General features: G+C 39.5%; 1 long non-coding RNA gene across 2 annotated transcripts; it reads right to left on the bottom strand.

Annotated features, from left to right (window-relative positions):
• Positions 1-8,618: 8,618 nt before the first annotated feature.
• LOC110210481 (uncharacterized) lies at positions 8,619-56,064 on the bottom strand. 2 transcript variants are annotated; one of them, XR_002325108.2, is made up of 4 exons: positions 55,998-56,062; positions 26,435-26,559; positions 21,971-22,137; positions 8,619-9,047 (listed from the first exon to the last, which is right to left on the bottom strand). It is a non-coding gene; the product is annotated as an uncharacterized LOC110210481 (long non-coding RNA). The 2 variants fall into 2 exon arrangements; XR_002325109.2 differs by lacking the exon at positions 26,435-26,559 and having other exon boundaries at positions 55,998-56,064.
• Positions 56,065-58,619: the final 2,555 nt, after the last annotated feature.

Here is a 58,619-nt window from a genome sequence, read left to right as displayed (position 1 = left end):
TCCCTCCAAGAGGCAAGTGTAGACTACTGAGCAATTATCCAGTGCCTCCAGCAATCAATGTAGGCAACCCACCTGGATAATTTAAGCCAGGAAAAATACAAAGACTTTCCCCCCTCAGTTGTGGGTAAGGGAACACAGAGTCATCTGGCTAATTGCTTTAGTTCTGTTTTCCTAAGCTGGCACTAGGCATTGGTAATTTAGGCAGTTACCTAAAGTGTCGTGTACAGGAGGACACAATGAGAAACATTTTCAGAGAGAGAAAAGGGGTGACCAAGAGAGGCCTCGTATAGAAGGTGGGACATGAGCTGAGCCTTGTAAGAAGTTTGGCATTCTAAAAGATGGACTTGGAGTCAGGAAGACCTCAGTTCCAATCCATCTCAGATGCAAGTCAGCTAATTTCACTTAGCTTCAGTTTTCTTGTCTGTAAAATCTATCACCCAGGATAGTCTCAAGATTCAGAGGAGATAAAAACTGTAAAGTTCTTTGTAAACTTTAAAGTACCATGTAAAAGTTAGCTTTGCTGTTGTTCAGTCATTGCATCTGACTCTTACATGACCCCATCTGAGGTTTTCTTGGCAATGATACTGGAGTGGTTAGCCATTTCCTTCTCCAGCTCATTTTACAGATGAGGAAACTGAGACAAACAGGGCTAAGTGACTTGCCCAGGGTCACACAGCCAGTAAGTGTCTGAGGCCAGATTTGAACTCAAGAAGATAAATATTTCTGATTCCAGGCACAGTGTGCCACCTAGTTATTTGCTATTATTATTTTATTGTTATTATTAGTTGAGAGAGTGTGAGTGTAGGCAAAAGGATGGAGACTGAAAATGGAATATCAAGTTTGAGGATCAGCAGGCTGAAAGAAAGATAGTGAATTCAGTTTTGTTCAGCAATTAGTTATGGAACACACCTTATGGGCTAGGTCCTGGGGACATGATGACAGAGGAAACAGTCCATATTCTCACCAATCTTATATTCTTCTTCTGTGACTGAAGGAAATGACAGAATGCGCTATGATGTAAAGACGTCTTAGGTGGAGATTAGGATAAAAGGACTTCACAATAGATGAATTACATCTTTTTTAGTGAAGTAGGAGGCAAGATTCTCTACTGAGAAGCAAGGGGGTGGGGTAATTTAGAAAGTTATAGAGAGGAAAAAGTTTTGCAGTATCTGCTGTGAGGAATGTTATATAGTCATTCAAGAATAAAAGAATTGCTGTACAGTAGTGAGAGCCCAGTCATTTGGGGGATAGAAGGAGGGGAAAGGAATAAGCATTTATATAGCACCTGCTATGTACTAGGTCCTGTGCTAAGTGCTTTACAAATATTATCTCATTTGATCCTCACAGCATCCCCACGAGGTAGGTGCTATTATTAACACTATTTTATAGGTAAGGAAACTGAGTCAAACAGAGTTTAAATGACTTGCCAATGGGTCACACAGCTAATCAGTGTCTGGGACCAGATTTGATTTCAGGTCTTGTTGGCTCTAGGCCCAGCTGGGTCTGAGTCCACTGTGCCACCTTCTTGCCTCAATATTGAAGAACATCTAAGCGGAGTAGATACAGCCAAAACAAGTGTGTGACTTTCTCTAACAGGATCTAATAGTAGGATCAGAGAAGGTGGATGGTGCAAGTTACCCAAGGTTGGAGTTGGACAAAGCCTTTGTCATGGCAAGGCAAGAAAGTAAAGGATTCAAAGGTAAAGAACAGATAAAGTTTAGCTGACTGGTCAAACATGATTGCCTTGTTCATGAGGAAGGTGAAGCCTTCCATGGATGAGTGGAGAGACTGGAGGGTCTAGTGAGGGTAAAAATTGGTCTATTGAGTCATAGGGTGAGATAAATACATAGTGAAGTTAAGATCAGAGAAAGAAATTTCAGAGTTTAAGATCATGGAAGTATCCACAGTGAAGAGTGACAGCTCTAAGATGAGACCTTCCTGGTGAGTGACTGAAATGAAGATACGTGTTAGGGGAGCTGAGAATGTTGATGAGCTAGCAAGAGTCCAGAATGGTGGAGTGGAAATCAAGATATGTGTCAAATTCCCCAGGTGTATGGATAGAGATTAGAGTAGAGGGGAAAATGGAGCCAGGTATGGAAATTCCTTGAGAAAGGAGGGAGTATGACTTAAAGACCAAAAAGGATTATCACAAGAAATTTCCTTCTATTACAAATAATACCAACTTCTCAGAAAAAAAATCACAGGCCTTGATATTACCCCCCAAAAAGCGATAACAAACAAAATATCATTACCTATCAACCTATTTGCCTACTCTCCCATTTCTTCAAAATCTTTAAGAGAATAATTACACATATTAAAGGCATCCTTGATGAAGGTATGAGGAAAGAGCAGACAGGCTTTCCCAAATTATTTTCTTCATTGGACCAGATCTTTAGAGTTGAACAGTCAACTGAAAGGTATATACACTGTGCTTGTTGTTTGTTGACTATTAAAAGAAAAAGCTTTTGATTTTGCTAGAGACTTAAAGGCTTTCTGCCAACAATGTGTCTTTCATGCATATGTTAAAGTCATACAAGATTCTTTGAAAGATGTAAAAAACAGATAACTTTGTTCAATGGCCCTCTAATTATTCATGTCAAGTGAGGCATGAAACAGGAAGGCTAATGCTCGTGAAAGGTGTCTGCCAGAGTTAGGGATGATGTTCAGCACCGCCTTATGAGGGAAAAAGAATACCCTAGAGGGGAGGAAGCCCTCTGTATTTACAGGTGACATTGTGCCAATTCTATTCCATTGTAGAACATGGTAGAGATTCCTAAATGTGATTCACACTCACTTAAGAGTTCTAACAAACTATTCACACAGGAAAAAACAAGTGGATACATACACAAAAATATACAGATATATAAGAAGAGGGATAGGGGTGTGAGAGAGAGAGAGAGAGAGATTATCTACCCACGGTTTCTGTTGAAGAGATAGATATAGGTATCATATATACATATAAAGATATAAGTATATATATTATACTGATATATAGTATATATATACATATATCATTTTATAATATATCTTTATGTGTATATACATATATAGATATAGATGTGCAGCTATATCTATATAGCTACAATATCATTTATATTTACGATTACATGTATATGTATGTGTGTCTATATACATACGTGTGTAGGTATGCTATGCAGCACAGTGAATACAGTGCCAGACCTACAGTCAGGAAAATCTGAGTTCAAATCCAGCCTCAGAAACTTACTAGCTAGGTGGCCCTGGGCAAGTCACTCAATCCTGTGCCTTGCCTTCCTCATCTGTAAAATGAGCTAGAGAAGAAAATGGCAAACCAACACAGTGTCTTTGCCAAGAAAACCCACAAAAAGGGTCATGAGGAGTTGGGTATGGACTGAAAACAGCCAAACAACACAAATACACACACATACCTATGCTATGTGCAGTCTAACTACAGATAAAAGTATATAGACTGTATATAGACCACAACACTGGAAAGGATCTTACAAAAAACCCCATTGTCTATTATATAGACAAAATGGGAATGAGACAAGAGAAATGGCCAATGTGAGATGAGGGTCCCCAGAGTAGATGCCATATGTGTGTGTATGTATATATGTGTGTAGATATATGTATGTGTATTGTATGTATACATATATGTATATTATATTATATATGTATATTAAAAATGTATATATCTACATTTTTTAAACTTATCTGTGCCTTTGTTTTCCCCAGCAAAACAAACTTCTTGTGGACAGAAATTCATTCACTTTTGACTTTATATCTCCAAAGCTTACAAGTCAATTAATAATGTTTGTTGAATGAACGAGTTGTAAGGAATCTTAAAAAATCATCTCATCGAAATGCAAATCAAAATAACTCTGAGATACCACATCACACCTATCAGACTGGCTAACATTACAAAACAGGAAAATGATAAATGCTGGAGAAGATGTGGGAACATTGGAACACAAATGCATTGTTGGTGGCATTGTGCACTGATCCAGCCATTCTGGAGAGCAATTTGGAACCATGCCCGAGGGCTATAAAACTATGGATACCTTTTGATCCACCAATACCACTTCTAGGTCTCTATCCCAAAGTGATCATAAAAAAGAAGAAAGGATCCACATGTGCAAAAATATTTATAGTAGCTCTTCTGTGGTGGCCAAGAATTGGAAACTGAGGGGATGCCCATCCATTGGGGAATAGCTGAACAAGTTATGGTATATGAATGTAATGGAATACTATCGTTCCATAAAAAATGATAAATAGGCAGACTTCAGAAAAACCTGAAAAGACTTACATGAACTGATGCTGAGTGCAATGAACAGAACCAGGAGAACAGTCTGCACAGTAGCAGCCGCATTGTGCAATGACTAACTTTGATAGGCTTACTCTTCTTAGCCATGCAAGCATCTGAAACAACTCCAAAAGACTCATGATGGAAAATGCTCTCCACATCCAGGAAAAGAGCTATGGAGTCTGAACGTAGATGGAAACATACTATTTACTCTCTTTGTTGTTGTTGTTGTTGTTGTTGTTTTCTCCTTTCTTGTGGTCCCTCCCATTGGTTTTATTCTTCTTTACAGCATGACTAATGTGAAGATGTTTAATATGAATGTATATGTACAGCCTATACAAAATTGCAGGCCGTCTTGGTGTGGGAGACAGGGGGAGAAAATTAGGAACTCAAAATCTTATGGGAGTGAGTGTTGAAAACTAAAACTAAATAAATATTTTTTTAAATCATCTTATCACCCCCTTATTTTACAAATTAGGAAACTGAGGCTCAGAGGAGCAATGCAACATAAGGATCCTTTTTTAAAGACGTAGGTTCTCTGCTCAAGAAGAAAGCATAAGTCAGGGATCTTTCAAAATTTGGCAGAAATATTTGTGAGTAAAACTTAACAAAGCTGGAGCAACTGGAGGCAGACATGAATTATGGAAAAGCCTAAAAGTTGGCTTCGTTGTTGTAGTTGTTTTCCAGAGAAAGAACCACAGTGTAGTGGAAAGAACATGAGAGTTGGAGACAAAGGACCTGACCTTGAATTTGCCTCTTCTACGTACTACCTAGGTGACCCTGGGCAACGTCTATGGGCCTCGGTCAACCCACCTGTATAATGAAAGAGTTGAACTAGATCAGTGTCAACTGAAACAGAAAAAAGAGGACCAGCTATCCCTGCAGGGGACCATATATTGACTTTAAAAAACATAATCACATTACTCATATTCTATTATATTCCTATTTGTTTTGGAAATTTTAGTCTGGTTGGGGCTATATTTGAAAGTGTTATATTTGATGCTTCTGAACTGGCTCCCTTCCATTTCTGAATTCTCTAAGTTTCGTTTATTTCAATTAAATGCAGTGACCTAGAACACAGTCTAATACGATCCTTTTAAGAAACTACCCCAGACACCAGAAACAGGAGTAATGGAGGGAAGTTACTGGGCGGTGGATTTTAATTCAATATAAGGAAGAAAAAAAAAACTTCCTCATCATGAGAGACCCTAAAGAGAAATGTGCTGCCTCTGGAAGTGATGTGTTCCCTTTCACAAGAGACCTTAGGATTATCAATTAAAAGTTGAAAGGGGCCTTAGGGCTCATCAAATCTGGGCAATGGAGCAAAAGTAATTTATAGGTGAGGAAACTGAGGACCATCTCCAGTCCTTCTGATCCATATCTTGCCACTGGACCCAGATGGCTCTGACAGAGAAAGTGAGGCTGGTGACTTTGCACAGCCCTTCCTCACTTAAATCCATTTCACTTGCAAGTCATGGCATCACCTCCCTGATGTCATGGTCCTCTTCGAGAATGAAGGACAAACACCAACAAAAACAATGAGGAAACTGAAGCTTAGAGAAGCTGTCCTGCCCATGGTCACATGGCTAGTAAGTATCCAAGGTGGGATTTTGATTCAGGTCTTCCTGATTCTATGTCTAGCTCTCTATCCACCATGGTATATTGGGCTTCAAACGGTGGCTGGACAACCAATTGTGGGCAATACTGCAGACTGGTGGTTTGACAACTGGGGTTCTCTCCAACCCTAAGCTTGTGATTCCATGATTTCATAACAATGACATGATAAGCACCTCAATCATCTGTATATACTTCCATGTTTCCAAAGCACATTGAAGAGATTTTTAAAATCAGCTTGTTCTTTTCAAACACTCCCCTATGACCAACTTATTTCCACAGATAATCTGAAATCTCAATAAGTTTACTAAATAAAGGAAAAGTTCAGTCCAGTCCAGTGATCAAAATTCGAAATTAAGAAGTATTTCTTAGCTACATTAGCTTAAGCAAACCATATCACCGCTCTGAGCTCTTTTCTAGATGAGAGTTGTGGATCCCTCCTACCTCAAGTGCTCCCTCCAGATCACTCAGGTAGCAAGGCATCTTCCATTTCCTTAATGAAGCTTCCCCTGAGATCCCAAGTGGGTATTGACTCCCCGTCACCCCCATCTCAAATAGTACTTTTTTCCAAATCTCAATTTACAGGATGTCCCAAAAGTCTTAGCGTAGTTGTAAGCTTTAACAACTTGCACGTATTGCGTAATAGCTTATCATGTATCATTTTGTATTTTCTCAATCTGTTGTTTTATCTGATTCTTAAATGAAACTGTTCAATTCCATGACAGCAGGAATTTTATCTTATCAATGTGACATAACTTATCCCTCAACCCGCTGCACATGGTAAGTTCTTAATAAATTCTTGGAATATTACACTGATACAAAGTAAGATGTTGAAAACATTATATACAACAAAGTAAATGGAAAAGACAAAATAAAATGAAACTGAACAAAATTGACCGATGTCTGACCCCAGTGCAGAGATAAGAAAATGTGCTTCCAGTCCTTTCCTTTTTTTTCCTTCCTATGTTTTTGGCTAGGCAATGGGGTTAAGTGACTTGCCCAGGGTCACACAGCTAGTAAGTGTTATGTGTCTGAGGCCGGATTTGACCTCAGGGCCTCCTGAATCCAGGGCTGGTGTTCTACCCACTACACCACCTAGCTGCTCCCTTCCAGTCCTTCCTTAAAGAGGTGGAGGACCATGAGTGTGGAATTCTGCGTATGTAGTAAAACTCAGTAGATGTGTTGGGAAGTTGTACTTTTTCTTTCCCCTCTTTTTTCTATCTCATTTTATTCTTTAATATAAGAGACAATTCACTAGATAGGGGATGGAGATATAAAATAAAGTGATATAAAAGATAAATTCTAACAATAGCAATTTTAGAAAATGCTTGAGGAATTGAACTCAATTAGTATTTTATCTTCAAAAGAACTCCCACCTTGCCCACGCGTGACAAATTTGTGCTTTGGCCTCTGCCTCCCTGTGAAATTCCATTTCAAAGTCTCTAATATAAAAAAGTAAAAACAGAAACTCAATGAGTTATCAATTATGAATTAAGACATTTTGCTGGGAACCTCACAAGAGTGGTGGTCCGTTTCCTAGTGGTCCAGGTTCTGGAGAGGTCACTTTGACATTTGGGACAGTGCACTGTTTCCTCCTCTGAAAACTTTGGCCTCCTGATCCTGGGGATATCAATGTACCAAACAAATTCAGGGTCAGGGATTGTTTTTTCCTCTCCAAACCACATTTAGACAAATACCCTTCAGTTCTGCATAACCACTACAATCTTCATGAAACCACTATTGGCCAACAACATGATAGTTATTGTTCAGCTGAAATGGCTACTCTTGTCTCCAAGCAAGCAGACTGTCTCCACACTACCAGCTTTGGCACTCAGTTCCATTCATACACCCACTCTTTCCAACAGAGGTCCCGTGAGTTGGAGGTCTCTTGGCAATATTCCCTGAGAAAAACTGCCTCTCAAATCCCATAATTCTGGACAGTCTAGAGCATGGAGGGGCCTTAGATATTATCAGTTAATGCCTTTAATTTTACAAATGAAAAGGGTACTAACTTACCAACATCATAGCCCAACAGGATTAGAACCAAGATTTGAGCCCAGGTCCTTGGAATCTACATCACCCATTCTTTTCACTTTGTGCTTCCCAGCTAGACTTAAGTCCAATGGTCTTTCCATTACACAATTCAACATTTCAATCTTTGAGAGACTTCTCAGGCCATTAGGGACCATGTGCCTTCTCCAGCAGGGGAACAAGGACTCAGAAATCCACACACTCCTGGATTTTCCATTCTCCAGGTCACTCAGCAACCTGGTATGAATGAATTGGGTAGCCGGGTGACTTAGTGGATAGAGCACTAGGCCTGGAGTCAGGAAGAATCATCTTCCTGAGTTCAAATTAAGCCTCAGACACTGACTAGCTATGTGACCCTGAGCAAGTCACTTAACCCTGTTTGCCTCAGTTTCCTCATCTGTAAAATGAGCTGGAGAAGGACATAACAAACCACTTCAGTATCTTTGCCAAGAAAATTCCAAGTGGGGTCACGAAGAGTCAGACACAACTAAAATGACAGAACAACAACAAAAAATGAAAAATCATTTACTAAATGCCTATCAGGTTCAAAGCACTGGACCACATGAAAAAGCTAGGCAGCTCTTGCTTTCAAGGACCTCACATTCTAATTGAGAGAGACAACAAACACAGGAAGATTCTGTCGCAAGGCAGATAGAAAGGGCCCATGGTCATCAGGGTACAAGAGCAAAGCAACAGTAGTAAATTTTCTTTATTGTTAGTTCACCATTGGTAAAACAATATCCATTTCTTTGACATTGAACCATTTGACAGTGCCAAGGACTTGGGGGCAAGAACTTTACTATTCAGGTCTTCAATAGCTATGTCAGTTAAGAAAAAAGGGGAACTACAGCATCTATGGACTAATGCCACTTGGCTGGAGATGATGGTGGTGGTGGAGATGGGAATCCCCATCTGAAGAAAAGTTGATTCCTACAATTATGGCTGCTGAAAGTTGATTGGAAGTAGGGCCAATGGTTTCAACATTGCCTTTCCTAGGGGTTCTTGGGCTCAGATCCTAGGCCATCTCCCTCCATGTTTGAATGAGTTGGTAGTTGAAGTGGTGGTGGTGTTTTGATACACCTGGCATGTGCCTCTTGTCTCTTCCTCAGGGGTGTCCATGCTAGAGATATAGATAGAAAGAGTGAAACAATTCCTACTCATATGGAGCTTATATTCTAAAGATTGTTTGAAATATTTTTGAAATGTTGGGTATCCCAGCATTCCTGAAAAAATTGCCCACCAAGCTGATGTAATTCGAGATAGCTCCATATACCTTTGTGTGAATTCTGGCAAACCTATGTGCATATATGTGTGCGTGTGCATAACTTACTCTATGTGGGTAGGCTCAGCTCTTCCAGAATAAAGCCAATGACACACAAATCTAGGCAGAGCTGCCTCAGGCTACATGCAATATTAAATCATCTCACTCCAGTGATTTTTGACTTTCAAACAGTCACTCAATTAAAATGTTTGTCGGTTAATTAAAAAAAAATACTAACATTTAATATGCATCCAAGCAGCTCTATCACCTTTGGGACAATATGCCTTTCTTTACAAAGGGAAAGGAATAGAGGTGGAGGTGGAGGAGTAAGAGTGAGATGTCTCTAGAAAAGTCTACTTCCTTTCCAGGCCAGGTGAAAGACTGTAAACATAAAGGTCAAACTTCATTTTATTTTATACCTTTCTATTAAAAATGTTCTCTTGGAGAAAAAAAAAACCTTGTTTCTGTCCAACTTTTCCAAAATTAATTCATGTGGAAGACAAAAAAGAGAGAGATTAGGATACAGTTTCAAATATTAAATTCAAATGCAGGATTAATGACATTTCTTTCTAAACCCAAGAGGTTGTCTGGAATTTAGGCCATTTTTTGAGTAGTAGACACCAGACATAATCAGATGTGGTTGCATTTTGAACCAGCTCAGCACAAATTTAGCACCTTGAAAAAGAATATCCATGTCTCTCATAATGCAAACATTTCTTCTTTTTTTTCCAGAAAATTTCTCCCCAAGACCAGTACAAGGGCATCAGATTAAAAACAATGACTAAGAACAGGACGATTTGATCTTTGAGTGGGTAGAGCCAATAGAAGTGAAATAAACTATAAAATTCTTCCCCGTTCCCTTGTCCATCAAAGTAATAAAAATGTCATCTTTAAAAACAGAATGGTTGGCTAGGGATGGAGGGATGGTGGAAGAAGATGGTGGAGAGAAAAACCCATCAATCAGCATCTCTGCATGTTCCATGATAATGAGGCTTGTTGAGGTATTTCAAACTGCTCTGAAATCCAAAAAAAGTCCTAAAAATCTGGCTCTGGATTCTTTAGAACAAGTTTTCATGATTTGTTGTTATTGAATCATTTCAGGCATGTCCAATTCTTTGTGACCCCATTTGGGGTTTTCTTGGCAAAGATTTCCTTCTCCAACTCATTTGACAGATGAGGAAACTGAGGCATATAGGGTTAAGTGACTTGCCCAAGGTCACACAGCTAATATGTGTCTGAGGCAGGATTTGAACTCAGATCTTCCTGACTCTAGGCCCAATCCACTATCCAATGTGCTACCTAGCTGTCCCTAGAAATTCTTAAACCTAGGGCTACTTCAACAGGAGTGAATAAGGGTAATGATAAATTGGGACACGTGTAGTTAATCTGTTTAGATGCTTTGGGCTTCAAAGGGCTAAGTGTAGGGACTGGCTTTGACATTTCATTGGTTAAGGGAATTCCCAATGAAGACTGTCCCTCTACTAGTACAAGGCAGAAGTTCCTTGCAATTTATTGTCTTAGCGAGGCATCTAGAGCGCTAAATAGTAGGGTAAGTGGTTTACAAGGCATCACACAGCCAGTGTATGTCAGAGGCAATGGTCTTTGTAGCTCCAAAGCCAGTTCTCTATCCACTATGCAAAACTGCCTCCCCAGCTTCCAGAAACTCACTTAAGTCCAATAAAAATTTGGCCATAGGATGCCGAAGTACAGAGGAGGCTAGGTGGTTCAGTGGATAGAGCGTTGGGCCTGGTGTCAGGAAGTTCTGACTTCAAATCCATCCTCAGACACACACTAACTGTATAACCCTGGGCAAGTCACTTAACCTCTGCCTCAATCCACTGGAGAAGAAAATGGTGAACCACTCCAGTATTCCTGCCAAGAAAACCCCAATACCGGCATATTATGGGGCATGGGGTCACAAAGAGTAGGACACAACTGAAGGACCAAATAACAACAATGCTAAAATGTTCATCGACTTATAAACCTAAGATTTGAAAAAAAAAAAAAAGAAAGACCTCTATGTCAAAGTTAATTCTTTTTGATGTTGAACCAAAATTCTCCTTCCCCCTCTCCCTCCTCTCCCTCCTCTCCCTCCTCTCTCTCTCTCTCTCTCCTTATCTCTCTCTCTCTCTCTCTCTCTCTCTCTCTCTCTCTCTCTCTCTCTCTCTTTCTGTGCGTGTGTGTGTGTGTCTCTGTCTCTCTCTCCTCTCTCTCTCTCCATATATATATATATATATGTATGTATATATATATATATGTGTATATATGTATATATACACCTATATGTGTGTATGTGTATATCTTCTATCCACTAGCTTTAGTGTAATCCAAAGGTTCCTAAAAATATGCTGATAACATTACCAGGCCAACCATGAATCGATCTTTTAAACAACTCTAAATTAACTATGTGAACAAAGCCACAGAATGTCAGGGGGAGAAGAGACCTTAAAGTCCCTCTAGTCTACCATCATCCTCCATTCTACAACTGAGGAAACTGAGGCCCAGAGAGTGAAAGTGACTTGTCAAAGGTCGTACCATTAGCAGCAGAACCACAGCTGGTAGAAACCCTGGTCAATTGCTAAATGGACCATAACATCAGGATTAACTGTGCTTTGACTCAATTGCTTTTTTAATTTTTTTTGGTTGTTTGGGGGTTTTGTTCATTTCATTGTCTGATCATCTACCAGGGGTTCTTATCCTGAGGTCTATAAACTTTTTGGATAATTATGTTTCGAATTAATTTGAAATTTGTAATCCAGTAAGTTCTATTTTTATGCATATACAACACTTTTCTAAGAAGGGGTCCATAAGCTTCACCAGACTTGCCAAAGGGGCCCATGATGCACAGAACAAAAGATTGAGAACTTCTGATTTAGTCTCAGCCTCCAAAAGCAGGAACACACAGCAATCCCATCTTTGATCTCCCTTGGGACCAAGCACACATTGGTCATCCCTTCTTAATGGGCATCACAGCAGGAGAGTCTACAAGGTGGTCTGCTTAAACCACCACCACCCCCCACCAGATGTTTTGGGGTTTTGAATAGGGATATTTAAGAGTTTCATTCTGCCCTTCTGGAGTGGCTATCACTCCATCTGGAGCAATGGGAATCTGCCTAATTATAAGAAAAAAGCCTTACATGCACCAAGACATTCCTCAGCAGCAATAAACCTCCAGACCCACTGGAAAATTGTGAAGAAGGGGATATTTTTCTTTCCTCTTACCTAAAAACACACTTTTCCTTCCTAGTCATCACCTATATCCCATCTAATCTGTGCCCCACTTCTTTTTCTCTTGTGACTGCTAACTAACCCCTGCTAAGGTCTTAACTAATAATAAAGGTGTTAGCTAATAGTTAAGGTGTTATCTGATAAAGGAATGAATGCTTTCCTCTTTCTCTCTAAGAAACTTAACGTTTTAGAAGAGAGCTCTTTAAGACCATGAAGAATGAAGCTAGAATTTTTTTTGTATATAAAGAATGAAGCTGTCAAGTAATAGGAGACAAGTATTATGGATAGCAGAAACCATCCAATCACATCATGTACTTCACCTGCTCATAGAACCTGCCATGCCTACAAAACATGGCCTTCAAATTGACAGAGGGAATGATTGATGGACAGAATCTGGATCCATAAACATCATAGAATGTTAGCTCCCAAAAGGACCTAAGAGATCACCATAGAAACTCCTTCGTTTAATGGTTGAGGAAAATAAAGATCAGAAGCAGAGTCAAGTCTGGAACTCAGATCTCATAGTTCCCCCAACAACTTCATTGAATACTAAATAATGTTGATTCCTTCTTAATAATAATTTCCATTTGCCTGGCACTTTACAAAGTGCTTTCCTCAGAACAACCCTGGGAAGAAGAAAGTACAATGATTTTTATCCAGATTTTTATAGGTGGGGATCAAAGATTAAATGGTTTTTCCCCTAATTCAAAGCTTATCAAGGTCAGCACCATGTCTACGGACTCCTAGTTCAGCACCCTTTCATACACTATGCTGTCAATTTTTCTTAAATTTATTAAAATTAATGCCTTTGGGATTTTATCATCTAGATCAAGGGTTTTTCATTTTACTTTTTTTTTTGGTCATAGACCCCTTTTACAATCTAGGGTAGCCTATGGACCCTTTTTCAGTATCATGTTTTTAAAGAATCCAAGAAAATGCCAAATTTCAATTAAAGATTAGTGAAAATAAAAATGTAAATTTCCCATATGTATTCACAGACCCCTCTCCCCTGAAATCTATCCAGGGAGCCTTTGAGGGTCAATGGACTCTAAGTGAAGAACCCTTGATCCAGGTGGTAGGCTTCTTGAAAAATAGATTTTTTCATGAATCAGCACTGGTATCCCCCAACATGTCACTGTTCCACCTACATCCTTCATCCCCCTAAGTGACAAAGCCAGCTCAGTGTGCCTTTGGACAGGCCCACCAATAAGAAGCCATTTTCTGTTCTAGAATCAGGGAGGGAAACCCAAGCAACTTCTTCCTATTGTAATCCACCCACAGCCTATGCCTTGCCTTTGATGGAGGGTGCATAGCTTGACCATCTGGATTACCTTCTTCCTTACCCAGGAAACCTGTGGAAGTGAACAGCCTCCCTAGGACTGGGAAAAGCTTGGCCTGGGCTTCACTTTGTGAAAGATTCCCACAATCGGCTGATGGATGGACTGCCAGTAACATGGAAACAAGCCAATGCAGCCTTCCCAACAACATGCTCCTGTCGCCAGGAACCCTCCCCTGGGGAAGCCTGTGCTATGCCCAGGTGCTCTCTGCTCCTGGCTCCCTGTCAGAGGATTGGAAGCGGACAATGACACTCCACGCCATGGACGCTGAATCTGTCATGAACTGTTAAAAAAAAAAAAAAGGACAGCTGTTGTGTTTTTTTTCCCCTGAAGTCCCTTTTATTACCCTAGCAAGGGCTAACCTGGAAATATCATTGGAACAGAATCAAGCTATAAAGCTTGACCAGGAGATACTAGGAAGGCAGGCCCTGCTGTGGTCATGTTGACTTAAGCACTGGGTCATTTCTGAGATCAACCAGGGTGTCCCCTCCCTGGGCCCTACATATGGGACAGCAAGCGAGTAGTGGAATAGGGGCCAGAAGGTGAGCGATCCCCCTGCTGACAGCTTTGCTGACCCTCTGCCCTGGCTATTTTTATAGAACCAGGTTATCTCTAGTGATGTAAACAGACCCTTTCAAGTGCGATCATGTCACTTCCACAGCCTGGAAGCCAGAACCTCTGCTCTGCAGAGCTATGGGCTACAGCATCAGCTGTTTCCAGGCCCATTGGATTAGGCAGAGTAGGTGGCCACTCAAGGAAGATTCCAGGGGCCCGGCCAAAAGGCTTACTCGCTAACCCACGACAAGCTCTGATATCCCCACAGCTTCTTATCAAACACCCAAGCATCTTTAGGTAAAGTATATAGTGTTACAAACATTGTTATTCTATAAGGTGGCAAAAAAAAAAGTATCCCATGGAACCTGAAGCTATCAGATAGTTTCTTTTTAAAGAGGATTTGAGGATGTTTTTGTTTTTGTTTTTTTGCTGAGGCAATGGGGTTGAGTGACTTGCCCAGGATCACACAGCTAGTAAGTGTTAAGTGAGGCTGGATTTGAACTCAGGTCCTCCTGACTCCAAGGCCAGAGCTCTATTCACTGTGCCATATAGCTGCCCCTGAATGTATTTTCTTAATTGGTTCCTAAGTTAACACCCTGACTTTGGACTCTCTTTGTTTTGAAAACATATTAGGCCACTATTCTGATTTATTTGTTAATACATATCCATGTGCAATATTAACATATAATAATAATACATATAACAATATATAAAATTGTATATATATGTGTGTGTATATATGTATATATTATATATGTATGTTATGCATGTATACACACATATATCTTCTCTCTGGGAGAGAGAGAGACAGGTATGTATATATACACACAGATATATATTTATATACACACACACACACACACACACACACATATATACATATGTACATACACACACATATATATGATGAATATATATTTTGAATACACATACAACAGACACATGTTCAAGGTTTATCTACATCACTTTATTAAATCTAGATAATCAATAAAACAGTAAATCACTCCTTGGTATGTAGAGTTTGCCAATTTCCAGGATATAACTGCTCACATTGAAAATTTAGCAATCAGCTTTCATGAGCCAGTAACTTCTGCTCAAAGGATACTGAATTGAAGCAAACAGTGTGGGAGGAAATGCCAGGTGGAAAGACTTTGGGTTTGGGATCGTTATCCGGAGACTTGTCTGGTTCAAGTTCACAAAGGCTGCTTAGTAAGAAGTAGCAACAACAGTAATAATATCATTTATCTAATGCTTTAATGTTTGCAAAGCAGTTCACACATGTTATCTCTAAACAATCCTGGGAGGGAGGTACTATTATTAGCCCCATTTTACAGATGAGGAAACTGAGGTAAATAGGGTTACACAGCTAGTAAGTATCTGAGGCCAGATGCGAACTCAGGTCTTCCTGACTCTAGGCCCAGCGCTTCATCAATTGTACTACCTAGAGGATGGATTGCAGTGGGGAGAGATTTGAGCCGAGGTCACCAGTTAGAAAGCAATTACAATATTCCGTGAGGGTGGTGATGGGGTTTACAGCACAGTAGTGGCTGTGGAATTGGACAGAAGGGGACCCGTAGCAGAGATTTTATGAAGATAGAAACAAGACCTGGATATGTGGGGTGAGTATAAGGCATCAAAGACGATACTCACAAAGAAGCTGCGAGCCTGGAAGGATAAATAATAATGGGGAAATCTGGAATAAAGAAGGGAACATGTAGCAGTGGATGGCGAGAGGGCTGATCTCAGGGTCAAAATGGCCTGATTTCAAGTCCTCTGACACAGACAAGTTATGTGACTGTAGGTGAGTCACTTTTTACCCTCTAATCTACAGGCATCTAGCTAAGATCATAAGCCATAAATCTGCCTCTGGGCAGGGACTTTCAAGGAAAGAAAGAAAGAAAGAAAGAAAGAAAGAAAGAAAGAAAGAAAGAAAGAAAGAAAGAAAGAAAGAAAGAAGAAAGAAAGAAGAAAGGAAGGAAGAAAGAAAGAAAGAAAGAAAGAGGGAAGAGAGAAAGAAAGAAAGAAAGAAAGAAAGAAGAAAGAAAGAAAGAAAGAAGAAAGGGAAAGAGAGAGAGAAGAGGAAGGAAGGAAGGAAGGAAGGAAGGAAGGAAGGAAGGAAGAAAAAGAAAGGAAGAAAGGAAGAAAGAAAGAAAGAAAAGAGAAAGAAAGAAAGAAGGAAGGAAGGAAGGAAGGAAGGAAGGAAGGAAGGAAGGAAGGAAGGAAGAGAAAGAAAGGAAGAAAGAAAGAAAGAAAGAAAGAAAGAAAGAAAAAGAAAGAGAAGGAAGGAAGGAAGGAAGGAAGGAAGGAAGGAAGGAAGGAAGGAAGGAAGAAAGAAGAAAGAAAGAAAAAGAAAGAAGAAGAAGAAAGAAAGAAAGAAAGGAAGGAAGGAAAGGAAGGAGAAAAGAAAGAAGAAAGAAAGAAAGAAGAAAGAAAGAAAGAAAGAAAGAAAGAAAGAAAGAAGAAGAAAGAAAGAAAGAAAGAAGGAAGGAAGGAAGGAAGGAAGGAAGGAAGGAAGGAAGGAAGGAAGGAAGGAAGGAAGGAAAAAGAAAGAAAGAAAGAAAGAAAGAAAGAGAAAGAAAGAAGAAAGAAAGAAAGAAAAAGAAGGAAGAAAGAAAGAAGGAAGGAAGAAAAGAAAGAAAGAAAGAAAGAAAGAAAGAAAGAAAGAAAGAAAGAAAGAAAGAAAGAAAGAAAGAAAGAAAGAAAGGAAGGAAGGAAGGAAGGAAGGAAGGAAGGAAGGAAGGAAGGAAGGAAGGAAGGAAAGATGGAAGGGAGGTGAATAAATAAGTAGACAGATTAATGAATGGATGGATGGATAGACAGATGAATAAATAAATAAATGGTTGAATAAATAAATAAGCAAGTGAATGAATGTACAAAGAAGCAAATGAATGAATAAAAAGATAAATAATTTTAAAGAAATTAATGATGGTGAATAAATAGATAGAATGAATAAATGAAGTCCAAATATTGCCAGTGGGAAAATAAGGCAAAATGAGGATGATTATGGCATAATAATAGCCAACATTTATCTAGAGTTTTAAGGTTTGCAAAACACTCTACATGTTTTATTTCCTTTGATCCTCACATCCCTAGGAGGTAGATGCTGTTATACGCTCCATTTTACAGATGAGGATGCTGAGGCTCTGGTTAAATGACTTGCCCAGGATCACACAGTTAGGACGAATCTGAGATAGAATTTGAACACACATCATCCTGACTCCAAATCCAACTCATTCCATGTAGCTTAAAGGCTATAATGTGGTATAATGACATCTACTAAAAATATTATTTCTTTTTTTATAAATCAATGTTATGTCCAGGCAATTATGAATAATCATTTGATCTGTGGCCATGCTATGATCATTCTATTACCATTTATTGGTTGAGTTCTCGAGGATATTTTGAAGTCTGTATTTTCAGGATGTGGATTTATCATTTGTCTGTTCATGAAAAATCGAGTTTCTGATGCTCTCATTGTTAGTGTTGTGGTTTTCTTGTTATTCTTATTTATTCTAGTGGGGCTCAGGTAGAAATGGTCTTGAGACAAGTCACTATTCTGTTTAATATTGTCATTTTAAATTAAAATTTTACTTTTAATTTTTAAAAAATCGTTCTTAAAAGGAATTTGTGCAGTTGGCAAGCAGTGAACTCGTGTCGAGTCCAGTGCTTTGCTGGCACACCTTACCTACAATCTACCCTCAAGGCCAGGGCAAATTGCGGAGATGGAGATCTCCCCAAAATGTGTACGATATTGTTCTTCAATATCTTGATCAGCAGTCTTACAAAAATGACAAGTACCTACCCCGAGGATGAAAAGCTGTCTGTGTGCTCCACACAGCATAATATCTCAGTGGAGGATCAATAGTGCTGGACTGGAAACAGAAAGCTTCTAGGAAAACATGCTCCAAGAATGGGAAGTAGGGGTTATGGAGGGAATTCGGTTTGTTTAGTGACAAGGTGGCTTAATCACAGTCCACAAAGAGATGAAGAGTCCAGATGAGGATTTTGCAAAACTGTTACTTTTTTTTTGCCTCTTCTGCAAGAGGAAATTTACTTCAATTCCAAGAGAATTCAGTTAAGTAAAGACTGTAAGTTTGTTTAAATTCTTCCGTTAAATGGAAAATTGTGGAAACTCTTGCTCATTCTTTGCAAACGGGCTCTAGATCTTGGATGCTTTGGGCCTGCCTCTCTCTGAGAGTGGGCAGTTGGACACTAGGCTAGGCATACCAATTGAGGTCCAAAATCCAACTTTCCCCTTCCCATGCCCAGTTCCATCATGCCCAGAATTTTCCATCAGGAGCTTAATACTTTGCTCCCACCGGGAGGGGGAGAACGAGACAGAGCAGAATGAGCCCTGACTGGGCATCAGGAAACCTGGGCATGAAGCCCTGGCTCAGCCAGTGATTCCCTATGTGATCTTAGCTTACCTTTCCTCTCTGGGGTTCAATTTTCTCATTAATAAAATGAGAGAATTGTGCTACGTTACCTCCGAGTGACCTCTAAATTCCGAAATCTTGTGATTACTTCTTGCAAGCTTTGAAGAGGCTCTTCTATTTCCAGTGTTGGCAATTTAATCAATAAGGTCCCTCTTCATATCTGGAATTATTTTCCACCTAATTTTAGCTGTGGCTATTTGCAGCCTTCCCCTTTGAAGCCTGGGGAGATGCCAACGTTATGATGTCCCCATCAGGCAGCTCTTAACCTTTTATCTGTCATGGACCTCTTTGGCAGTCTGCTGAAGTCTATGGAACCCTTCTTGGAGTAATATTTCTAAATGCATAAAATAACTAGGACTACAAAGAAAGTCATTTATATTAAAGTATAATTTTAAATACATACATGCAGATATATAGGTATGTATGTAAATATATCTATATATCTCTGTGTGTGTGTTTTTTTAAGGTCACAGACCTCAAGTTAAGAACCCTGGCCACAGGGAGACAATAAGGCTTTTTTCAGGATTTATCATGAAAAAGACAATTCATTCATGTATTCCTCCAGTTATTTCCAAATAAACTCCCTGCAAAATCCCAAGAGAAGCAAAGCCTCAGGAGTTAAAAACCAAACTAATTAGCAGGCAACTAGCGGCCAGGGGAGAGGGGAGAATGGAGAGCCAGGGTGTGATGTCCTAGGACCTCATAAAGCTCACCATTTGTCCCTCCAGAGAAGCAACTGCTCCAAGCCTTCTCTCCCATCCTGCTGGTTTCACTAGGTATTACCATGAAGATTTGCTCTCCCAACCCTTTAGAGAAAAAACAGCAAATGCCCAAACAGCTTCCGATAAAAGAAGGAATCAGCATGCTTCTGAGAGAGAGGGCAGATAAGCCAAGGAGAAACTGGTTCTCCAGAGCACAGATTCAAAATGATGCTTCCAGTCAGTCAAGGTGATGTTTCTTGTGCTGAATTCAACTCCCTCCACAAGCACCTCATGTCCCCACCATTCATATACACCCTCTTGGGCCAGAAAGTGTTCCAATCTGTGCAAAGGTCAAGTCACCCTACATGTAACACTCACCAAGATCCCTTTAAAGATTCCATGATTCCAAGATTCCATGAAACAGCCTTGGAAATCCACAGAACTTTAGAATAAGAAAGTACCTTCATAAGATAATACCAGAGCAAAAAGGGATCTCAGAGTGCAGAATGTTAGAGAGAAGGTCCTTAGAGAGTACAGTGTCCAGGAGTTCCTAAGCTTTTTCATGTAGTGGTCCCCTTTGGTAGTTTGGGCAAGCCTAATAGTTTGGTGGTGTGTTTCCTGTATTCATAACTGAATTCAGTTAAAAGTTAATGAAAACTAAGATGATTTTTTTCCCACCCAAATTCACAAACCCCCTAAAATCTATACAAGGTTTCCTTGGGAGTCTGTATATTCCAGGGTAACAATTCTTGTGATCTAATCCAACCTTCTTATTTCATGGAGCAGTAAAACTGAGTCCCATAAGGGCAAGGCAATTTGCCCCAAGTTAACATGGTAAATTAGCAACAAGAACGGACCAAAAGTCTCCCTCCTAAATCCTAAATCTTTCTCTATCACTATGCTACCTCTCATAGTGGGTCTAGTCTCCACCTACTTTCCAGTTATTCTCATGAAAGCATCTCCCAGTCTGTTCCTTCATTTGCCATATGGGGCTGATGTTTTCTATCCTGAATCCCTCTCTCCTACTGAGAAGTCTATCTATCCAAGCAGGGAAGAAGCTACCACTCTTCTCTAAGTCATACTGTGATGATGATATTAACAATAGTAATAGTGATGATTTCCATTTAAATAGCACTCTGCTGAGATAGAACACTTACTTATGCACTCTTACCTGACACTCACAATAGCCCTGGGAGGTAGGTCAAGTGTTATGTGAGTTTACTTCTCTGAGGAAATCCCTTCTCAAAGCTGTTACCTCATCTCTAAAATGGGGGTGATAGTACTTTCACAGTGTACATAATAGGGTTCTTGGAATGATCAAGGGCTCAGAGATTTAGAGCTACAAGGGGCCTAACTCAGAAGTCATCTAGTCTGACCTTTTCATTGGATAGATGAGGAGACTGAGGCCCAGGTAAGTTAGGTGAGGTGCCTAAGGTACCAAGCATGAGAGGTGAGATTGGAATCTAACTCTGGAGCTAATGCTCTTTCTATTGTACAATATGGACCGTAGAAATAATATTATCCAAATATTATCTTATTTTACTGATGAGGAACCTGGGAACTGACTTGTTCAAGGTCGTCTCATAGATAATAGGGTTCAGTGCAAGGCCCTTTGACTCCAAACATATTGCTCCTACCATTACACCACACTGCTTCTCCAACAAGAAAATGCATGCAAGATGTTTGATAAGAGCCCTGTTTACATGTGACCTGTCATTTCTATAATCCCTTTTTCACAAATGGTGAAACTGAGGCTCAGAAAAGTCACGTGACTTGACCAAAGTCACACAGCTATAACCAGCCAAAGCAAAACTGGACGTCAAATCAGCTAACTTCCATCCAGATTTCTTTGCCCTATTATCTCATTACACATGTGCTCCTAACCCAGCCTTGAAGTGTTTTGTTTTGTCTTGTTTTCCATTTAGAAACACAGCCCCCAGTATATTATTGGACACCATCATTTTCTAGAAACAACAAAACGGGGTGTTTAATTGGTTCCTTGAGAGAAGTAGTAAGCCCAAGGAATTTCACTCTCCAGGCCTTACTCAGTCTACCTTTCCCTTGAGCCTTTGTGAGGACTCCACAGGGAAGTCATCCAAATTCCAGAGCTTTGAAATAATCAGATAAAAACAGCCTGGGTGAGTTCACAGTGCTGGCTCCACGGCCTATATTGCATCCCATTTCCACGAAGCTGACACTTTGGGCTGATAAGACTGCTCTCACCTCTCCTGGCTGCAAGGGTTAATCCCAGGGTCTCTCTGGGGTTCAGTTAATTTACAGCCTGAGACCTTTATCATGTCACACTGACATTGAGGGCTCACATTTCCCACTTAATTACTTGTTCAGCAATCACAGCCCCAAAGAGATAGCTGTGTTTCTGTGTTTAGGTGATGCAGCTGTGAATTGTTTATTTACTTTTCCCTCAGGCAGGGAATGGCGGTAATTTAAAGGTTCAGATCTCTGCTACCCTGACTGGTGCTGGCTGGCCTTAAACACTTCCATATTGCACCGATGGAATTTCTTACCGAGTTGCCTCCATTCCTTCCTTGGGTTCCCGGAGTTCACTGAGCAGGTGTTATTGGTTATGGCTATTGGTGGCTGTGGCATCTTTATGCAGGTCATAGAATGTAGACTCAGAGATGGGAAAAACCTTAGAACAGAGTGTCCTAGCTAGGAAAGTAGGCAGTCAGATCTGGAAAGGCATAGAATATAGAATTAATATATACAGAATATAAAATAAATAAATATTATATATATGCTTTAGAATATAGAATAAATAAAGGACATAGAATGTCAGAGTTGGGAAAGCCCTTAGAATATAAGATATCCAAGCTGAAAGGGATCTCAGACATGATCTACTCCAATCTTCTCATTTTACGGAAACCTCAGGCCTTGAGAAATGAAATTACTTACCCATGGTCACACAGCAAATTAGTGACAACCAGAAGTAGGAACCAGGTGTCCTAACTTTTCAGTTCTCTGGTTTGCATTGTATCAGGCTTCCAGTCACCTTTATAATCATAATAAAGGGATGTACAATTCATTTATAAACAAGGAAGAAAGAAAGAAAGAGAGAGAGAGAGAGAGAGAGAGAGAGAGAGAGAGAGAGAGAGAGAGAGAGAGGGAGGGAGGGAGGGAGGAAGGAAGGAAGGAAGGAAGGAAGGAAGGAAGGAAGGAAGGAAGGAAGGAAGGAAGGAAGGAAGGAAGGAGGAAAGAAAGAAAGAAAGAAAGAAAGAGAGAGAGAAGAGAGAGGAGAGAGAGAGAGAGAGAGAGAAAGAAAGAAAGAAAGAAAGAAAAAGAAAGAAAGAAAGAAAGAAAGAAAGAAAGAGAGAGAAAGAAAGAGAGAAAGAGAGAGAAAGAGAGAGAGGAAGGAAGGAAGGAAGGAAGGAAGGAAGGAAGGAAGGAAGGAAGGAAGGAAGGAAGGAAGGAAGGAAGGAAGGAAGGAAGGAAGGAAGGAAGGAGGAAGGAAGAAAGAAAGAAAGAAAGAAAGAAAGAAAGAAAGAAAGAAAGAAAGAAAGAAAGAAAGAAAGAAAGAAAGAAAGAAAGAAAGAAAGAAAGAAAGAAAGAAAGAAAGAAAGAAAGAAAAAGAAAGAAACAGATGCTAGTATCTGAGTTCCAGAAACAAGTTTCAAACACTTGCCTGTTTGGCACTATTTTTTTTTTTTAAATTTAGGGCTGCCACAGTTCAAAACAGCAGCTCACAGCAATTCACAGGCCAAATGGTGTAATTACCACTTAAATTGTCAAATGGTGACCAGATGGCCTTACCTTTCACACCACAGAGTTAATAAGCCTTTAGGTGTGACCTTTCCATATTGTCATCCACCTGCATAGGGCAGAAGATTTGTGAAATTCTAACCAGCAATTAGAGCTGATAATGAGCCTTGAAGGCAGGCCAGCCTTGAACTTCATGCACTTAGATGTGCCTGGTGCCCAATTAATCACACCGTGCCCACTGGCAAATGGTATGTGTCAGAGCACAAAGGGAGGGTGATGCTAGGCAATCAGACAAACACCCAAGGATTTCTTTCTTCAAGGGGTCAGGGCACAAAAGGAGCTTCCCCACTGTGGATAGGAGGAACAGAGAAGGATTTCACCATCCCCCAACCCCCAACCCGTTTCTTTTCTAGTCTGTGTTCTGGAAAGGCTAATCCATAGAGCAGATTATGTGTTTACACTGGGTGTTGGGAGCAAGGGACACTGGAGAGGCTGCCAATCTTACACATTCTCCAAGTGCAAATAAAAACATACTACCTCCATTCTCCATTACTGGCCTCAGCACACCCATCAGCTTATGGAAAAAACCAGTTCTGTTCCCAGGAAAGAAAGAACCGAGAAAGAAGTTCATTTATTCCTGGTTTTAGGACTCAGTTGATTAGGTTCAAAGAGAACAAAAGACATTTTGGCCTATAAGAGAACTAAGAGGCAACATGGTGTATGTAGCTGATTTCAATTAGGAAGGCTTGGGTTTGAATTCCACCCCAGGCATTTAGCAGCTAGGTGACCTTGGGCAAGTCATTGAAACTTTCCGAGCCTCAGTTTCTCTATCTGTAATAATATGGATTTGTCGTATCTTTGGTTGTTGGGTCATTTCAGTCGTGTCCTACTCTTCCTGACCTCATTTGGGGCTTTCTTGGCAAAGATACTACAACGGTTTGCATTCGCCTTCTCCAGCTCTCTCTACAGATGATGAAACTGAGGCAAATAGGGTGAAGTAACTTGGGTCACACAACTAGTAAGTGTCTGAGGCAGGATTTGAACTCAGGAAGAGGAGTCTTCTTGACTCCAAGCCTAGAGCTCCATCGTGGCTATCCTGTGCCACTAGCCACCCTATTGTATCTCTGTCTGAAATAATATAGACTCAGTGTCTTTATCTTAGTAATGGCACCCAGTCAGTCAGTCAATGGATGGAGCACTGGGTCTGGAGTCCAGAAGACCTGAATTCAAATCTAGCCTCGCACACGTACTAGCTGTGTGACCTCGGGCAAGTCACTTCACCTTTGTCTGCCTCAGTTTCCTTAACTGTAAAATGGGGGAAGTGATAGCATTCACCTCCTACAGCTGTTGTGAGGATAAAATGAGATAATATTTGTAAAGTTCTTGGCACAGTGCCTGACACACGGTTGTGTTGACTGATGTCGTTTGTCCTTTGCTCTTACAGAGGACCGCCATCGTGGAGGGGATGCCGGGACATGCAAGTGAATTGGGTTTAAGGGAGGCAGGGCTGTGCAAAGTCACCAGCCTCACTCTCTCCTCCACAGCCATCTGGGTCCAGTGACAAGATATAGATCAGGACACTGGAGATGGCCCTAGGTGCAGTGGGAGACATCGGCCTTTTTAAGCTAAGGTCCTTAGCAGGTCTCAGTTTGACTGAGGCAATGCCCAATCAGTGATTTAGGCATTTAATGAATGCTCATTTCCATCCTTCCATCCTTCCTTCCTTCCTCCCTCCCTCCCTCCTTCCCCACTCCCTTCCTCCATTCCTTCCATCCTTCCATCCTTCCTGCCTGCCTGCCTTCCACCCTTCCTTCCTACCTTACATGATTATTGTGAAGATCAAATAAGATGATGTCAGTAAAGCACTTCACAAATTTAAAAAGATATATAATTCATGTTATCAATTGTGGGGGGGGGAAGTATTGAATTCGAGTTTTTGCTTTGCTACCAACTAACCTGATTTGGATCAGGAAGGCTTGGGTTTAAAACCCTCCCTTTGATCTTGAGCTAGGTATTTCCCCTGTCTAAGCCTCATTTTTCTCCACTAGAAGTTGGGGATCATTGTACTTGTTCAATCTCACTTCAAAGGCATATTTTTAGGAAACCCCTTTCATTATAAACTGCAAACTGTCACAAAAACAGAGTACGTAGCACATAGCTGGTGTTTAATAATGCTTCTGGTATTGCCATTGAAGGAGCACTGCATTTGGAATCAGAGGGCCTAGTAATAATAATAATAATAATAGCTAGCATTTCTACAGCATTTTAAGGTTTGCAAAACACTTTGCAAATATTTTATCTTGACTACAATCCTGGGAGTTAGGGGCTATTATTATCCCCATTTTAAAGGTGAGTAAACTGAGGCCAAGAGTCATTAAATAACTTTCCCAAGATCACTAGTAAGTATCTGAGGCTGGATGTGAATTCAGGTCTTTCTGATTCCAGGATTAGTGTGCTATCCATTGCGCCACCTCATTATCTAATCCAGTCTCTGGTATGGTGCTTTTTACTCATATAATTTATTTAGCCTCTCTGGATGTCAACTTCCTTGTCTAAAAGAAGGAGATAATAATGTCTGTACTTCTCATCCAAATAGTATAACTGGAAGACTACTGGCCCAAAATACTGACCCAAAGATGGGTCTTTGTTTCAGGAAGAAACTCAAGTTTGTTACGGGCCCTGCATAATTTCCCTGAGACAATCTAGCCTTTCTCTTCTTCCAATTCAGTTGTGGGTTCAGGTCTTGGACCATCTCTAATAACTGTCTAAAATATATGTATCAATAGGCCAGTTCCGTGGGCTGCCATTCATTACTTGAGTCTAGACAGTGGGCATTCTTCAACTTCATGGTTTTCTTGCATGAGTCATTGGGTTTTGATGTGTAGATCAATCAATGAATAGGTGTATAGATCCATAGATAACAGAAAGAGATATATGTGCACATATATGTGTACGTGTTATGTGAATGTGCATGTGTATATACATATATATGCCAAAATACCATATCCTTCAAAGAATTAAAGTTTTCAGGTCACTTAACAAACACTGGATAGACAAATGGTTTGCGTGGATAGCTGTGGCATATTTTCAATGAAGAATTATGCAGGAAAAGAGGTGGAAAAACTACCATCAGAAAAATGTACCACTGGGAAAGGGAGTGGGCTGGTCATGTGGACAGCCCATGTACTCTATTGGTGTCTATACCAGGTCATGAGATCTAGAGGACAGACTTCAGCATTCTGGATGAAATCAATAGTGATCCATAAGAGTACCTGGACAAAAGTCTCAAAGAGTGAGAAGGTGTGGTTGGGTTATCATATGCTCTGTTGGAGGGAAGATCCACACTGATGGCTTCACAAATTACCAGACGTCAGTACTAACACGTGTCACTGGAAAGCTATGAGGATCAAAGGAGATAATAGAGATATGAAGTATTTTGTACACCAGAGTGAGAAGTGTCAAATACATGGCCCACAACACGCTTACACGCGGCCAAGCCAAATTAAAACATAATTGAGAAATATTTAACAAAACAAATAAAAATACATTGAAACAGATGCTATTACATTTTAAAGCTAAGTCAATATGCACCAGGGATTCTTACACATAAGTTAATGACCCTTTGTTTTTATTTAACTTGGACACTATTGGTATAAAGCACTGTATTTGTTCATTTGGTTCAGTCATTTCAGTCATGTCAGACTCTTTCTGACCCCATTTTGGGGGTTTTCTTGACAAAGATATTGGAGTAGTTGGCCATGTCTTTCTCCAGCTCATTTTACAGATGGGGAAACTGAGGCAAACAGGGTTAAGTGACTTGCCCAGGGTCACATAGCTAGTAAGTGTCTGAGGCCTGACTTGAACTCATGAAGATGAGTCTTTCTGACTCCAAGCCTGGTACTCTATGCACTGTGGCACCACCTAGCTGCCCATAAAGCACTGTATGATTGACAGTTACTTTTATTTTAAAAATAATTGTACATGTACAGTATATTGCAGAACCTCCATTCTAGTCTTCCTGTGGTACCTCATTATGCCATCAATTATTATCAATTAGCATTATACCATTCTACCATACTGGCCAAGCATAAGCACTAGAAGAACTCTGAAGTCAGAAGGCTCTCAGCCCTGGGCCTATGGGTCTGTCATGTAAGGATGAGCCTGTGATTCAATGGAATGTTCCATCGCATCAGCTCTGCAGACCACTGACAAAGGTCACAGAATTATTGGGTTCTGTGTGGGTGGAAGAATTAGCTGTTCGCAGGTGGATCAGCTCTATTCTAACTGGAAGAGCAAAATAAAGCAAGGTAACTGGCTGAACATGACACAGACGATGAGCCACCGAATTCTGTTGGAATATTAGTCTGGGAGTGTCCAGCATCAGAAAGGAAGAAAGGAGGGAAAGAGGAAAGGAAGGAGAGAGAAAAGAAGAAAGGGAAGGAGGGAGAGAAGGAGGAAAAAAAGAAGAAAGGGAAGGAGGAGGGAAGAAGGGAAGGAGTGAAGGAGGAAAGGAGAGAAGGCAGGAGGGAAGGAAAAAACTCTTATGACTTGCCTGGGAAGGAGGGGTGATGGGAAGAGAACTAGAGAAAGGGATAGGCTAAGACCTTTCTAACAACACTCCCTCCAGCCATACCCACACCCACACCCACACAGAAACACAAACATCCCACAGATACTGGTTGCTAGAAGCTCAGTTGAATTTTTATTTATTTACTTTTCCCCCAAGGAAAGCACACCAGGCCACCATTTGGTTAGCCGACCATGTTTTATTGCATCCTAAGTCCTCAGCCATAGCAAACACCACAAAGATTTTCCTGTACAGTGTCCATTAAAACCTTGCCAACCACTCGTTAAAAGTTCCAAAGGCTGGTAGGGAGCCTATTCAGTACCTGGTGCAGAGACGTTGGTAGATGACTTCCTCATTAGAGTTTCTCTTGTGAATCTTCACACCCCTTATCAGTGACTGGAGGGGAAAGGCAGGCAGGTAAGCTTGGTTTTGTGGTCCTTCTTTCCCAGTGATACAGGATAAAAATGATCCCCTTAGGTTTTTCTTGGCATCTAAATGTCTATAGCATTCTATCTATGGAACTGGGTTGGTAGTATACATTCTTTTCCACTATTGTCAGCTTACACTTCTTAGCACTTTCCATTTTACCAACCTCACAACAACCCTATGAGCGAAGCTGTGCAAATATTGTGCCCATTTTACAGATGGGAAAACTGAGCCCAAAGAAGGGAAGCGATTAGCCCACGATTACATAGCAAGTAAAGAGTATAGCAAGCCTCATCCCAGCCCTCACACCAAGGCCATATTGCCTTCCCTTCTGAGCATTAATGGCATAACTTGGAGAAAGTACTTACAAATTCTCAGAACAAAAAAAGACTTGCAAACCCTATTATGAATACTCTTACACATACAGAAATTTTAGAGTGAAAGAAACCTTTGTCTCAACACCCTTATCTTAAAGTTACAGAAACTAGGTCCCAGAGAAGTGAGAGGTGAAGGGATTTTTTTGGGTTCCTGGCTTCCTGAGTCTTCTGACTCATTTTTAGGCAATGTATTCCCCTTCCAGAAATGTCAGCTATATTAAGGAAGACCTAGGTTTCAAACCTTTCTTAACTTTAGTTTTGACTATCTATAATAACAATAAGGGGTCTTAGACTAGATACAGGAATGGGGAACCTCCAACTTTGAAGTTTGGATTCAGTCAAAGGGCTGTACTTAAGAACCCAGAGGGCCACATGTGTCCTCAAGGCCTCAGATTCCCAACTCTTGAATGTTCCTAAGGGACCCAGCTCTAATATTCTGGTTTCTGAGGTCAGTCAGTTATAGCATTCACGAAGTGCCTACTGTATGCCATGCGGCGTGCTAAATGCGTGAGAGACAAAGTAGGAAAAAACAGTCCTTGACCTTGTCTGATGGTGGAGACAATATGCCAATGAATATAGATCGATGAGGTATGGAAAGGATGACGTGGTGAGAAATCAACACAGGGAGAGACTAGCTTTGACATTTTATGGAAGGGATTCCTAACTGGAGCCCAGTGTCTATTGAAAGACTTCAGAGGAATCTGTGAACTTGAACAAGGAAAAAAAAATCCTATCTTTATTTTCACTAGCCTCTAACTGAAATTTAACATTTCTTTCAATTAAGCATTTTTAAAAAATAATTCCAAGAAGGGGTCTATAGCCTGCCCCAGATCGCAAAGGGGTTTCATGACATAGGAAAAGTTAAGAAGCCCTGTCTTAAGGACCCTTCCAGTGCTGACATTCTATGTTCGAAGTTCCCTTGTGACTCTGATAGTTTGCATTCTAAAATCCCTTCCAACCAGGACACTCTATGTTCTAAGGGCCCCTCCAGTGAATGCTGAATCAGGCCCTCCAGTCCAGAGAGATGCTAAGGATAGAACAGTAAAAGTTCTACCAACACTGATTTCTAATCAACAAATAAAAAACAGAGGATGGGAGAGAATTGCCGGAAACATTCCCCACATGGCAGGAATTCACCCGTATCATTTCCCACTTTCACCTTGGCTGCCCAGTGCTCGGGGATCTCCCTTTGGACTCACATCCCAACTAGTAAAGGCCATGGACGTGCTGAGATGCCAACAGGGGGGGACGGGGAGGGGGAAGGAGAGAATAGCCGCCGTGTGTTTATTGGGGGCCAAATGAAAATACTGTAGTCAGGTACTGTGAGATTGCTTTGCCTCGTGACCAAACTTGCTAGCTCATCATCTGTGAGGCTTTGAAACCTTTTGGACACAGTTTACAGGACACATCCTGTTCTGGCAAGATAAGGAAGAATCCCTAGTTTCTCACCACTGAGCAACCCTTTGGGGAAATGAGCTGGCAGCGAGCTCATAGGAATGTGTGAGCAAGAAGCCAAAAGCTGAGATAGGCTGCCAGGAGAGAAGTCTGAGGTAGGACCCACTTGGGCTCCATCTGCTCCCCGATGAACCTGGACACACTTCAGGGCTCAGCTCTTCCTTCAGAGGGTGAGAGAGGGTGGGGGGCTGGTAGGGGGACTATCACTCGCCTGTGACCCTTTGGAGGGCTTGCCAAAACCAACATTTACACTAGAAGTTCTTCTTAGCCTGGGGTCCCTGAATTTGTGGGGTGTTGTTTTTTAACAAATAAGTCTTGATGACTGTATTTCGATAAAACTGCTTTCCTTTGTAAGCCTATATATGTTTTATTTTACACATCTTAAAACATGATTCTGAGAAGGGGCCCATTGGCTTCACCAGCCCGCCAAAGGGATCCATGACAGAAAAGAGATTAAGAACCACTGATTTCTTTGGACATGACTGGTCTCTAAGACCAGGATGAGCTGTTGGATCAAGCAATGTATCTAGGCTAGCCTGAGTATTATCATATAAAATGTGCTGAGCTTCAGATCGGGGGAGAACTCTGTTCAGATCCTTTCTCTAGCACTTGCTACTTATGTATGCAACCCTGAGGAAGTCATTTCACCATCATCAGACTTGGTTTCCTCACATGTAAAATGTGGCTGTTAATACTCTCCCCTGTGCCTAACCCACATAGAGGCCGTGAGAAAGTTCTTCTGAAGAAGAGTTATTTTGGAGCAAAGAATTTTGTAAACTGTATGGAATACCTGGGAAGGAGGATTCTACTTCATTTTGGAAGCTTTGATTTAGAGTGGTAAAGGGCTAGACAGAGCATTTAGCCCAGCCCCCATTAAAAGTTGCTTGAAGTCAAGGGTTATCTCGTTTATTTGTATTTGTATGCCCAGTAGTTAGCACAGTGTCCGACACATAGAGCTTAATAAACACTTTGTCTGTCCATCCATTTGTCTATCCATCTATCCATCCCTCTATCAGCTATTTTTCTTTTCTTTTCTTTTCTTTCTTTCTTTCTTTCTCTTTCTTTCTTTCTACCATTATAGGAAAATGAGCACCAGAGACTTTAAGTGACTTGTCTGATGTTACACATTAAAAATGGAAGGCACAGTCAGAATTTAAACTCAGGAACTCTAATTCCAAAGCCCAAATGCAACATAGTCTAACAAAAATTCATTAGTCAACATTTACTGAGTACCCGTTAGAGGCTGTGACAGGTGGGAGATAGGGACCTGACCTATGATTAACTTGATAAGAGAACTCCTAGGTGAAAAAATCTCCTTCTATCAATAGGTCAGTCTCTTTTCTACAACTTATAGTTTCAGGGTAAAGTTGTGAGTTGACAAGGCTACATAGCCAATATGGGTCAGAGATGGAACTTGAATCCAGGTCTTCCTGGCTTTGATGGTACTTCTCTATCCACTACATACCATGCCACCTCCTTGAAAGCAAAATAGAAAGATTAATAAATCCTCAAAAATATTGAAGTCTAATAGGGTCAGTCTAGGACAAAATGGTGGATAAGACGGACAACAGGGAACAAGAAGCTTTTATGTGAATTCTAAAAGGGGGGAGGTATAGAAACCAACTCTGGTTGAGGGTATCATGATGGATGGTTAGAATTTCAGTAGGCAGAGGAATGAGAGAGGTGATGTCAGACACTGAGAATAGTGTGAGGAAAGAGGAAAGGAAAGAAGAGAGGAAAGAGAAAAGAAAAGGAGAGGAGAGAGGAGAGAATGGAGAGGAAAGGAGAGGGGAGAGAGGAGAGAAGGGAATTTGCTTCTACTTATCAAAACACTGTCAGATGCCTTTCTTAGAGATTCTGTGGGATCTGTTTGGAAGTACTTCTTCAAAAGTCCCTAAAGACCAGGTCATTGTCTACATGGCTCTCTCATGAAGTGTGAAGTGTTCCAATAGCTATCACTTAACGTCTTCTGGATAGCCATTTTTTTTTATCTGATACTGAACAGGTTTGAAGAAACAAAAAGAGATGAGTCGAAAGAAGTTGGGTCTGCCTTTAAAAAAAAATGGCAGTGTAACAAACACTGTTATCCATAAGCATATATTGAGCATCTAATGTAGGACTTTGAGGCAGCTCTCTGGTAAACAATAATTTTGAATGTGTCCACTTCATACAGGAAAATGTAATGAGAGGAAAAGGAGACATCATCTCGATCTTCCTCTAGTCATCCAATTTGGTGGCTTTTTAAATTCTAAAAGGCAAATAAAGTTATTATTAATCCTATGTTTGGGGGTCATAACTATTATACTAATTTGATCCGTTAGAACTTTATTTTTATGTGCCTCATAGGACATTGGGACCCTTTGCTTAAACAATGTATGCAGGACATTTATGTCCATCAAAAAACATCTATTAAATATCTACTATGTACCAAGGGCTGTGCTTCCTGCTGGAGACAGATAAGAAAAAGACTGATAATCCTTACCCTCAAGGACCTTACAATCTAAAGGCGGAAGACGATACACAAAAGGAAGCTGAAAACGAGGGGGCGGTACAGAACGCCTGGGGTACCGGGCATGGAGGCATTATGTTCTATGGAGTCGAGACCAAGCAGAGCTGATGATGGAAGGAGAGCGAGCTGCATGCGCCAGGTCCCAGCCCTCTACCAGGGAAAGTTTGGGGAGGAGTTTAGCACTTTATCCTCCTGCCCTCCAATCAGCGGGAAGAGGAGGAAGAGTTGAGGTGCTGAGTATCCAAAGCTGAGTTAATCAGCATAATGAGGAGATTATGCTCATAATCAGCTTATCCTAGACAGGTAAAGAGTATTTTTTTACTTTTATAATTATGATGAGAAGGCTTACAATATTGTAGTTCCAGCTTCTGTAACTTACTATTAAAGTCCTATTTATGCTATATTTGAAGGTAAATCCTCGGTCAGAACACAACTCCAACCATAACATCGTTCCTATGAAAAAAGACAATATGAAGTACAAAATCTGTTTGATAGGTAGAATCATTTTCAGGATGCCTAGAACGCTCCCTTCCCCCTTCATCTTTGGAAATGTGAAGAAACAGGAAGAACACTGGTTTGGAAATCAGAAGACCTGAATTCAAATCTTGTGTCTTTCACTTACCTCTGTGCAAATCACTTAATCCCTCTCACCTTTAGTTTCCTCATCTGCAAAATGGGAATAAAATTAGCACCTATATCCCAGGATTGTTGTGAGAATAAAATGATATGATATTTGGGAAGTGCTTTGCAAACCTTAAAGGACTATATAAGTGCTAGCAAAGAGAAGGAAGAGGAAGAGAGGAGGATGATGGTGATGATGATGGTGATGATAATAACTTCTAGGAACTCTTTCTCCTCTAGAGTATTTTAAAGTCACAGAATCACCAAACTTTTGGAGCTGGAAGAACCTGTAGAAATTATCAAATTTAAGAACTCCCATTTATAGAGATCGACACTGAGGTCCTGAGAAAGAAGATGGATTGATCATTTTATATGGTTTATGTCAAAGTCAATGGGAGACTAGAACTCAAGCCTTCTTAACTCACATTTCCCTCTTTTCTTTACTACAAATGCTATGCAAACTCCTTTCACTTTCTAAAAGATCCACACCCAGAATATGTGAAGGGGAAAAAAATCACCCAGGAGAAGCCCTCCTTCCTACTTAATGACCCAAGGGGAGGCATTATTTTTTAAATTTTTCCACCTAAATCCAAGTTTACAAGCTTGGTGCTAGTGGCCAATGGCTACTCATACATAACCCCAGGGTCTGAAGAACAACTAGTATTGTTATGCTGGCCTCAAACAAAGGGGAAAAAAAAGAATGTGGGTAGTTTTATCTAACACTCTTCAGCTAACTGGCTTAGGGGCACGGTTGTCCTGGTAAATGTTGAACCACCAGCTGTTTTTGCAGGACACACTTTTAAATTTAATCTGCATCACTAACTTTTCTGGTCACTTTCTAAATTCTAGACAATCACCAAAACAACAAATCAAGCCCTAATTTGTAAGATTTGCTGATTCTCTGAAATTTTAACAATCAGCTCTCCTAAGCCTCTCCGTGCAGCTCCATCCAGCAAACCCCTGCTTAGAGGCCATCTAGATTGTTGAAGGGATGACAGCCTAGAACCAGCTAGAACAAGTTTGGTAACATTCAAAGAAAGACCAGCAGAGTCAAGTGTGGAAACGTTCATCACCAGAGGTCTGGACCCCCAGGAATGAAATTTTTGTGACCATAGTCACTCACAAAACCATCTCTATGTGGCAGAGAGGGTTTCCACCTGCATCATTCCATGGAGTGTCCACATGGTGACATCACTGGTTTTTCAGCATATATTGAACTACATCAAAAGAGAGGAATGAAATTACTTGGATAAGTACTTCAACTATCCTCTTCAATTTGCTAGTGTAGACATAATACAGAGCCCCCTCTCTGGCATACATAATACTTCAGAGCAGCTCACAGACTCCAACAATAATGACCCATGACTATTACACTTATTTTTTGGTTCAGATCTATGATTTCATTGGCATAAGGGACTCCCAGTAAGAAAATGCCCTCTACCAATTCAGATTAATAACTGTTCTGCAATTCTAGTCTCTGAGAAGCAGTGTTAGCACAGTGACAGGGACGCAGTAAGCTCCTCATAAATCCTGATTGACTGACTGACTAGTATTGCCCAACACATTGAGAGCTAAAGCTACTTCTCCAGCATCATGTTGTCACAGTGTGTTTCTGAGTCAGAATTTGCACCCAGGTCTTCCTGACTCCAAACACTATGCCAGACTGCTATTAAATAACAAAAAATATGGTCTCAAAATGTCAAGCCTAAATTGAACAACCATTAATCATCTCTTTGGGGTCCTCCCCCATCAAGGGCCCAAAAAGGACAGTAGAAGAGGCTCTTACCCAGCAACTGGTGACTTCTTGAAGGTGGAGCAGTCAATTTTTGAAAACAGTCACAGACACAAGTGAGACTTGGCCAAATTGTAGAGAATTGTAGTAGCAGTGGGGTGGGGTAGAGGTGGGGAGGGAGAGGGAAAGGGAAAGGGAAAGAAGGGGGAGAAAGAGGATAGAGAGACAGAGAGGGAGGGAGAGAGGTGGAGAGAAAGGAAGGGAGAGAGGAAGAGAAAGAGAGGGAGGAAGGAAAAAAGGGGGAAAGAGAGAGGGCAGGAGGAGAGAGAGGAAGGATGAGAGAGAGAGAGAGAGAGAGAGAGAGAGAGAGAGAGAGAGAGAGAGAGAGAGAAACTATTTTAAGCATCTTGGGAGAAATCATTTCATGAATACTAGAGAGCTTTTCTCCCAAAGGAAAAACATAGATTTTCATTCGTTATCCTTCCCAGACTGAGGTTTTTAAATGATGGATTATGGGAATATATAAGAAATGCTTGTTTTTTTTTCTTTTCATTTCAGTTCATATCAACCACAAGCAAACCTAAAAAGATTTACTGTTTCATTTTTAAGAAGAAAAGGATGATTGCAACCTCCAAATTAGGTGGGTCTATGAACTGCAAGTCATTTCTCTAATCTTCAGTAAAACTTACACAATTTAGAGGTGAAAGGGATCTTTTCAGAGAGCTACTAACCCAACTATCTTATCATATAGATGAGAAAATTATAGATAAAATGCAGTAGTAGCAAAAGAAATGGGGTTGGGAGTGGGAGAAGTAATAGAGGAGAAATTTAAACCCAGATCTTGCAATGTCACATACTGGCTCTTTCTACTATGTCCTACTACTTACACAGGACACCACTGGTCTTAATGATTTGAAAGGCCCTTTCAACTCTCAATATTAAATGTTGTTATGACTCACTAGTGGCAAAGGAAAAAAATGACCAAAACCAGATCATTATTTATAAAAGAGCTTTCTTCAATGGAAGAGGCTACAAATTAGTTCAGTCCCAAGGAAAATTATAAGGACCTTCATTCTGATTAAGAAATCCAGCTTTTTTCTCTTAACACACTCAGATCTATTTTTATGTCTTTCTTTTACCACTAGTGCTGTGAGTCTGGTCAGTGAGGTTTAATCCTGAGCTCTGTGCCATGAACCAGCTCCTTTCTGTGTTGACCGTGGATGCTACTGACAAAAGGAACCAGAGCCTAATGGTCTCCAAGGATAGTTGAGGCAGCTCTTTAAGCTGTGTCCTTCTCCTCTGTCCCAAAAACAATTCCCTTTTATGAGCAATAGGGAGGTAGATAGGCAGGGCAAGAACATGGCAGCTCCCTCTTCTAGCCCAACTTGGAGCACTGTGAGATCACAGAATTGAAATTAAAAAATTAACCACAAAGGTCATGTAGACCAATCTTCTTTTAAAAATGAGAAAAGTGAAGCCAAGAGAGGTTAAGCAGCCCGAGATAAGTGTGGCCTGAGCCAACCTTGTAAATCCTAGGCTAAGGTCCATTTTATCTATTTGGACAATGAGCATAACTTCATGGTACAGAACTGTCCCCAGGGTTATACAGGTAGTCTGTCAATTAGCATCTATTAGGTGTCTATTAGTACCAGACACTGCGCTAAGTGCTAGGGATACAAAGGAAGGCCAAAAACAGTCCCTCCTCTCAAGCAGCTTGGAGTCTAATGGAAGACATAAGTCATACTTTAAAGAACCTGGTTTCAAGTTAGAAGTCATAAGTTGGAGAACTCGCTTTCAAATCTCAGCTTTGCTATTTATTCCCTGTGTGGGCAGCTAGGTGGCCAGTGGATAAAGGGCCTAGAGTCAGGAACACTCATCTTCCTGAGTTCAAATCCAGCCTCAGACACTTATAAGCTACTGTGACCCTGGGCAAGTCATTTAACCCTGTTTGCCTCAGTTGCCTCATCTGTAAAATGAGCTGGAGAAGGAAATGGCAAATCACTCCAGTATCTCTGCCAAGAAAACCCCAAATGGGGTTACAAAGTGGAGGATACAACTGGAAAATGACTGAACTGAAACAAGCTTGGAAAAGTGACTTACATTTTCTGGGCCTCAGACTCCCAGCTTCTCTGGCTCAGGATTCAAAAACAAATAATCAAATAAATATAAAATACAAGAAGCACAGTCCTACATAAAGCCCATAGTTTCTAACAGAATAGAAACAAAAGAATTAACCAATAACAGAGGAATACCAAATGTTTTTGATCAACATGATTAACCTGGTAAATTTTTTGTTTCCTTCCTGTTTTGCTGTGTTGCATGTTTTATTGTTGTTTTTTGGTTTGGGGGGGTTTTCTTTTTTTTTTTTTTTGATGATGAAGGGGACACTGGCTGGTTTATCCTTCCTGACCACCACTACCAATAATGGACTCTGAAAACAGAGCAGTCATACAGGTAGTAAGTAGCAGAGCTAAGATTTGAACCTAAATTCTTTAACTCTAACTTTAATGAAATTTAAGGGAATTTAACTCTAGTACAGTTGTTCTATCAGAGTAGACCACACAAAAGAATGCTCTCAAGGATGGACATTCTATGGCTGGGTCTACATAGCCACTTCCACCAAAGCTGTCTTCTGAGGAGACTTCTGGTATGAAGGGGAACCTGGCTAGGCCCACCAGCTCTAGTAAAAACTATCAGAGCCAAAGCTAGGAATTCCTCTGCCCAGGGAAAATTCAGTTCAGACAAAAGAGAGATATAAAGGTAGTTTACTCTGGGCACAATCACCCAGAGAGACATGAACCTGTCCCTCAGAGTCTGGCCTGAATATCTCATAGCATAACTGGTTATCTCTCTGACTCCCCAAACCCCAGCAAGAAGTGGCATGAAGAGGGATACTAGGAAAGCAGGTCCTGTATGGGGATTGGACCACGAGCTTAGTGGTCTATTGGGAGCAACAGAGCAGTATGGCCCTCTGAAAGGCTTGATGACAATTGAGTGGAAGAATGCCTCAAGGAGGAAGAGGCCTTCCACCACCCATCACCAATACCACAGCAATTCCCATCAGTACCCTGCGACAAAATTCAGGTCACCCAGCCCCAGTTATAGCTCCAGGTTTTACCAAGCTAGAAAGTCTTCAAGTACAGGTCTGTTATCTGAGGAAGGGTTAAGTTCATGGAAGTCAAGGGAAGCGAATGAGCATTTATTAAGCACCTACTATGTATCAGTGGATTAAGTACTGGAAATACCAAAAAAAAAAAAGGAGAAAAGCTATCCCTGTCCTTAAGGAGCTCACAAGTCTAATAGAGGGGACAACACACAAACCATTATGTATGAACAAGACATACACATGATATATTGGAAAAAGACACTAGGGTTAAGGAAGACTGGGAAAGGCTTCTTACAGAAGGTGGTCTTTTAGCTGAGACTAGAAGGAAGCCAAGGAAGCCAGGAGGCAAAGATGAAGAGAGAGAGAGAGAATTCCAGGCATGGGGGACAGTTATAAAAAAAAGTGCTCTGAGCTGGGAGTGGAGTGTTTTGTGTAAGAAACAATGAGGAGGCCAGAAGCATTGAATCACAGAGAACACGTAGAGAAGTAAGGTTTAAGACTCTAAATGTAGGGAAAAGCCAGGACACAAAGGGCTTTAAAAGCCGTGAAGTAAAAGCTCTTTGGACTTCCAGGAACAGAGCCAAGATGGTGGAGTAGAGAATGCTGAGCTCTCCCAACATTCCCCTCCAAACAACTTGAAAATAATGCCTCAAATCAAATTCTGGAGTGATAGAGACAATACAAGGATATTCTTTCAGCCCAAGACAACGTAGGAGGTTAGAAAGAGAGATCTGTGACACAGGGAAGGAGGCTGGTCTGGAGCCCACATGAGACTAGGTAGTAGTGACAGAAGCTGTAGCAGCTTTGGGAGTTCTCAAACCAGAAATGGTAAGGGGACCTGGCAACTAGTCAGAAGAGATTAGAGAGTGTCCCTGTCCTAGCACTGGACATAGGACCAGATGTTGTTTAGCAACTCCATTGCTTATATCCACTTCTGGGTTATAGTTCAAGGGCAGAGAAGAGTATTTACATTCAATAGAGAGTTGGAGCCCTGAGGGGCAGAATCACTTCTTGTCTCAAGGGATCAGGGACCCTGAAAAACAGTATCATTTCTGGTCCCAAGGTAAGAGAGACCTTGAAAAGTAGTATCATTTGCAATCCCAAGGGATCAGGGACCCTTCCTGGGTAAGGACCAGAGTACAGACCAAGAGAGCAATGACCACACATCTCCCCAGATCAGATCATCTTGGAGGCACCAAAAACTTTCAAACCCTCAGAACTAGCTCTGAAAACAGCAGTTTGAAAAAGCCTGAAGCTTGAGACAGAGCCCCTCCCCCCACACACATCAGAAACAGAGCTCAACACTAACATAAAGTTACAATTCAATAAAGAGGGTGGGAAAATTAGCACCAGACCATAAAAAACAGTATGGTGACAGGAAAGATTAAGACACAAACTCAAAGAAGACAATGAAGTCAAGATAGACAAAGTCTCAAAGAAAAAAGGTGAATTGGACATAGGCCCAACAAGAATTTCTGGAAGAGCTAAAATAAATTTTCAAACTCAAATAAGCGTGGTAGAGAGAACACTGGGTAAGGAAATGAAAGCAAAGGAAGAAAATTAGGAAAAGACAATTGACAGCTTTGTAAAAGGCACAAAAAGAAATGCTGAAGAAAATAACATCTTAACGAACAAAATTGACACGAAGTACATATGAAGAACATACTTCCTTAAAAATTAGAATTGGGAAAGTGGAAGCTAATGACTCCTGAGACATCAAGAAACACTCATAGTCAAAACCATCAAAAAATAGAAGAAAATGTGAAGTACCTCACTGGAAAAACAACTGACCTAGAAAACAGATTGAGGAGAGATAATTTAAGAATTATCAAATTGCCTGAAAGCCAAGATCAAAGAAAGAGCCTAGACATCACGTTTCAAGAAATTAGCCAGGAAAACTGCCCCAATATCCTAGAACCAGTGTATAAAATAGAAATTGAAAGAATTCACCAATCACCACCTAAAAAAGATCCCAAAATGAAAACTTCCAGGAATATTATAGCTAAATTCAAGAGCTTCAGGTCAAGGAGAAAATATTATAAGCAGCCAGAAAGAAACAATTCAAATATCATAGAGGCACAGTCAGGATTACACAAGATTTAGTAGCTTCTACATTAAAGGATTGGAGGACTTGGAATATGATATTGCAGAAGGCAAAGGGGGTAGGATTCCAACCAAGAATCACCTACCCAGCAAAACTGAGTATAATTCTTGGGGGCAGGGGAATAGACATTTAGTGAAATTGAGGACTCACAAGGGATTCCTGATTTAAAAAAAAAAAAAGACCAGAGCTGACTAGAAAATTTGCCTTTCAAATGCAAGACTCAAGAGAAACATAAAAAGGTAAACATGAAAGAGAACTCATAAGGGACTCAGTAAGGTTAAAATGTTTGGGAAAATGATACATGTATCTTTCAAGAACTTTATCATTATTAGGGCAGTTAGCATCCTGCATTATAAAGAGGGTAGGGGAGAGAGTCAATTATGTGGAGATGATGTAAAAAAAATGGATAGGCAAGAAAGAGTGATTCCTAGGAGAATGGAAAAGGGAGAGGAAGTGGGGAGGGGAGGGAAGAGGTGTGCAGGTAAGTGATTTTATAGTGGTTATAGTGGTGGGGTAAATGGGGGAGCGGTTGGATGTACTTGAACCTCATTCACTTCTAAATTGGTTTTATAAGGCAAAATGTACACACACACACACACACACACACACACACACACACACACGCACACTCAGTTGGTAATACAAATCTATTTTACCTAACAAAGAAGTAGGAGGGGAAGGAGACAAGGTAAAGAAGGAAGGGGGCATGATAAAAGAAAGGGTAGATAAAAGAAGGCTGGGGTCAGAAGTAAAACAGACTACAGGAAGAACAGGATAAAAAAAGGAGAGAGAGGGAAAGAGAAGGATAATCAGAAGAAAATAGAATGAAGTAAAATGCAGTTAGTAATCATAACTGTGAATGGAAATGGGACAATCTCACCCATAAAACAGAAGCAGATAGCAGAATACATTGGAAACCAGACCAACAATGTGTCATTTATAAGAAACACACTTGAAACAGAAAGACACACATACAGAGTTGAAAGACGGGCAAGAGCAGAATCTATTACGCTTCAGCTGAAATGGGGTAGCAATCATGTTCTCAGGCAAAGCAAAAGCAAAAATAGACCTAATCAAAAGGGATAAGCAGAGAAATCACATCTTACTAAAAGGAACCACAGACAATGTGGTACTATCAGTACTAAACACATATGCACCAAATGGCATAGCATCCCAGTTCTTAAAGGAAAAGTTAAATGAATTACAGGAGGAAATAAACAATTAAACTACATTGTACTATACACTATAGTGGGAGACCTCAACTATCCCCTCTCAGAGCTGGATAAATCTAACCATAAATAGATAAGAAAGTAGTCAAAGAGATGAATAAAATCTTAGAAAAGTTAGATATGATAGACCTCTGGAAAAAAACCGAATGGGAATAGAAAGGAGTATACCGTTTTTCCTCAACCGTGGCATCTTCACAAAAACTGACCACATATCAGAGCTTAAAAACCTCACAACAAAATGCAGGAAAGTAGAAGTATTAAATGCACCCTTTTCAGGCCAAAATTCAATTAAAACTACATTTAATAAAAGGCCATGGGAGCATAGATTAAAAGTTAATTGGAAACTAAATAATCTAATCCTAAAGAATGTGTCAGAGAACAAATAATAGAAACAATAATTTCATTAAAGAGAATGACAATAACGAGTCAACATCCCAAAATTTGTGGATGCAACTAAAGCAGTACTTAGGGGAAAATTTATATCTCTAAATGCATGTATCAATAAAAGAGAGAAAAAGTAGATGAATGAATTGGGCATGCAACTAAAAAAAAATAGAAAAAGAACAAATTTCAAATCCCCAAATAAACTCCAAAGTGGAAATCTTGAAAATCTAAGGATAGATTAATAAAATTAAAAGTAAAAATACCATTAAATTAATAAATAAAACTAGTATCTGGTTTTATGGGAAAAAATAAAATCGATAAACCATTGGTTTATTTGATTTTCAAGAAAAAGAAAGAAGAAAACCAAATTACTAGTATCAAAAATGAAAATGGGAAATGTACCACCAACAAAGATGAAATCAAAACATTATTATTATTATTATTATTGTTATTATGCATTATTTTGCCCAATTATATACCAGTAAAACTGAAAATGTAAGAGAAACAGAAGAATATTTATAAAAATATAAACTGTCCAGATTAACAGAAGAGGAAATAGAATACTTTAATAATCCTATCTTAGAAAAAGAAATTAAACAAGCCGTCAATGAGCTCCTTAAGAAAAAATAACAGTTAATCCCTATACTATATAAGCTATTTGAAAAAAATAGGTAAAGAAAGAGTCCTTTCAAATTGCTTTCATGACACAAATATGCTTTTGATACCTAAATCAGGGAGGGCAAAAAGAAAGAAGAAAAACACTATAGGCCAATTTCTTTAATGAATATCATTTTTTAACAATTTTAAATAAAACACTACCAAGGAAATTACAGCAATATATCACAAATATCATACACTATGATCAGAAGGGATTTATACCAAGAATGCAGGATGCATTCAATATCAAAAAAACTACCAGCATAATTGACCGTATCAATAACAAAAACAATAAAAATCATAAGAGCATATCAATAGATGCAGAAAAAATCTTTGAATTACACAACACCCATTCCTATTTAAAACACTAAGAAACATGAGAATTAATGGAGCCTTCTTAAAATGATAAATGGTTATCTATCAGAAGCCAAGAGCAAGCATTGTCTGTAATGGGAATAAACTTGACACCTTCCCAACAAGATCAGGAGTGAACTAAGGATGTCCATTATCACCACTATTATTTGATATTGTACTAGAAATGTTAGCTATAGCAATAAGAGAAGAAAAAGAAATTGAAGGAATAAAAAAAGGCGATGAGGAAACTAAGCTGTCATTCTTTGCAGATGCTGTGATCACAAACTTAAAGAACACTAGAAAATCAACTAACAAACCAATTGAAATAATTAACAACTTTGGCAAAGTTGCAGAATATAAAATAAACCCACATAAATCATCAGCATTTCTATATACTACCAACAAAATCCAGCAGGAAAAGATAGAAAGAGAAATTCCATTTAAAATAACTGTAGACAATTTAAAATACCTGGAAGTCTACCTGCCAAGGCAAACCCAAGGATTATATGATCACAATTACAAAACACTTTTCACACAAAGACAGATCTAAATAATTGTCAAATATTAGTTGCTCATGAGTAGGCTGAGCCAATATAATAAAAATGACAATTTTAAGTTAATTTACTTATTTAGTGTGCTATACCAATAAAAGTACCAAAGAATTGTTTCATAGAGCTAGACAAATTAGTAATAAAATTCATCTGGAAGAACAAAAGGTCAAGAATATTAAGGGAGTCAATGAAAATAAATGTTAAAGAAAGTAGTCTAGTCGTTCCAAATTTCAAACTATATTTCAAAGCAGTAATCATAAAACAATCTTGTACTGGCAAAGAAACAGAGTGGTGGATCAGTGGAATGGATTAAGTACACAACACACAGTAGTAAAGGACCACAGTAAGCTCATGTTTGACAAACCCCAAAATCCAAGCTTTGAGGGTAAGAAATCATCATTTTGACAAAAAAAAAATTTCTGGGAAAAATGGAGAATAGTGTGGCAGAAACTAGGCACAGATCAACATCTCATACTGAATACCAAGATAAGGTCAAAATGGATACATGATTTAAACAATGCCACAGGACCCATGATAAAAAATGTTATCTACCTTCAGAGAGAGAGAATTGATGAACTCTGATGCAGATTGAAACGTACTTTTTAAAACTTTATTTTTATTGCTTCATTTTGTTTGTGTTTTCTTTTGCAACATGGCTAATGTAGAAATATATTTTGCATGACCTCACATGGATAATTGAAATCATATTGCTTGCCTTCTGAAGGAGGGGGTAGTACTGGAAGGAAGGGAGAGAATTTGGAATTCAAATTTTTTTAAATGATTGTTTAAAAATATTTTACTTGTAATTGGGAAATACTTAATGAAATAAATAAAAATATATTTTTAAAAAGCTCACAAAAAAATTGACACACACCCCCCAGGGGATGAATTTTTTGGCCATAATAACTTGAAACTGTAAGGTTTGGAGAAGTTGTAACCCAAGTTAGTGGGTTACTACCAGCACCAATGAAATTGTAGACCTTTGGAAGCACTAGAAGATGTCTTGAGCCAAAGGCAGACAGCCAATCTAGTGGAAGCTAGAAAAATAATATTAGTGCCTTGAATTTGTCCAGATCTTTTATTTTTTTAAATCCATTTCCATCTATCATCTCATTTTATCCTCATTCTCAAAACTAGTGAAATGGGGATAAAGAGAAGATATTATTATCCCCGTCTTACAGATGAAGTAACTAGACACCAAGAGGTTAAGTGATTTAACAGAGATCACCCTGTTAGAGGCCAAGCTTAGAATAGAACCCAGAGCCCCCCGCCCCAGACCTTCCACTATAATACATTAGAATAATTACTTGATCAGCGTTACTAGGCTGATCTGTCCCTTGGGAAGGCAACAAGTTAGGATACTGAGGGGATGGAACATAATAGTAATAACTCTCATTTATACAGAAATCCTTCTCCTATCCATTATTAAGGTTTTTTTTATAACAGAATTTCAGTTGGCAGGTTATTTTTATTTTACAGATGAAGAAACTGAGTCCCAGAGAGTTGGAATGCTTTGCTCAAGATAACACAAAAAATTAGTTGGAGAGCTAGGAATAGAATCCCAGTCTCTCTCAGTCCCGAGCTCTTTCCACAACACCACAGCTGCCTATTCCCACTGCGCCAGTTACTAGTATTATTTTATGCCATAAAAGGAGAACACAATATTTTTAGAGGATTCAAGTATCCATATATAAATAAATCTATCTAATTAGATGGATCTTATTGGCAATGCTATCTTTAGCGAAATTTTAAAATGAATAGTAGTAACACTTCACTTTGAAGTGTTCTCCCCCTCTAGAGTTTTTTAAGATGAGGAATAGGATGTGATCTTCTGTTTGGTGTAGGGAGAAGAGTCATAGGTATTCATTCTTCCTCGAGGTGCCTGTGTGGATAAGTATATGGAAAGAAGTTGGAAGGCAGCATGACATAGGGGAATGTGCCTTAGACCGAAAGGAAGGAAAATTAGATTCTGGTCCCATCTTTGGCACTTACTAGCTTTACGACCTTAGCTAAGTCCCATCCACTTTCTGAGCCTGAATTTAACTTTAATTTTATCAATAAAATTAATAATTTACATACATGGCATCTCAAGTGCATTATCTCATGTTTTCTACTTAATCAAATTCCTTCTTAAACTAAAAATATTAAGCCATATGTGATCTCAAGAGGGCAGAGTACAGTGGGACCATTCCTTCCTTATTCCTGGAAGCCATGCCTTTCTCAGTGTTGTTTAAATTAACTTTCAAGTTCTGGCTGCCATATCAGACTACTGGGTCATGTTGGATTTAAACTCTTCAGACCTTTTTTCAGATGAACTACTATCTACGTGTCTCCTACCATAGGGTTACATACAGATTTAGAACTAGAAGTCACAACTGAGTCCAGTCCCCTCTCATTTTAGAGATAAGGAAACTGAGGCTCAGATAAGTGATTTGTCCAGGGTGGCACAGCTGATAAATGTCTGAAGCAAGATTGAAATCCAGGTTTTACTGATGCCAAGGGCAATGTGTTATTGACTAGGCCATATTACTTGTAAAGCTGATTTTTAGTATTCATGTATAAGGCAAGATTTATCTTTTTAAAAATTTCATAAGGGTGAGGGGGAAGGAAGAAAAAAAGGGGGAAAAAAGAAATGCACACAATAAGATTTTTTTATAATTAAAAAGAATAGCAAGTCGTACATAATAGCTTTGCAGCTTCACAAGCAATTATCATTTTTAATTATACTGTTATGGAAATGCTTGTTTTATTCCATAAATTAAAATTATTATTTTTTTAATTTTAAAAATGTTCAAAAATACTATAAAATTTCATACCATGAGCTGCAATTGGGTTCCAATCCTGTCTCTGGACTGGACCTGTTGGCATTCCAAGCAAATCTCTAGGACTGTAAGTTGTAGAGAAGGTGCCAACCTACATTAGTAAGGAAAGCTTCCTCATCAATAATTCCTTATAGCGCTGAATTGATAGGTACAAAACCCATCCCCCATCTCCCCTTCTCCCACCCAAAAAAAATTGTGGACATAGCCTATTGAAATCCTTTTGCATCTGACTTTGTTTTCCTCTGTATTAGTTATCCCTCCCAGCTTTGTGCAGTGTGGAAATCTGATGAGTCAGTGCCCTGCCATCTTTGCCTGGAATTCTCTCCCTCCTCACATCCTGGCTTCCTTTAGATCCTAGCTAAAATTGCGCCTTCTACAAGTCGGCTTTCCCAATCCCTCTTGTTGCTACTGCCTTCATTCTGTTCATTATTTCCAAATGATCCTGTGTAGAACTTGTTTCTACATAGTTGTTTGTATGCTATCTTCATCCATTAAATGGAGAGCCTTTTTTGGACTCCAGTACTTATTAAAGTGCCTGGAATACAGCAAGTGTTTAATAAATACTTGTGGATTTGATTTGACTATGCCTTTATCTGAGTTATTGATAAAAAATGCTTGTCAGGGCAAGGACAAGGACAGATGCCTCGGGCACTTCACTGAAGAACTCTTTCCAAACTGAGTGCCAATCACAAAAGATGACTCTTTGGATCTGCCTATTAACCGGTTCTGAAGCCTTCTGATTGTAATATCATGTTCCCTCTAACTTGACATCTTGTCATAAGCATAACTGACCTTGATAAAAATCTTTGCTGATATTTAAGTAAACTACACCTATGCCGTTCCCCAATCTACCAGCCTGGTAACCCTGATTCTCTCATTATATGTCAATTCCATTTTCTCCCTTGATCATCCCTCTCTCAATGTCATCCTTTATGCCCCTTCCCCTTCGACCTTCTCATGGGGTGTTCAGGAAGACCAGCACCTCTGGTATGAAGACTTGTCAAACCCTTTCCTGGGCTGCTCATTCACCTTTGATGTTCGCTTCATTCACCCAACTCTCATCTGTGACTCCAAGAAACTGTAGCCATAGAAGCCACATTCCAGTTAACTGTCTCAGTGGATGGGTTAGACCAGGTTGAGGGTAACTGACAGGCCCCAAACCTGTCAGGGAGTTAGGGGGATGTCTACCCAAAACATGTGAAGACTTTCCCTGGGCACATTCCCAGGGAAGACTTTCCCATTCCCTGCAATGGGTAGATGAGAACAATTTGTTTCAACAGCCATGGAGTCATCTGAAGAAAGCGCTGTGGAATGCTTAGAACTTAGACATCAAAGATGCCAAGGTCATCCACTGCTTCCCAGGCCATTGCCAGTTGTCTTGACTTTTGTCTTGCCACTGGATTTCTGTGACTCAGGAAGAGTGAGGCTGAGGACTTTGTGCAACTCTGCTTCACTTAAATCTAATTTCGCAGACAAGCGAAGACATCATTCATAATGTCATTAGTCCTCTTCAAAAATGAAGGATGAACAACAACAACCATCCCCCATGTACTTCTGCATCACCATTTAGGAGCATTACACCTTTAATTGTTCTGAGACTGGTACGAATGACCCACAGTTCTATAGAATCACTGAAAATATGACAATGTTAAAGAAAAGTAGGCCTTTCTTTCAAGAAGAAACTTGGAATAATCAGGTACAAGTTCTCAAAACAAATAGAACATGTTCTCCTTTTCCTCTTAAATTATGGGACCATTCCCTTGTCCATCTAGTATGTCTGGTATAGATAAAGACAGACATGGAGATAGATGATGATATAGATATGGATAGGCATAGGGACCACCACTATGGATCTTCCATCCAAACACATATCATCGTGTGGATAGTAGGCATCCTTTATCTACTTGGTTTTTCTTGTGTGGATAATTTGGCAGAACTCCTAAGTGATTCTGAATCCCATTTAGGAGGCTCTACAATGTTCCAGGGCCTAATGTAATTAATACAATGTGATCTGCAAAATAGAAACTTAAAGAGAATCTCACCTCCTAAAGCTAGGGTTCTTAACTATTTTTGTACCATGGACCCCTTTGATAGTATCCTGGTGAAGCCTATGAACCTTTTCTCAGAATAATGTTTTTAAAAGCAAAATAAAATAAAATATATAAAATTACAAAGAAAACTAAAGATTAGTGAAAATAAAAATGTAATTTTTTTTTATATCCAAGTTCATGGACCTCTAGAAATCTATGCAGAAACCATGGTGTTTATGGGCCCCAGGTTAAGATCCCCTGTTCTATAGGTATCCTTTTCTCCACATGAATTCATGCTGAACATCCTCACTAACTGTGTGCTTTCATAAGCATCAGTCTCCATGTTTCATGACTCACTTAACATAAATAATCAGAAGGCTATTGAACAAAGTTATCTACTTTTTTGCATCAAGAAATCTTGGCTGGGACAGCAGGTGGCTCAATGGATAGAGCACCAGCCCTGGAGTCAGGAGGACTTGAGTTCAAATCCGGCCTCAGACACTTGACACTTACTAGCTGTGTGACCCTGAGCAAGTCAGTTAACCCCATTGCCTAGCCAAAATAAAAAAAACCAAGAAATCGTGGCTGTTTTTAACATATACATGAGAGACACCTAGTTGGTGGAAAGACTTTAAGGCAACATTTTGCTCTAGCAAAATCAAAAGATTTTTAAAAAATTAATAGTCAACAAATAAGAAGAACATCGGGGTCTTATACATATCTTTCAGTCAACTCTCCAACTCTAATAATTTGACCTGATGAAGAAAATCATTTGGGAAAGCCCACCGTACTCTTTCTCCTATCTTCATCAAGGATGCCTTTCACATTTGTATGGATTATTCTCACAAGGGTTTTGTAGAGATGGGAGAAGAGGCACACTGGCCAATGGGTATTGATATTTTGTTAGTCGTCTTCTTGGGGTATCTTTTTTGGTTCCCTCCACCGTTCACCATCTCTGCTCCTGCTGGAGGGCAATTGCATGCTGGTGGAGAAAGACGTACGATTGTTTTGACTCTGTCTATAACAATTTTATGCTCTCTGATCTCACTAGGCTCTCACTGCTTCACAGAAATCTATTTATTCTTGACAGATTATCTATATAACATGGCCACCCTTAGTAGCCATTCCAAACCTCCCCTCCTCAAGCCTTGTACATCACTCTCCCTCTTAGCAGAGGGCCATGACTTCTAGTTTACATTTAAAAAAAAAAAAAGGAAGGCCATCTATGTAAAGATTCCTCCTACTCCCTATCCTATACTTCAAGACCCCTTTACCTTTTGGCCAGTTCTTTCCTATTGTGTCTCTTCAAAAGAATACGAGATCCTTGAGAGGAAGGTCTCTTTCTTTTTTTGTCTTTGTATTCCCAGGGTCTTGCACATAGTAGATATTAAGGTAAATTTATTAAGATAAATGATTGTTAAATTGAATTGGAATGAATGCAGAATCTTCCTGCTTGAGCAAATAAGATGAGAAACAAGTATTTCTCAAATTTGATCAACCTTCTCCTGCCTCCTTGTTTTCTCCTGGATCATTCCATTGCTGGAATGCATTCCCTCATCTCATAATAAAATAATAATGATAATGATATTTATAAAGCACCTACTATGTACCAGGCATCATGCTAAGTACATTACAAATATCGCCTCATCTGATCTTCACAACAACCCTGTGAGATAGGTATTATTGTTACCCCATTCTGTAGATGAGGAAACTGATCCTCAGAGAGGTTAAATGATTTGCCAAGAGTTAACATTAATAAGCATCTGTGGCAGGATTCATACCCTGGTTTTCCTGACTCCAGATTCATTATTCTATCCAACGTATTATTCAGCTTCATCCATGAAACCAGTGGTTTAGGCTAGACTAATTTTGAGGTCCTTCTTCTACCTCTGACACTGTCTACAAATCCGATTACCCAGAATGGGAGTGGATTCAGTCTCTTCCACTGAGAAGACATTGATCCTAGGCTCAGGGAGACACGTCCAGTTGCCTTGAAGGAGCAATGTTGGCAAATGATACAGACCTCCTGGTCTAGGAACCAGATAGATGGTGCGGTGGACAAAGCACTGGGCCTGGAATCAGGAAGATATGAATTCAAATCTAGCCTCAGATACTTACTAGCTATAGTACCCTGAGCAAGTCAGTCAACCTTGTCTGTGGTCTGCCTCAGTTGCCTCATCTGTAAAATGGGGTTGGATAACATCTAATTCCCAGGGGTGTAGAGAGGATCAAATGAGATAATTATAAAGTGCTTAGCCCATAGCAGACATTTAATAAGTGCTTATTTCCTTTCTTTCCTTCCCTTTTTTCAGATATTAAATGAAGATCCATTTGCTAAGACATCTTCTACTAGTAAGTTCTTCAAATTCTCTTCACGGATTATTTGCAACAGAATTTCTCTGCATTGGCTTGGAAAGGCCATGTGTAAGTCTCTGAGTCCTTGTTTATTTATTTATTCATTCTTGGTATTTCACCCACACACATCTTGAAGTCCTTCAGTCACCCTCAAATTAAATTCCCTGTAAAATATATTCAACATTTATGAGAATTTTATCTTGGCAGTAGAAATGTCGCTGTCATAGTGAACCTATTCCTCTACAAATCAGGTCCTCCCCTGGCTCAGGGCATAGTATTTTTTTGTTGTATTTGTCTTCCGAAGTTTTTGTAGGATTTTTTTAAAACCTAAAACAAAACATGAAGCAAGCTCTCTGATCTTATTCAGCTGTCCAAAGGAAAAAATCAAATCCCCATTCCTCCCTCACGTTGACCAAACAGGGCTGTCTCCAAAAACAGAAAGTGAAAAGTTTACAAATAGAAATAGCCCACCATCGCTCAAACTCGGTAATGCGTACGATTAAACAGGTCTCATGGCATGACACTAACCCCTGTGTTATTTCTGTAAACTCCCTCTGCTAAGATCTTACCCATTATACTTTCTTCCCCCAGGAAAAACCTGATCTAAGGCGACAATTTTCCCATCAGCTGAGGCCATGCCTGCTCCCCATACCAATGGACTTGAAAATTTTAAATGGCGATTTAAGTTATATCACTCTTCTAAATGATTACCATTCAATATTAGAGCATACATGATGTTTGCTTCCTTTCTCATGTTTCGAAGCCTGAAATATTTTAGACTCACGTCAGAAAACGTTTGCGGCCACATGGCCAACTTAGAATGTCACAATTATAATCACGAAGGACACCAGACTGAGAGTCAAAAGACATCGTCCAGGATCTAGATGACGATGTGACCTTCTGCAGTTTCCTCATCTTTCAGAGGAGAGTGTTAGACTAGATGATCTCAAAGTTCCTTTTTGGTTCTAAACAATCTGTGATTCTGTGAACTCTACAAGGCAAAAAGAAGGTTGACTGGAACCCAAACGTAAGTCTGTGTGGGAATTAATAGTTTTCAAAATTTAATTTAAATGGGCATCACTTGGCACCTCTTCTTAAAATTAACTTATCCTTTGAAATGTTCAATTACGTTTTTCTGCATGGGTCTGGATGGGTCCTGTGCCAAGAAAGCTCCTTAAATTGCGTGTGTGCGCGTACAAATGTGTTAAATAGTTCACTCTGTTCTTCTAAGGAAACAACTACTTTGTAAAATGCTGCCAAGAGGATTGGACTTCTTAATGTCACAAACAATTCATGTGAAATGAGTTGGGCATAATAAACATTATGTCTCTTCATCCTTTTGTCCCTAGCTTAGGGTCATTAAGTCAATGCAATCAACAAACATTTATTAACTGAAGTGAATTTTTAAAGGGTTTTTTCTTTCCAATTTATCTACCTTTCTATGGTTAATATTCCTGTTTCTAAATGTTGTTTTTCCACAAAAGGCAAAATCAATAAAGCAGAACAGAGCTCATTTGAAACTGCTTCTCCTGCTCCCCTTCCCAACCAATTTGAACTTGAATTTATGCATTAGTAAACTAAGAGTAAATGATCTATCAATGTGCATTTGTTAAGTCTCAACATTCCTTTGTAATTCAGCTTGCAAGAACAATAAAGTGTGGAATCCCTACTGGTAGAACCATTTGGTGATATCAAATCTACTTATTTCTAATGCCTTGCAAAAGTACTTTTTAATTGGACATATTTCTTTCCTCTCATTTACCCTCCTGGTAGTCAGACCCCCACCACCCCACAACCTCTTTCCCACCCTCCTCCTTACTCATGCACCCACATACTTCACCACCTTTTTTAGGGTCAAATGGCCTTTAGAAGCAGACCTTCAATAGTTTCTTGCATTGAATTAACTCTATTACCGATGACAATTAATTTGAAATTTTTGAATCCAAGTTTCAGTAAAGGTAGAATTCAGGTCTTGCTCTGAGTTTTATCCAGATCATTTTTATTTTTAAAATATCCCCATTTTGTGTACTATTTAAATGCAGGTCTTCAATATGTATAACATTTTGTTATACAATACAAATAACAGTTTGTTACTAAAAAAAAACTTTCGGGCATGTTTAATATGCCAATTCTTTTAGATAAGTATTGAACCCCAGACTGGGAGAATTGGGTGTTAATGCCAGCTCGTTATTAATTAGCAACTAGTCACTAGTCACTAGCTACAAGCGAACCTTCTCCCTTCTCTAGGCCATGGCTTCCACCTCCATAAAAACAAAGATTTTACCTCGAAGGTCCCTCCAGCTCTAGCATTCTATGATTCTGCAGTCCTGTGAATAAAATGGCTGTCTTTTGAGTATTTACTTCTTTTAGTAAAGAGCAAAATGGGAAAATTTGGTAACAAAATGGGAAATGGTTATTCAGATCAATGTTCAGAGGAGCTAAGGGATTAGTATTTCTTTTTAACAAGTGATAGTATTAGGAAATGCAAGTCACCATTTCATCTATATCTAATTATATCCAGGGACATAGGTTTAATTTTTTAAAATTAATTTTCAGATAATATTAGGCACAGATTAAATGATTATAGCACAGCTGTCCTTATTTTTTTTATATGTTCCTTCTTCGACTATTTTTCAGGCAGGCAGATTTTGCAGTAATTAACATATTTGACTCTCATTTTATATGAATTAGATGTTAGATTGTAAGTGTCATGACACCAAGAGACTTTTTCTTAATTACATGTGTTTGCACAGAAGCTACTTAATAAGTAGTTGTTGAATGAAAAAAAAAAATTAATTAACCTATTGGAAATGCCTATTGCTTTAAAATGAACAAGTAACTAATAAAATATTAAAATGACTAGTCCATTGCCTCATCTTCTATTTTGAAAATTCTTTTGAAATGGTTAACATTTCTTCGACATCACAGGCCCACTGAGCTACACAGGTCATTTAATCCTGTCCTTTTGCAAATGAGAATATCAAGGTCCAAGAGGGAAGGTAACATACCCATGGTCAGGAAGTTAGTAAATCTGATAATATTTCAAGCTGAAAGAAATCTTACACATTGTCTATTTCAAACCTACTTACTGTAGTTAGGAGAAAAGTGAGACCTAGGGAAATATAGTTACTTGTCCAGTGTTACACACACAAGTACCAAAGAGCAGATTTAAACCCGGGTCTGCTGATTCCAATTCCAAGGTTTTGGATTTTATTTGTTTTACTGTTGTTGTCGTTGTTGTTGTTGTTTTGTTTTGGTTTGTTTGTTTTTTCAACACATAAAACCATATGGCCTCAACTGGTAGCTATGCCTTAGGAGCCAACCCATTTAAAGACAGCTCAAAATTCTGTAATTATTCATAATATTGGGTTCTGACAGTCTTGCATGAAAGGTGTCATTCAGTGGTGGGCCACGGGAAGCATTTAAATCAAGTATTATAAGGGAGCTGGCGAAAGTCCAGAAGAGAAGAAGATGAAGCCCTGAATTCATCCCAGCCAAGACTGATAATCATTTTCACCACCATGACTCTAGATGTAGCAATGCCATCTAATGGACACTGCAGGGACCTTTCAGCTAATAAAGAGGGCTTTCCCGGATAAGAAACATTACCCAAATTAGAAAATGTGAGCAAAGATTTACAAGGCAATAGTTTCAGTGGCAGCCTTAACAAACAGCCTAACAGAGGAGGGAGATGGGGAGGCAGTGTGGTGTCAGGAGTCTCAATTTACCTTTCTCAACAACATCCCTGTTGGAAACTAGCTAGGGCATGTCCCCTTACCTCCTGCAAATTCCCTCTAAACACCATGGTCGAAAGGAAACAGAGAGAGACAGAGAGACACAGAGACAGACAGACACAGAGGCAGAGAGACAGAGAGAGAGAAAGAGAGAGACACAGAGAAAGACAGAGACAGAGATAAAGAGAGAAAGAAACCTAGAGACAGACAGAAACAGAGACTGAGAAAAGACAGAGAGAAAGAGAGAATTTGTTAGTGCTACTTTGTATTTGTAAAGTTTTAAGAGATGTAATAATCCTTAATTATCTTTTTCACCATTCACTCAAGGCCTACTTTATTCCAGATACACACTGACATTTATTGGGGAACACATATGAGCACATACCCATACACCCCTCTTTACCATGCCTCAATTCTTCCAAGCCCCATACAAGGCTTCAGGAACATATAAATATAACATCTAAAAAGAATTTTTTTGCATGTTGATTTTTTTTTGGCAGTTAAAGCAAAACAACTTTCATTCTGATGCTTGTTTGCTTTTTTGCCTTCATAAATATACGATCATATTTTTATACTATCTCTGTCCATTATTAATTTCTGAGCCAGATTCTTGCCTGCAGAACCCTCTACTATTCTCCAACTTCTCCTAGCAGCTTTGCCTTTTAATTACAGTTTTCATTGCTTTTTCTGGGTAATAAAAGTCACCATATTCTTTTCACTAAAAGATATTGTTTTACTAATTCTTGTACGTGTTGGAATTGTTTGAGGCAGGGAGAGAAGACATAAATTCTGGCATAGCAATAAATAAAAGATTTCTTCAGAGTTTTTCCAATGTTTTCCGTTATGCTCAGCATAGAAAAAAATGAATAACCAAAAAGTATAAAGTCTACTAATTGTTTCAGCCCTTCTGATTAATTTTGTAAATGATTTTGTCAAATATTCCTCTAATATCCACCACAAGGAAAAATATTCATGTCCTAGAAGGCTTTGGTTACTGTGTAGTAGTTATCCATTACTACATTTTAATTTGGGGAAGGAAAATCTTATAAAAGTATTTGAGTTTTATAATTTAATTTCTGACCCACAGTGGTTTGCTATATGTGATTATCAAGAAAACAAACACATTTTCCAAGGAAAGGAAAGGAAAGGAAAGGAAAGGAAAGGAAAGGAAAGGAAAGGAAAGGAAAGGAAAGGAAAGGAAAGGAAAGGAAAGGAAAGGAAAGGAAAGGAAAGGAAAGGAAAGGAAAGGAAAGGAAAGGAAAGGAAAGGAAAGGAAAGGAAAGGAAAGGAAAGGAAAGGAAAGGAAAGGAAAGGAAAGGAAAGGAAAGGAAAGGAAAGGAAAGGAAAGGAAAGGAAAGGAAAGGAGATGGGGAAAATATTTTAGTAGATAAATTCAGTAGAGGAACTCCACACTACTTTTAAATCAAACAGAATTCTTTTATCTAATTTCTATCTTTCCAAACCTTGAAATAAAAATATGTAATTACAGTGTGTGAAATCATTTTTCTGACTTGTACCCCTCTGTCATATGTCTCTTGGACTTCCCATTTGTTTATGTGTTTATTTGTTTTTCATTTAAGAAATTGTCAAAAGCCTGTTTTACTTGAAGTCTAGACCAGACCAGGGAGACAGAGAGAGAGAGAGACAGAGAGAGAGAGAGAGAGAGAGAGAGAGAGAGAGAGAGAGAGAGAGAGAGAGAGAGAGAGAGAGATCACAGTGGATTATGCTGCAGGCACAATCTGTGTCCGTGGAAAGAGAGGAGGAAGAGCAGAAGGGAGGAAACCAGACAGGGAGAAAGGAAGAAAGCAAGTTGTGTACTCACAATTTGCTGGTGAACCCGGACCCTGCTGCCTCTCTTTCTCAGTCCCCATTCCAAAAGGAAATGCAGTCCTTTTGCAGAATCCGACATGAACCTCCAGGAAGTTGGCAAAGTCACTAACTAAACAATCAATAGAGGAAATACAACGAATTAAAATATATTATTCATTTTTTCAGGACTAGAACAAGAAGAAGGAAACTAAGCAGGGTGAAGGGGAGGGGAAGATAGATATATATATATATATATTTTTTTTTAATCTTTCCTGTGACCAGAGATAATGGTATGCATTAAAATAAATCCCAACTTGGGATATTGAACATTAGTCCTCTGACTACACATTACAAAGAGTCACTGGGCCAAATGTCTACACATTCAGCTCTGTGAAAAGCCAGCCTAAAGCAAATCATATTAAAAAGCTAATACATCCTGCTTGCAGGCTGGAAATTAATTGGTTTTCCAATGAAACTACACTTTAAAAAAACTTCACTCTCTCTAAACAAATGCTTCCCCAGACAGGAAATGTTAGCTGTGTTAAGTATTTGATTTGTATTTTCTCTAAAACCTGTTTGACTCGGGAAAGTTTTATATTTAATGATCAGTTGTGAGATACAGATGGATCCTGCTTCCAAAGAGCCTGGGTTAATGCAAGCTACTGGTTGGCTGCCTTCACTCGATGTGTGCTGGAGCAGGGCATTCCAGATTGTGCCCATTGCCCTAGTGAGATGAAGTTATACTCTAGACAAGACCTCACCTTTCCAAATATCTTTCAAAAGATCAGGTACCATGATGCATCTTCCCTGCTAACCTGGGTTATATTAAGAGAAATGCTTTTCTTTCCATGAGTGTGTTAGGGAGTGGTTTGGGGGGTTTTTCCCCATTTCTTCCAGAATCAAAAGCAGAATATTTTCTTGCCAGATCACCTAAATATGGGAGCTAAGACATAGGTGCAATATGTAAAATTTTAATCAAAGAGGCTATTTTTCAGTCAGGTTGAGTAACTGAGGAAAGAAGGAAACTGACATGTTCTTTTGTTCTATTGTGTTAAACATATATAGAATACAAACTGACTTTTTAAAAAATGAAAACGAACAGTTGCCAGCCCATCCTAAGGTTGTTTTCCCCTCCCCCATGAAATAAAAGCGACTGAAATTCGGCTGAGTGAGGAGGATTTGAGGGGTTATCGTTTTGTAGGGCTCATTAGGAGAGAAGATAGAGCTAAAATGCTTGCACACAGGGAAAAAACCTTTAGGATATTAGCCATTCCTACAGTCATGGGGAAAATTATCTTTCCAAATACGTTTTGCTTTGCTGCCCTCTCCCCCCCCACCCCACCCCATCGAGAGTTGGGAAATAAAGGAAGAATATAGAAGCGGATAGGGGAAAAAAAAGAAGTATATATTGTAATAGGGGGAGGGAGTTGGAAGTGGGAAAGGAAAACATGAGTTTGAAAAAGGAAATAATAATAACAACAACAACAATGAAGTGCTTTACTCTGCTTCGTTCCTGACAACAACTTGGGAGGTGGCCGCTATTATTATCTTTGTTTTACAGATGAGGGAAAAAATTAGGTTTTTTTATTTCTTTCAGTTTTCATGTTCTAATGAGTTCATATTTTAATAGTCAAAATGCTTCTTCTCCCCCTGTAAATGACCTTTCAGAATGCCAATGGGTCAAAAACACTTTCAAGTATATTACTGGGGTAATCATTTGTTGTAAGGACTTCAGCTAACTAGGCAGGGGCATTGGGAGAAACTCAGCTCGAGTGTGACCCATAAACCTCCTTATCAAGTTTGGAAAACCCAACCAGAAGCCCAAAACATTTCTATGAAAAAGGGGGTGAAATTGAGGCCTCCTGACATGCATCTCCAAAATAGACCCGGTTTCCTTTCTCAGAGGCCCAGGCTGATGCCTCCACACTGGACTGGCAGTGTAATTAAATCCTTTGACCCAAATGGATTAGAAGAGTGTGAAATTTAAACCAGCCTCCCCCAAATTTGCAATGCAGATCCATGAATTATGAGGGAACTGATAACCCAGGTATATGTAAACTCCTGGGGTCACTGCTTAAAGCAACACAACTTTTACATTTTTTAATCAAGAATGTTCTCTAGCAAGCTGGCCCAAGTCCAGCGACACCATGGATGAGCTAGCTGTGTAAACACTGTAGAGAAGATTAACACTGCTGTTATAACCTCATATAGCGATCAGGGCTTTATGGAAGCTTTTACGGCAGCTGATCTATCGGCTTCATAATAGTCTTTTTGTTTTAACTACGACAACAGACCCAAATGGAGCACTAATGCCATTCCAGTTTCAGTGCCGCTTACAATATAGGTCTATACTGACTTTACAGACCTCCCAGAGTTCTCCCCAGTGAAGTGAGAGGGGCAGGGGAGAGGGGGGTAGGGTAAATGGGGAACTACTCACCATTAATATTCTTCTGCTGCCTGGGAGTTCACAAGTCAGTTCTCAGTGTCGCAAATATCAAAAGGAATAGCTCCCCAAATCTGGTGAACCAATATGGATGATCTCTTTAATTTGGCACCAAGGCAGAGTGGATAATAAATTTCGGAGGACCCCAGCAAGAGAATAAGAGCAGACCCTAGTTGACTTCCAAAATAGCTC

Source organism: Phascolarctos cinereus, unplaced genomic scaffold, assembly GCF_003287225.1.
Source record: "Phascolarctos cinereus isolate Bilbo 61053 unplaced genomic scaffold, phaCin_HiC Scaffold_2;HRSCAF=192, whole genome shotgun sequence".
NCBI lineage: Eukaryota > Metazoa > Chordata > Mammalia > Diprotodontia > Phascolarctidae > Phascolarctos > Phascolarctos cinereus.
Note: the sequence above shows the minus strand (reverse complement) of the source record. Positions and strands in the feature narration are given on the sequence as shown.